The following is a 58655-nucleotide window of genomic DNA, read 5'->3' as shown; positions in this document are numbered from 1 at the left end:
TTATTGCAGGTCAAAAGAAGGTATGACAGAACATGGGAAATATTTTGTAACCCATGTTTTTGCATCCATAGTGCAAAAATGGAGTATTTACAGTGTTCCACTTACAGAATGTAAATTCACCACTAGAGGGCAACAGACACTCATATACAAACAATGAAAAATTTCTGGACAAATAAGCCTCTGGAGAGTGTATCATTATTAAACAAAGGGGATCACATTTACACTCAGCGGTGTGGACTAATTAAGATGTCTAGTCAACCTTTTTTGTAACACTTTTTTTAAATTTTCTTTTCCACCTTATCGTGTTTGTTCGTCGGTGGATGTGTGCTGTTTGAGACAATGACAGGTTGATAGTATGACAGTCAATTACAGGGTGGCAGAGAACCGTGATCAAGAGCAAGGCACCTCTCTGTCTCAGCACCCGGTGATCAGTCCTTCTTTAATGACTATAAAATCCAGCGTGCCATCTGCTGGCGTAAAAAATGATATGCATACGGGGTCAGTCAGACAGGTTCTCCAAATAATAAGACACGCAAAAAGGTCTATGACAAGCATTGGTGTGTTTAAGACGTTTGGGTGCAATACTATGATCACAGGCAGCCTAAAGTGATCGATTGTTGAATTAAGCATCTGATTGGAAACAGGAAATGTTTATGTCTGTCAAACAAGCTGCTATAATTCGGATGTGCACAAGTGATCGCTGAAGGCCCATAAATCTGGTTATTACTGGATTTTTTTTGGCACTCGAATGCGTCTTAGCAAATCGCTGCGTTCAGGGCGAACAGGTGACTATTTTATGTAAATCAATAAGGTATCGATAAGACGAAAGTCTGGAAAAGCGAGCAGGGCCGGTTAGCAGACTGAAGGGCCGATGAATGGAGGTCACCGCAGACACTGAGTGAGTGTCGGCGGTGAGACACAAGAGAGACAGAGAGAGAGACAGAGAGAGAGGGGAGGACGGACAGCGGCGAGCCGCCTTCAAAAATGGCGTCTCCGGAGGAAAATGAGTAAAAAAAAATATTAAAACGCGGCCTGCTTTCTTTTTACACTTCCTCCTTCGGCTTTTTTTTTTGTGAGGGTTGTTTTTTTTGTTTTCTTTTCTTTTCTTTTCCGTACTCCTGTTGATATTTCTCCAACGTGAGCAACCACGTCGTCGCTTTTACTTGAATGACCCCGAAAAAAAAAACAACCAAAAAAAACCAAAACAACCAAAAACAACCGAGAGTATTTTTTTTTTAAATTTTTTTTTTTTTTTAGGGGGAAATAAAAGCAGCTGTTTTATTTTGATGCGTCGTTACTGACAGCTAGCATCCGCTGCTAGCCTTACAGCTCTGCTCCGGACAGGAGGGGGAGGAGGAGGAGGAGGAGGAGGAGGAGGGGGACGATTTGCATGCAAAGGAGGAAAAGAAGAAGAAGAAAAAAAAAAAAGGATTTTTGTTGTTGTTGTTGTTGAAACTGGGGATTTCTCCGCTCGTCCGTGGGGGAGTGATCGCTAAACACAACGTGGCCTGTCGATCGCAATCTCTTTTTTTTTTCTAGCGCTAGCAGCGAGCTGTAGCCTGAAGAAAGGGGAGGAGAGACGGGGCGAAAAAAAGGGACGCATTCAAGTCAAATGTTTATCAGCAATTCGCCCATCACCGGCCAAATCCGCGGCATCTCTTCATCATGACCGGGACCGATTTCAGGCGAAATCTGCGTTCGTGGAAATGATAGACGTGAAAGGAAAAGGAGAAAGCCTGGCTTTTTTTGGAGGTGGCTGGATTATAAACCCGTAGACCCCCCTCTTTTTGCATCCAGCTTTCTCCTCCTCCCCTCCATTTCTCTTTCAATATGCTGTTTTCCACTCCTGAGGACTTGCTTATGAAACCGGGGAAAATAGCCTGAAAACGAGAACGGGAAAGACTGGATTTCTTCTTTCTTTTTTTTTTTTTAATTATTATTATTATTATTATTATTATTATTCCCGTGATCTGCCCTGCGACGTCGCTTTCATCCTCATCGCACACACTGTTACCGACACATTAAATGGATAGAAATTACCCGGGAACAGGATTTGGGGATTTGGGCGCAGGAGCAGGATGGAGTTACGAGAGATCGGCAAAAGCAAGGTATGCATTGGATTCAGAGACAATGTGCATGCATCACTGGTGCTTTTTTGCAGGGCACGATGTGACCCCATGTAAACAAATTGTCGCCGTCGGCTTCATATCTAGCGCCATGCCTTTGCCATTATGTGTAGTGCATTGTCATCCGAACAGTTGCATAGTAATAATCTTATAAACGGGGATGGATGAGTGAGTGTCGTGGGGGTGGGCGGGGTGGAGAAAGGAAAAGGTTGGGGATATGAATTGAATGTGGTTGACAGACGTGGGGTTTTTTTTTTTTTTTTTTTTTTTTTTGGTAGATAGACCTGGCCGGGTGGGGGAGGGTGGTGGTGGTGGTGGAGCTGGTGGGGGGGTGTCTGGAGTATCTCCATAGGAATTATTGTTCCCTGTGTGTGCCTGGACAACAGACCCTGAGAGATGAATTCACGAGATTGATAGGGAACTGCGAGGAGTGCAGACGCAGCAAACCCCACCACCACCACCACCCCCATCACAAGCAAGCCCCCCTGACAGATATCAACAAGATGAAGTGATGCATATTCAACCGAGAGGATACATTTAAACTGAAACAAGTCGCTACATTGTAAAGAAAACAGGAAATCTTTTAAGTACACAACAAAAAAAAGACAAGAGATTTTGGCTGCATCTTGTCCAAAGCGTGATCCAGATAATGTGGTGGTGGCTTGTGTGCTCATTTACATAATGAAATTTGTGCCAAATTCCTCTTGCAACAACAACAAAAAAAATAATGAAATGATCATAATAACAGTAAAGCCAGGTTGAATGAAGGTGGTGATGAGTATCGCCTGGACTGTGTAAGATAAAACACTGCCTTTTTTTTTTTTTTTTTTTTTTTTTTAATTTTTTTTTTTTTTTTTTAGCCTCAGTTTAGCCTGCGAGCTAGCGTTATGCTGCAGGGAAGTCAGCCGAGGCCTGTGCACGCTAACGGCACAACCTCTCTTGTAGTTGTGCATATTGTGATATTTGAACTCCGATTCAGCTGCCTTGTTCACACTCAAAAGCCACCGTGCCCATTTTTTTTTTTGGGGGGGGGGGGGGGGGGTGAAATAACATTGGGGCTAACGAAACGTGGCTAGTTGCTGGTGTTCGCACGCAGCTTTAGCATGCATTTGCGTCGCCTTGCACCACCCAGCTGTTAGCTCCATCAACATAATGAGCGGTAACAGGAATATTCATGGTTTTGTATTTGGTAAAAAAAAACAACTGAGGAAACTGTATTCCCCCCCCCCCCCACCCCCACTTGGCCCAGTTCTGCTCTTTGGTTTCCAATGCTTTATTTATACGCAGGACTGGCCTTGCAGTTTGGGCCTAGTCCCTGCATTTCTACCGTAGCTTACTGTGCAGTTGCTGCCAGGCGGTGCTTACCAGCAAGCAGAAGAAAAGCGAGCACGTTATCTGGCCAGCCAGGCAGCCAACGCATTTCAGCTGTCTTTTGTAGAGCAAAAAAAAAATAAAAAAAAAATCCTGCAGCTGGAAACTCTTAAAGAGTTGGAAAAGGAGTTAGTTTGAGGTGTACGTTTTCAAATGATGTGCTGTTAGGTCTCGTGGTTCAATTGTAATCACTGCAAATTAAGCATCCCTTTTATTTGTGCATGCTACTTGTACTGTTGGTTTGAAAAGATTTTTTTTTTTTTCCTTTAGAAAAATGTACTTTGGTACAATGACCAAGTTTGTAATTCTTAAAGAATTAATTGGACTCATCAGTGATTTTTTTTTATTTTTTTTATTTTTTTTTTTTTCACTTGTAGGCTACTGCTTAAATATGGAGACCAAACTAATATACAGCCTGATGTTGACATGGGATGTGTGGATTTTTTTTTCTTTTTTTTTTAATTAAAAAACAATTTACTTGCATGTCAAATATTGTGTCTTTTAAAAGTGACTCAAGCTCTTTTGAGTCTTTTCTCAAGGGTCACATTTTGGTAACAGATTAGGTTTATGCAAATGTATCCTTGAAATTAATGACACTTCACTATCCCCCACTCCCCCTTATTTTTTCCTCTAGTCTTGTATACGGGAGTTCCCGATCATCACACCCTGAGTCTGAGCTCCTTCACCGACAAGCCTACGCCACCCCACACCCCCTGCAGGGCTATGCCACCAATCACCACCCAGGGAGCTCTGGCCAAGGCGGGGCTTGGGGAGCAGCTGGACGGAGTTTGGGTAAGATAAATGTCATACCTTCCATGTCACCAACATAAGGGGCCCCGGCAATGAATTATTGTGTCTGTCCATGCTGGCCATGGTAGATGATAGTCATTGAAAAATGTGCGCATTATAGCTCAATTGAGTCAAAGCCCTGCATCGGAAAACCAGAGTTCCTTCTCCTACAGTTTTGCCAGTGTCTCATGGATTGTTTTTAGCAACAGTGATTCATGTACCGATAGGTACACAAGGAACTTCTGACATTCTGTTGCAGCAGGCTCACGAAGTAATCTTAGAGAGGTTGAAGAATAAGTCTAGATCCCACAGTTCTTTCTGTTATGTATTTTTTTTCTTAATATGTACACGTGTGCAACTAGTTGTCGATATTTGCATTCCTAATCAATTTATCAATTTTCATTGTTCTGTATTTTCCTTCCTAAAGGTCTGTCGGGGCTTTTCGACACTGGCCTGCACCATGCCAGCCCCTCTGCCCCTGACGCCTCGGTCATGAATCTGATCTCAGCCTTGGAGTCCCGGGGTCCCCAGCCTCCACCCTCCGCCTCCTCCCTTCTCTCCCAGTTCCGCACGCCTTCCTGGCAGACAGGTGGGGCTGTGTTCGATCTTCCCTGATGTGTTGACATTCAAACAGGCCCAACAGTCAATATGACATTTAAAAAAAAAAACTCCCAATGTTTGGCTGCATTGTTATTCTGACGGTGTTAGCATGTGTGCATTTTCATAAAGAATTTAAGCATTTGATTGTACATGTTGATAGTCTCCCTTTTGAATACTTTTAAACGTTCTTTCTTGTTTTCATAATTCATTTTTAGTAGATTTTTAGATTTAAATGAGAGCTTGATGGTTACTGAGTAATTTTGCAATGTCTTCCTTTTCCTAACAGCGATGCACACGCCTGCTCCTCCTGAACTATTCATCTCTGGAGCCCTTCCTGGCTCTGGCTCCTTCCCCTCCTCCTCGGCTCTATCAGCCTACCAACATCCAGCATCCTTCTCCAGCCGCTCTTTCCCTGCTGGCTCCCTTTCCCTCCAGGACACACCCACGTTTAGTCCCACATCCAATGGCCTGCTCTCCCCACATGACCCCCTAATACACATCAAAGCCCCTTCCCAGTCAAGCCTGGGTTTTGATAGACTCCTGTCCTCACAGGGTGCTGCTGCGGCTGCCTACAGGGGCAGCCAGGATCCAACGGGTGCCACATCAGCCCAGGCGTCCTCTGCCAGGCACCTGCAGTCACACCAGTTCAACCTGCTGTCATCACAGCTACAGGATCAGTCCTCCCAGCTGTATAATCCATCGGTGTTTTCCTCAGCCCAGCCCCAGCCTCAGTCCCAGTCCCAGTCTAACTCAGCTCAGGAGAGGGCCGTGCCCCGGCAGGACAGTGTTATCAAGCACTACCAGCGGCCCACGCCAGCTCAGTCGCAGCTCTCGTCCTCTGCAGCCCACTCTCTGCAGCACTACCTCAGCTGTGGAGGGGCGGGGGTACCAGCAGATTGCCACCCACCACAGGCATGCTGGCCTCTCTTGCAGCCCACTGGGTGACCAGAGCCCCTCATCTGACCACAAGCCCCCCTCTCGCACTGAGCAGTATCGTCCAATCATCCAGCCCCCCTATTCCTCTTCCTCCTCCTCCTCGTCTTCTTCCTCAGCCGGGAAAGGTACCAAAAGCAGCTCCAGCAGTGGCTATTCTTCTGGCAGTTCGGCGTCATCCTCAAGAACTCCTCACACACCCCCTTCTGCTTCCTCTACCTCCTCTTCCTCCTCTTCATCTTCTGCCACCTCTGGAGCTCATCCTTCCAACTCAATACCTACGTCCAGCTCCAGTGCAGCTCCTTCCAGGCAGCAGCCACCCCCTCAGCCGGCTCCGCCTCCCCCGGCTCCTCAGCAGCAGCAGCAGCCCCCTGCCACTTCCTCTTCAGCTCCCCAGTCTCTCCCCAAATCCTGCCTATCGGGCTATGGCTCTCCTGTGCCCCCAGGGAAGACATCCAGCTCTGCTCTTACTGGTCAGACCCCACCCCAGCAACAGACACAGTCATATTCCCCCAATCAGCCCCCTCCATCCCACCTGGCTCAGTCCTACGGAGGCTTCAGTTCACCACAAGCCCAAGACCTGAGCTCAGGTACCGGTGGCAAAGGCTATGGGAGTTTAGGAGGGCGAAGCCAGTCATACTCCACTGATATATATGGAACTGATTCTGCTTATGGATCACTCCCCTCCTCTCTAGGTGGAGCTGGAAGCCCATCACTAGGCTACGGAGCCCCAGGTCACTCACCGGCCCTTTTAAGATCAAGCGGTTCATCGGGTAGTGGAGCATCCGGAGGAGGAAGCAGCAGCGGCACTGGGAGTGGGAACTCTGGGTCAGGAGGAGGAGCAGGAAACAGTATGACCAATGAGAGAGGCGGAGGAGGTAGTGGTGGAGGGTCTTATCATATTCCAGACTCCAGCCCTTCCCCATCAGGCAACTCAGGCATCATCCGTCCGGGGTTGCACTCCCCAGTGCCCACCTGCCCCACTCAGTCTCCAGGCGGTGCAGGCTCGAACAAATATATTTCCTCAGTTCTCTCTCCCACTTTTCTAGCCTCCCCACAGGCCTTCCCCGACACCAGAGGCCCCAGCTCCCAACCTCAGTCCTACCACTCCACCTCCTCTAAAACAAAGGCGGACACTTCCATGCTAGGCGTGGGCTCTCAGAGATCCCAAGAGGAAGTAGATGACGACGATGAGTTCTTGATTCAGCACCTGCTGCAAGCCCAAGCAAGTCCTTCTCCTCAGGCTGCTCATCATCATCCTCAACAGCAACCCCAACAGACATCTCAACAAACACAACCTCAGCCCCAGTCAGTACCCCCAACCAGTGATTCAGGCAAAGGGATGAGCTACGACATGGGTAAGACTTCTGAGGAGAGGTACCACCCCCAGAGTGTCATACGCACCCACAGTGCCACATCCACTGCTGGAGTGGGAAATGCAGGTTCTGGAGGGTCCATCTCAGGGCTTGAGAACCAGTTGGAGATGTCGCTAAAGAAACAACAGCAACAACATCAACAACAACATCATCATCAACAACAACAGCAGCAGCAGCAAAGGAACGAGCGATCTGTTGGAAGCAGCAGGAGCAGTGGAGGGAGAGGCAGCGCTGAACAAGTGCACTCCCACCTCCATCACCACGACAGCCTCGGCTCAGTTGTCCACTATGGCCGGGGTGACCCGTATTCCCAGCATTCCCTCGCTCCCCAACACTCCTCACATAGTCAGCATGTATCCTCACACTCGCAGATACCACCCCACTCCCAGATGGAGCTCCAGAAGAAGCCGCAGGAGCGTGCAGAAATTCCTTATCCCCGGAAAACCCCAGAGGTCCAGCAACAGCATTCCCAGTCTCAAGCGGCCACGTCCCTCATGGACTCGCCCACCGATCAGTCCCGTCAGCCGCCACACCTGCTCCAGTCAGTGCTGTCCCACACCACCCGCAACAAACTGGAGCCTCATCGGCAACACCAACAGCATCACAAAATGGACTCCCACCAACCGCATCAGCAACACCCAAAAATGGACTCTCATCAGCATCAACAGCACCATAAAATGGACTCTCATCCCCAACAGCAGCAGCACTCTATTAGCCAACAACAAGCTGTGATGGAAAGCGCTGGTGGGAGACTCGGCTCAGGTAAACATCAGGCTCAGTCGCAGTCCCAAACCACCCAGCTCCAGCTTCAGCTGCAGTCCCAAGCTTTGGAGGTGGCAGCAGCTCACTACAACCATGGGCCACATCAGCACGAGCAGAGCCAAGTTAAACAAAGCTCGGTGGTCTCCTCCTTGGACATGCTGGAGCGCTCCCTTTCTCAGACGTCCAGCACAGACGTTGCCGTCGCAGAAGACAGACATGGTGGACCAGGCAGCGCAGGAAGGAGCGGAGGGAGCAGTGAGCGCCACAGGCAGGAGCAGCAACAGCAGCAGCAGCAGCAGAGGCAGCATCCACCGCACCATCAGCCGCAGCAAACCCACCACTCGCAGCAACACTCGGCCTCTGAGCTCCACTCTTTCCTTACAGAGCCCGATATTGGCTTGTCCACCCCGTCTCACATGCACCATCTTTCGCAGCACCACGCGCAGCAGCAACAACAGCAGCACCCGACTTCCCAACACCAACAAACCCACTCTCACCACCCTCACCCTCACCACATACCCCCACCTCCTACTTCAGCCCACTCGCAGTCTCAGTCTGACCCGCAGCAGCCGCTCACAAGCCAGCTCACCCCTCAGCAGAGCCAGCTGGACCAACAGCGCTCAGACCAGCACCAATTTGACACCGTCAGTCCAGTGGAGAAAGCAGACCAGAACCAACAAAGTAATCGCTTTGTACCCTTAACTTCTATCTGTTTCCCAGACTCCCTCCTTCAGGACGAGGACCGCTCCTTTTTTCCAGGAATGGAAGACATGTTTTGTGCCGAGGACTACAAGTCCAGCTGTGCTGGTGGTGCAGGACCGGGGCAGGAGGAGATGAATGAAAGCCACACCGGGCAAGAGGGAATGGACTCTATGAAAAATGCACAGAGTGCAGGTGGAGCTGGGGGAGGTAGTGGAGCTAGCTATGACATAATGGGTCACCATGGTGGAGATCAGGGTTATGAACCATACTGCCATGGCCTGGAAGAACCCAGCAACAACACCATGACTCTGGATCTAGACTCCCTTAAAACGCATGAGCTTCCTTCCACTGTCAACACCGAGCAGCTTGGACTGATTCAGTCCCAGGCCCCAGCGATGGGTATGGGCTCCAATACTGCTGGTCCAAACAACTCTGGAGCCAAACTGTCCTCTGGGCCTGGAGGAACTAGCACAGGAGCTGGTTCTGGAGGCCTCCAGTCTCCGATTTTCTGCTCATCACGTCCTAAGAAGCTCCTCAAGTCCAGCTCTTTCCACTTGTTAAAGGAGCGCAGGGATCCCAACACACTGCCTAAGAAAAGTTACGCTCAAGAATACGAGTTTGAAGATGATGAGGATAAAGCGGATCAGCCAGCTGACATCCGGTTGAACAGTCGGAGGCTCCCGGACCTATTGCCAGATTTGGTGTCCAGCTGCAGAAAGGGAGGAGGAGGAAGTGGATCTCTCAGCCCTTTAATGGGTGACATTGATTTCTACCACTCCTCTGGCTACTCATCTATGGGTTCACACTCCCTTATGCCTCCAGATGTACCCAAGAAGAGAGGCCGGAAGCCCACCAGGCCCAAAAGAGAGGGTCCCCCGAGGCCAAGAGGCAGACCTCGCATCCGCCCCATGCCTGAGCCCTACACCCCACGAGGCATGCTGGGGGAGATGGGTGGAACAACAGTAGGCGGGGGATTCACCGTGGAGGGACGAGGAAGGGGTCGGGGCCGCGGAAGCCGAGGCAGAGGAGGAAGGAGGGAGGATATGTACATGGAAATGAGCGGCAAGGAGCAGGATCAGATGCACCACCATCACCTCCAGCAGCAGCAGCAGCAGCAACAGCAGCAGCAGCAGCAGCAGCTCCATCACCAACCCCAGCAGCAGCAACACGAGCCTATTCCACCTCTCAAGGTCAGTTGCATTCTGTCAAAAAAAGGCTTGGGAAGTTTTGAACACAGGTTAGATGCTAATAAATGTAAAAACAAACGGCTAAACGCGTCCTGTGGTAGCCTTTGCAAAACCACAGATAAAAGAAACGTGTCATGTTTTGCTCAGCCTCTTTATCAGCTTTGTTAAAATGCGAACATTTTAAAATGAATGAATCTTGGCTTTCTACACTTTCCGATATATCACTACATCCAGGCAAAAACCTTTTTAATATTTCTGTTGTCTTTTGTTTCGTTTCAGATCAAGTTACCAATCGGTACCCTGTCCTCCTCCGATGCCTTGCTGAGGACAGACTCGTTGTCTGGCACGGACCCTGCTTTGTCAGACGGCTCAGTTGGCTCAGCTCCCTCCCTTGGTTTAAGTCCTGGACCCCCCTGCAGCACTGAAAGCACCAGAAGTCAGGACAAGAAACAGAAAAGCCAGATGATGAGTGAAGGAGTGGATGAAGAGGGGCTGGAGGAAAGGGTAACGGCTACAGGATTATATCCTTGCTACGCTGAGCAGAGAATGCTTAAAATTGCATGAGGCTGAAATTTAAATGGATATAATTCAAGCTCATGGCTTGATAGTTGTGGAGGTATTTGAACTTATTTAATTCTTTCTTTTGTGTTTCTCCTAGGGGGATGAGAAGGACTCTGAGTCCAAAGCTGGTTTCGTCGCTTCATTCTTGGACTTCCTCAAGACAGGGAAGAGACCTCCAGGCTTGGACATCTCACCGGGAATGGAACCAGACAATGGCGAAACTTCACCTTGTAAATCGGGGGGTCTGCGCCCACTGTCTCCCGCACCTCCTCCTCCGCCGCCGCCACCTCCATTCGGGGATGGCGAAGGGAATGGGGGTCTGGCTCTGGGCAACTGCCCCAGCCCCAAGCGCTTAGAAGACGAGCTAAAGAGGAACTTGGAGACATTGCCTTCTTTCTCCTCCGACGAGGAGGACTCTGTTGGAAAGAACCAGGACCTGCAGAAGAGCATCTCCTCGGCCATTTCTGCTCTGTATGACACTCCTCAGCTAAACTCAAACATCCAGACCCCGCTACCTCCTTCACCTCCTCAGCCTCAGACTCAGCCCGCTCAGGGACCTCTGACCCCCACACTGCAGCCCCCCACGCTTAGCCCACAGCCTCCCATGCATACCCCCCACCCTCAGCCCCAGTCCAACGAACCGGACATCCTTCAGCCAGAGGACGGACACATGGCCGAGGACAAGGAGGAGGAAGAGGAAGAGGAGGAGGAGGAGGAAGAGGAGGAGGAGAATGAGGAGGAAAGAAGCACAGGAGGGGATGAAGAGAGCGATGTAACGGAAGAGAGAGAACCACAGCTGGAAACCCTGGGTGCCCCGAAGCTTGATGGTAAGACGGGGAGTTGGCTTGTTGGCTTAAGAAAATTAATATCCTATTATGCATTTATAAAAAGATCATTTTTGTTTAAATTTGCTTTTCGTGTCCCTCTTTTCATCTAGCTCCTCTCCCCGAAATTCCTGCAGAACCCGCAACTCCTGAACCTCCATCTGCCCCTCCGTCACCTGCCTCGTCCTCCTCTCCTTCTCATTCCCCCCTCCCTCCGCTCTCCCTCCCCTCCCCCTTACCGCCGCAAGAACAAGAACAACAACAGGAGGACTCTCAGCCTCCGAGCCCTGTCGCTCCCACCTCCTCCTCCTCCCCATCACCTCCTCCCCCCCCTGCCACTGTCACTCAGCCTGCCACTCCTCCTCCTCCGGCGTCCCCTCCTCCTCCTCCTCTTCCCCCGCCTTCAATACAGAAGGAGTCTCCCATGCCGTCCCCGGAGTCCCCCGCGTCTCCCGAGGAGCCGCCAGCTCCCAAGATCACCTCGCTGCACCTCGCCCAGAAGCAGGAGGATGCCGCCATTGTTGGGGAGAGTGAGGAGGACGAGAGCGAGAGCGGAGGGGAGGGCATCTTCAGAGAGAGGGACGAGTTTGTGGTGCGCGTGGAAGACATTCGAACTCTCAAGGTATTTATGTGTACGGTGTATTGACAGTTGAGAGGAATTGCATCAGTACGTTAATGCTTACGCTGCTACGTAGGTGCGACTGCAGGCTAAAGATGAGTCTCGTCTAAGATTTTGTTAAAGCCGATAGAAAAAAAAAAGCAAAAAAAAAGCAACAGGTGCTATGTTTTGTAATGAGTTTAATCAGTTGCTGTAAGTCATGCGGGTTATACTGAACTGTGTGTTACGTGTTTGGGCGCAGCTGGCCCTGCAGACGGGCCGTGAGCCTCCACCCATCTGGAGGGTGCAGAAAGCCCTGCTGCAGAAGTTCAGCCCAGAGATCAAAGATGGCCAGAGGCAGTTCTGCGCCACAAGCAATGTGAGTTCACCTCAAGCCCTCAGTGACCTGACTACACCTACAAACTGTCATGTTTGGATGCTTTTCACAGCTCCAGCTTTAACATAAAATACTCTGGCATATGCTGTACTGTATACGTAATAGACCATATTGGCGCATTATTGTCAAACTGTTGACACTCAAAATGTTGCTGTTGTATAATTAAATCTTTGTCCTCCTTTTTTGCCTCAGTATCTGGGCTACTTCGGAGATGCTAAGAGGAGATACCAGCGAATATATGTCAAGTTTCTGGAGAATGTCAACAAGAAGGATTATGTGCGAGTGTGCTCTCGGAGACCATGGCGCAGGGCCACACCTGCTCTCAGGTAACAACATTTTTCATCCTAAAAAAACCTTATAATCCATAATGAATTGAAACTTACTACAAGAGATCCCAGCTGAGCACTGCACTAATAGGCTGTTATTACAAGACCCAAACTCACTGTGTGAATAGATAGGGTCTGGACATGCTTCGCTGGGGTGGACGTAGACCTCGGGTCTCTTTTGAAACTATTAGAGAAGTCTTTTAACCAAGCGGTATTGAGCACCATCGACGTATGTTGCGCGACAAAACTCTCCAATCGCTACCCTCCTCCAGTGTGAGCAGAGTGGAATACCATGTTGGTAAACGGCCATTTCAGGTTTTTAAGGAAAATTTAAGGATACGCGGCTATAAGGGACATTGTTCTTGCTCCAGCTTCAATTCTTTGTTATTTGCTAGCATTGCTTCAACTTTTTGTGTCGCTGCATCAAGATCCACCACTGTCGCCATTGTTAGAACTGCATTGAGAAACAAACACTTCATCAACGTCACCGCACTAACCCATCCCTGCTGGTCGGCGATGGGTTCGCCCGGTTTGCTCATAAGTGAAGATTAGATGAAGTCAAATGTTACCGCTGCGGTGGATGAGATTGATTTCAATACAGGAACTTAATTTCTGTATGTCCACAGACGGCAGTCCGTCCCCAGAATGGCCTCCCCTCCTACCACCCAGGTGCCACCGAGAGTCGTGGAGAAAGAGGAGAGAGTGGCTCCACCAGTCCAGCGTGAACAGAGGGAGAAAACAAGAACGGCAACCACCACAACAACAACGAGAGAACAACGTGAGAAAAAGGAGGCTCCAGCTGCTGTGCTCAAAACCAAGGAGAAGGAGAAGGAAAGGGAGCCGGAGAGGGAGAGAGAGAAGCGAGTGCAACCGCAGCAGGAGAAAACGGAGAAACGTGGTGGGGCAGCAGAACGAGGTCGAGCGAAGGAAGACAAGAAAGCACTGGAGAGGAAGGAGAAGGAAAAGGCTGAGCGACCACCCAAGTCCAAGCCCGCCAAAGTGAAGGCGGAGCCACCGCCCAAGAAGAGGAAGAAGTGGCTGAAGGAAGTGCCCTCATCTTCGGACTCTGAATCATCGGATGAGGCGCCGAGTGAAAATGAAAGTGAGTTTTCTTCACGTTTCCATTTTTATTGAAGCGAGATTGTCGGCGGTCCATTGATTAGTTTTAAACTCTGGTTCTCGCCCACTCAGTGCCGGTGAAAGGCGGCGTGAACAACCGTGCCATGAGGGAGATGTTCAGGAGCTACGTGGAGATGCTGGTTAGCACTGCCCTGGACCCCGACATGATCCAAGCCCTGGAGGACACAGACGGTGAGAACGGCACACAGCACACACTAACCTTCCCCCGAAAAAAATGTAATTACCGGTTAAGCTTTTAAAAATGACGCGTAGGAGACAGGAATAGATGGAAAAAAAGCTCAGAAGCGGCCTGTTGTAGTGCGAGAAAGTCTCCGTAACCTAACCAGACCAGCCTGTCTGGGAGCAGGTTTTCTGCAGCTTTCATTTAAACAGTTGCATTGAAGCATTTTGATGGTATTTTCAATAGCGGGAAGTTGGGGCAGGTTGAATAAACAACACCGCCACTGACAAGCATCAGCTGCCAAGTTTTAGGTCAAAGCGTCCAGCTGGACAAACTGCCCTCACAACAGGAGAGGACTTGTTGAGCAGCCCTCATGCATATTAAGATGAATCTTTTAATAGTTTTTGAAATCCAGACAAACAAGGTGTGACGGGTTGGAGGGAAGCCCTGGGAATGCTGATAGAACAGCAGCCAGAGAGAGCCGCTTTGAATTTGCCCTTGGTATTAAAATGATTGGCAGCTATATGAATGATGACTAATGAAAACCTCCTTTACCTTGATTGGCCGTCAGATGAGCTCTACCTCCCCCCGATGAGGAAGATTGACAGCATCCTGAGCGAACAGAAGAGGAGGCTGATGAGGAGAGTCAGCATGAGCTCTCAGCACCAGGTAATCTGCCTCCAATGTGCCGCTTCTCTCTCTCTGCTCCTTTGGACTGAAATAAAATCTTTGATTGTTTTTTTTCACACTGTTTTTTTTTTTTTTTCTTCATTTTCATGGATTGTTTTTTTCTTTTTTATATTTGTGGTGTAGGAAACAAATCTACTGTGAAATGGCACAGTTGTGTTTAATAAGAACAATACTACACTTGTTCATAATCTGTATCATTAATGTAAGGATTCCAATGCAGAAACAATCAGTAGATAAATTAGTTAATTAGTAAATAGAAAAAATGAATTGATAATTGATTAACTATTTAAAGCATTTATTAGGAAAGAATGCCAAACATTTCTGTCTGGTAATTTGATCTTTTTTGTTGTTGTACCAAATGAGAAATAATCAGCGTATTTATCCACTCAAACTGAAGTAAACAAATTTTGCACTTCTATTTTTTTAATTTTTTTTTTTAATATTTGTTGTTGTGCAATTGTAATGTGGCTGTTTCTAACTCTTTCCCTCCTTTCCTGCCTCTCCCTTGACAGGAGGTCCTGCACGCGTATCCCCAGATCATTGTTGACCCCCTGGACACAGGAGTGGTGAGGCTGCGGCTCAGCGGTGACGCTTACAACCGCAAGACCCTCAACAGAGTCAAGAAGACCCTGCCTAAACCACAGGTAGGCAGCGGTGACGAGTCACTGACGACCCTTCCCTGTTTAGTTATCACCATTTTAAAGAAAATACCAAGGAGTTTACTTTTAGCGTTATACCATCTTGGAAATGTATTTAATGGGTCCTGAAATAATCATCATACAATCTACATACAGTGCCAGTTGGAAGAAACTTTCAAGCTATGACCAGGTGATGCTGACATATGTGGATCACGTAAAATAGCCCCAAAATAGTACAAGTCAAACGGTAGAAAGTGTCAACACTGTACTGTGGCATGAGGAGAAAATAAAGGCACTGAAACCACTGCATTGACAAAATTAACCATCACTATAAAGGATGGGTGACAGAGACACCTGCTGCAAGTTTCCAAACCTGCTCCACTTTCGTTTTTTTTTGTTGTTGTTTTTTTTTTAAACCTGTAACTGAAACCTGTAACTTTTTTCTTTCTAAATCTTAAATTTTTTCTTTTTAATCCAATCATAATCTGATTTCTTTCTTCCAGGACCTTAAACTGTCATCCGAGTCATACCGGATCTACAGTCTCTACCACTCCCTGCATCACTATAAATACCACACCTTCTTACAGTGCAAGAAAGAGGTAAGCAGGCCCGTTCCCTGTATACATCCATTTAAATGTGAAATCATCTTGGAGCTCGAGCTGCCATATGCTTTTTTTTTTTTGGCGTAGCGCCCACCTCAGTTCGGTCACAGTTGTCTGTGTTTTCACTGTTCCAGACCAACACCATAGAGCAGGCAGCTGAGGACCCAGGCCAAGAGGAAGTGGTGCAGCAGTGCATGGCCAACCAGAGCTGGCTGGACACCCTCTTCAGCTCCTTCATCGAGCTGCTCACGCTCGGCACCAAAGCCTGAGTCGACCGTATAAAGAGACAGACAGTGAATTAAAAGTAAGAGGATTTAAAAAATAGAAAAAAAGAAAATACAAAAATGGAACGAGATGGATCCTACTGTACAGCCCCCCCGACCCTCTTCAAATCTCTAAGGCCCTAGATGAACACAAGAGGGTCCGTTGATGTGACCTCGTGGCCTCTGTTTTTTTTTCTTGTTGTTGATCAATGACTAAAGAAACGTCTTACTTTGTGAGAAGGGGACCCCACCGGATTCGGGGTCACCGGAGGGTCAGGAGGGAACTGACCATTGTTGAAAAGGGAGAGAGAGAGGTGGAAGGACGAAGAGGAGGAGCCGCAACGCCAAGTCAACGGAGGAGCCACTGACATCTTGTTAACTGTGTGTCAATAGTTCAAAGAGAAACTATTACTGCTTAGTTTTTACATAAATTATTTTTTGAAAAGACTAACATCAGCTGTTGGCTTTTGAGAAGAGTGGGAGAGGGTGAGAATGCTTTTTAAAACTGCGTGTAGAGTGTGCTGTGAGCAGCGTGATCATGGACTCGTCCACGGATGGAAACATGAAATGTGTTAAATAAATGCTCTCTTGTTTCTCTCTTAATTCTGTGCTATGTGAAGGGCAGCACCAGTCAGCTCTGTGATAATATATAAACACATTTTTATTATTTATATGAGGAGGTTTTTAACTTAAACTCTCACAAGCGCTGGTTTGCTGCCCTAACATTTTAAAAACCTTTTTATTTTCCACAGGTTCAGTATACAATCATAACCCACATATCCAAGTCGTCTTCCCCTCTATACAAAAGAACAGACATTGAGACAGAAATATTGTATCAAATACAGTGGGTGTAAAATAAAAATTTTAAAAAAGGAAGAAAAGGAAAAAAAAAAGGAGAATGGCAAAATCTATTTGAAACTTAACATTGTTGTGCTTCAGTTCAATCATCAGTCATGCAGGTGCAAAGAAAAAGAAGTAAACTATCCATTTCCCATGTGGGAACAAGGAGTATAAATAAGTAATATTTAAAGAGGAAATAGTCATTTCATTTTTATCATTTTGATGTTTGTGCATACTATGACTTATTTTGAAAACAATCTAATTTTCCATAAAAAAGGAAAAAAAAGATGTGTAAATATTGTACAGTTCTTGATGAAATTCTTTGTCCTTCTGTACATTAACTCTCCTGTATTTGAGAAACAAATAAAATCTGCAAAGAACAAATGCTTTCATTTCTGTAATGTGTGTGTGTGTGTGTGTATAGTCATATACATCCACCTTTGTGAGGACATGACTTCCCCATTTTCTGGGGAATTAAGTTAAATCCTAGCGTTTACACCCCCAAAAAGCCTCAGAGGGCATCTTGCTCGGGACCCCCAGAGTCTAGGATCTCCACTGCCAGCATAATCTCCCCCCAATTATTGATTTTTTTCTTTTTAATCAGGTAAAAGCTCCAGAGGTGCTCTCAAGAATGAACTGAATTTATTCTTTGTATAATGACATAGCAGGCACACGATATTATTATGCTTGTCTTAAAACGTGTCGGGGGGGGGGGGGGGGGGGGGGGGGGGCTGTCTTTAATTAATGGTTTGGGGTAGGGGTTTCAATGTGTATTATGTTCATGCGGCTCCTCAGAAGTATAGAAGTATAAACGTTTCACCCCACCCAGCGGCAAGAAACGGTGACGTCACATCTGGAAAACGAAACCGAGGACTCGTAGTTTCCCGATAAAAAGCCAGACTCGTATTTAACCAAGCTGCAGCTGGGACTCAAACAGTTTGTGGCCGCAAACATTCATTTCGCACAGCGGACGTTTCACAGCACGTCAAATTTCTAACTTCTGACCATTGAAACGTCAGTGTTTAAACCCAACTATAGACTGGAACCTCGTCACCACAGGTAGGAGAGTTTTTTTTTTTTTATTAAAGCTGTCAGTGTTGTTACGTGGTTATTCATAAAATAAATGAAAGACATTAAAGAGAAATCGTTATGTATGTATGTACCTAAAACCTGCATTCAATTTAAATATTGACGTGCTTGTACTTTAATTTATGTTATAGCCGAACACTAAATTACTGAACACTATTTCAGGATTTAACACTGCAAAGGAGGTTTGTTTCGTAATATTAGATTACGTCTTTGGTTTGGTGCTGACTAGTAATCTGTCATCATAATTACCTGCTTCTCCTTTCTTGCTGTTCAGAAATGGTACTATAGCTACAGCTGCACCATAGTGCAGCAGAAATCACATTATTGACACTCACATTCACAAACTTGTTTTTTTTTAGATTCTCTACATTTGAATGAATATCTTCATCAAACATCTCAAAGTTTAAGTTACCCTTTCATTGCATTTACTCAATTTGAACTATTCTAACATTGACAGATCAATATTTTTGTATAGTTGTAAAATTACTAAATGGCGTCATCTACAGGCAAACATGGACTTTAAAATTCATTCAAACAATTAACATGAATGCAAAATATAGTTCAAACGAAGTATAAATACATATAAATAACTATAGGGATTGAATATAAAATCTGGCTCAGCTATTTTTTATTTAAATACACCACCTTAATAGAAGTACTTAGTGAGATATGTCCCTATGTATGTGTGGGACAGAAAATCATGCAATTAGAAATGATCATGGGTGGTAAATAGAGCCTTGAAGGCCCAGGTCACGTGACATTTTTTCCTTGCTTCTGTAGAAATGTCTAATCCGAAACCCCTGCTCATCCCGTGGCTGCGGGAAAGGATTGACAGCGGCAGGTATCCCGGTGTCCTCTGGACAAACCCAGAGCAGACAGAGTTCTCCATCCCATGGAAACACGCTCTGAGACAAGACTCCTCCGACACCGACGTTCTCATCTTTAAGGTAACTGTCACGGACATGAATTAAAAACATCAGTGTCAGTGAATTAAAAAGCAGTCACACACATGAATTTGACATTATGTCCTGTCCTGCTTTCACTCTCTTTCTTCACCGTAGGCCTGGGCAGCGGTAAGTGGGAACGGCCGGCCTCAGGGGGAGCCCTCAGTCTGGAAGAGGAACTTCCGCAGCGCCCTCCGAGCTAAAGGCTTCAAACTGGTGGGCGACAACAAGAACGACCCTGCTAACCCTCATAAAGTGTTTCACTGGCCGGACGAGGCATCACCAAAAGGTGAGCATCCACCAGGGCTCACAGTCACCCTTTAGTCCTGTGATTAGCTCTAATATAAATGGCATACCAACAAAGAAGTGAATCAGATAATCAGAAAAAAAATTTAATTACAAAATTAATGTAAGAGCTTATTGTTCCGCTTGTGTATCCTAATTATTGTGCCAAGAAGGAAAAATGTTATAATGCTTTATGCTCTTATTCTAAAACTAATTTCTTTACCTGTGTTGTATCCTGCATACATTGATGCCTCTGTTTCTGTTATTGACAATTGTCAGCACGGAGTACCGTAGGTGGATTTGTAAATGAGGATGATAAGATTAAAGAGATGTTTCGGATGAGACAGTAAAGCAGAGGTCTCTGCTTCTTTCACTCTCAAAGGTAACTCTTCTGCTGGATCCCAGGAACAAGACGAGTCAGATTTGTTTGATGATTGTGGCTTCCCCACACAAGAAGTACGTGACTTGTGGGTTTAGCTAGTGGGAACACAGGACGTTGGTAGATGTGTAATGATATAAATGAACATAAACTCATTCAGATGTGTATCTGTGAAACCTCAGAGCCAGGTTGTCCCATGCCTTAACGACATCCTCCACCTTACAGAAGAAACTGTGTTCATAGGTAAGGAATCTCCTCTTATACTTGTTATTTTCTGCCGGCATGAGTTATTGTCATAGAAAGGATATATCATTTAATGAAACTGTTATTTGCTAATGTTATAAATACAAATAAATGTCTGAATGTTTCTATTTGCCACCAGACCACTCAGCCAGCCAGGATATTCTCCAGGAGTGCCTGAAGGAACTGAACATCGGCCCTGAAGAAGGTAGACTTATTAGTCCTGCTCATCAAAAAACAAAAACAAAGGTGCTTTCCAAGAAACACACTTTTTCAGTTTCTCCAACTTTTCCACAGAGGGCACCGCCGGCTTTGAGCCTCCTCCTGAGCAACAGCAGCTACAGAATCAGGTCGTGATTGGTGAGTGCCCGTTGCCTGGGCAACAGCAGCATCCAGTCACGTTTGAGGGTGCAGCTGGTGAAACTGGGTTGCCTGAGCAACCGGCACATCCAATGGAGGGAGCTGTGGGAGGGGACTGTGATGGGCAGTTGGTGGCACAGTTCCTTCATACAATGAACAAGACCAGCGATGGAGATAATTTCAGTAAGTTGGAGGGGATGTACACTGAAATGACATCCCTCAGAAAATATTCAAATTGAAGATATTTCACATGTTCCAGAGTGAGGATACCTTTTCTCTCCTGTTTCTGAATCCTCAGAGACTCAATTCAGGATATCTGTGTACTACAGAGGGGTGAAGGTGTCTGAGCAGATGATTGAGAATGAAGCAGGAGTCCGCTTAGTATACAGGTAAACATCGAAATCATCAAAGGAAACATGTGACGGACGTTCAACATTCCCTGTTTAACTTCAAATCAAAAACTTTTTCACTTTCTCGCCACGACTCATGAGCTGAGAAGGTTGATACCACCCTTATATTTGTATGGTAAATATGTAGCTGAAAGCAGAACCTGTTGAGCTTAATTTAGCATGAAAACATGACAACTAGCTTGGCTCTCTTTGAAAGTAATAAAATCCACCTCCCAGCCCCTGTAAGGTTCATCAATTAACACATTTGATCTTGTTTGTTTAAAAGAAACAAAGCTAGATGTTTCATCTTGCACAGCTATGAGAGTGGTATCATCTCAAACTAATCTCGGCAACACTGACATATTTTCAAAAATGCACCATTGATGTCCTCAGGGATGTGAACGTTGTATAACCACTTTAAATGAAATGAAACATGTCGTCTCCACATCAGGCCTGAACTCATCGGGTCAGTTTTGGATCACCAGTCAGGCCTCTCCCTCATCTCTCTGCCAAGTCCCGGCGCCATGCTCGATCAAACCCAAGCCAGTCTGACCCAACGGATTCTGGACAAGCTGGGCGACGGCCTGGACGTGGGCGTGTCCGGCCATGTAGTCTACGGGCAGCGGCGGGGTGAAATCAAAGCCTTCTGGAGCGTCTCCAAGTTTGACCAGAGCAAACAGCCCCAAGAGATATCGAAACAGCCTCAGCCGCTCTACCTGTTCAGGGAGTTTGTGCGAGGTAGGTGAAATGAATAATTATCCAGCTTTTTGTTTGCGTGCACATGATGTGCAGTATCTCGTATGATGGCTCGGTACAGCGACTGATAGTCCTTTCCCTCCAGGAATACTGGACTTCATTGATGGGAAAGACTGCCCTCCCTGCTCCCTGTTGTTCTGCCTCGGGGAGAAGTGGCCTGACCCAGACGGCAGGCCTTGGGAGAAGAAACTCATCACAGTAGAGGTGAGAGAACTTTTAAATGATTAAAACACACAAACAGTGCTGTGCTCTCACAGACAGAGTTTCTGCAGCACAAACGTCTTTCAAATTTCATGAGTGATCAAACCTCTAAAATTGCGCACTCAAGGGAGCTGTACTCGGCAGCATTTTTCAGGAGGCAATTTTGTCTCAGTATTGATTAATAGAAGCGATTGAACAAAGCCTGAATGCCGATGCTGACAGCTGATCCTTCAGGTGTAAAGAGGTTTTCTCTGCCTCCACACAGGTGTGCAAGCAGAGAAATGAAAAGCTCATACAAATAAAGTTTCTTTGAAGAAACCAACTCTCAACCTTTCCTCGGATTTCACGGCTACTCTCCTGCTCAAATTTGCCAATTTGCCCTTGTCATTCTAGTCATTGCATCTGACTTCTACTCCCTATTTTTTTATTTTCTGTCTCAGGTGGTCCTGACTTCAATGGAGTTACTGAAGAATATGGCTGTTGTGGGCGGGGCATCTTCCCTTCAGTCTGTGGAGCTGCAGATGTCCCTCGAAGAGATGATGGAGCTTTGCTGACACACTTTACTGTGCCTGAAGAAAGTCATTGTTTACCCTACTTTTTTTTAGAACATTTCAGATCATCTTTTTTTTACAATTTTTTATAAACATTTTATGATTTAATTTGACAGCCAATAGAATAGATCATGTAACAATAACAACTGTATTAATAGCGTCACTGGTGTTGTATTGGCTGGTACTTCACCTAGGACCATACAGTAAGTGATATTATTGGTGCTAGTGTTGTTGAAAATTAAGATCACATTTCATCCTGCTTATGGTCTTATTTGTTACATTAATGATGTTTATGTCTCAGAATTAATGTGTTAATGTATTACATGCATCAGCTAAAGTGAAACAGTCACACTAATATATTATAATAAAACCTAAAAGCACAAACAGAATGAAAATGACAGTTCTGTCATAGCCAACGTCATAAACATAATGTTCAAGCTGATTCAACAGTGCAGATGTGATCAGAACATCTGGAATCCCTCTCAATGTTTTGACATTTAGCATCATTTTTTTATCACTATACACCTGAGCTCATAATATGTTTTGCAAACATCACAGCCTGTACAGATTGAAGTACATATTGTGCTATGCAGATGTGTGAGCTAATGAGTGCATGTATCAGATGTGGCCTGTTTGGAGTTTACTCAAAGAACGCTCTACAGAAGACAGAATGAAATTATACATCTCAAAACACATAACATCAGAATAGATTTTAGGACTTTATTAAAACATTTATGGATATAATTATTACAATGAAAACAATGCCTTTTCAGGATCTATTTAGAATTTCTTTCTTAATTTAAACCAGCGTGACCTTTTTTCTTTTTGATATTATTCCAAAGAAGAATAAATAAATATCCTCTCTTGGGTTTATTCACGTGTCAGAATGCCTGGCTGGGTCCAAATGAAAACTACATCACATTTCTTTCCGTGTCATCCACACACTTAAAGAACACATATTTATACACTGACAAACTTCACAAAAGAAAAATCACGAAACTGAACAAATGGACTTGACATGATTCAGTTCTTTTCATCTTCACCTGCTTCTCCGTCATTCTCCGATTCAGACTTGGCTTCCTCGTTGAGGGAATTTCCCCTTTGTCCTGACAACGGGACGAGCTTCCCTTCTGCATCCACTCCCATCGGTTGGATAATATTATCTCTGAAAACACACCGTGTAAAAGACATGGTCTATATAATCATGTAGTAACATTGTTGTCATCCTAGGAATTTAATAAAAATAGGTTTATACAGACAATCTTTATGTCAGTGGTGATTTGTAAAAAAATACAAATCTATATTTCTGACAATAACTTGTCATGAAGCTTCCTCTGCAAATGTCAAGAGGAAATATTAACTTTAAACAAACAGAGTGTTGATGCACATGATTATTTTATCTTATAGGCTACATATGTATGAATAACATATTCCTTACAGGTGTCATAATACTTTGATAAACTTAGATTTAAGATGTTTTTCTCATGCTATATTTTGAACAGCAGTTAATTGTCTTTGCTCTTAAAAATGAAAATCAGGTTTTAAGACTCTCATATCTTTAATACCATCAGACAGATTCTTAAGGTGTGTGTCTGTTTTTTGCCGACCTGGACAGCTTGTTGAAGAGCATGATCAGCCTCCTGGCCTCCTCCTCCTTCTCCTCCTCTGTCATGCCTTCCATGGGGTCCGGCTGATCTGCCTCCACCCGCCCCGTCACCGGGTTGATGCGGTCTTTGACCTGCCGGTACTCCTCTGTGTCTGAGTCAGAGTCGCTGGAGTAATGGGCGTCAGAGGTGGAGGTCCTGGCTGCCTGCCCACCCAGCAGACCTCTGGTGACCAGCAGGCCCGCTGCATTCCCGTAACCTGTGTACTTCACAAAACGGCTCACTAGGAGGAGAAGAAGAGGAGGTGATGGGGAGCGGCGGGTGGAGAGAAAGTGAATGAATACGCTGAAATTAATGCCGACAAAAAAACACTGCGATATTTTTAAACAGGTGTGGAAGAAAGGCGTACAAAAAAACATGATCAACACCAACAATGATTTGAAATGTACTAATATACAGCATATGTGGACATTTTGAAAATAGGGTTTATCGTTTAAAAAAAAAAATCTTACATATATTCAGTGAACCCATATAAAATATTAAGAAAATATATAGAACAAATATTAAAATATCAGGTGAATGTAAAGGGACATTAAAATTCATCCCATAATTCCAACACACAACATTTTATCTTTATAAATAGACTGTAATTTACTTTATTCCCACAGTGATAGTGTTTAGTCTCACCGTTTTCCTTGCAGAGGACAAAGATGAGGTCAGCGGCACAGTGTTTGACGTCTGTGTCCAGATGAGTCATGAGACGAATCAGACGACTCTTGACTGTGGAGCCTTCCTCCGGCCTGTGAGATACGTCTCTCAGAGGAGGCAGGATCTAATGAGGGGGGTAAATTGTCATTTCAGTGGTCTTTAATCTAATGAAAAAAATTCTGCAACTACACACTGATGAGCAAAAACAATGTAACCACTCACAGGTGAACCGAATAATGTTAATTGAGTTCAAGGTCAAGGTCCATGTTGTACTAATTATTAAATGGTAAATGTTCTGCACGTATATTGTGCGTTTTTTACCCTTGTGGTGCTTTACAATTTGCCTCCCATTCACCCATTCACACACGAATGGTGACAGAGCCGCCCTGCAAGTTGCTCGCCTGCAATCAGGAGACACTTGGGGTTCAGTCTTTCCTCCGACACTGAAACCTTAGTGGTTCAGGAGGACAGGAGGACCCTGTTGTAAAGACCTGAGCAGCTTTGACACAGGTCAGATGACTGGGGAGGTGCATCTCTGAAAGTTAATGTTTGTAGGTCGCCTCTGGTCAGAAATGCTGAGGTGCTCTGCTGCAGGGTGAGCTGGAACGAGTTTGATTTGCAGCAGCAGCTTCAACTCACAGTCATCTCTCTGCCAGATAGTACTGGGAGCCTTCCCTCTTAGAAAGTCCATGTCTCAATAGATCAGAGCGGTTTTGGTGGCACACAAAGGACCAACAGCATATTAGAGATTAAGGATGGTCATAATATTCTTGCTCATTAGTGTAATTCACATATTGTAAAAAGGAAAATGTGACATGTTTTGTGTCATATTACATGTTTCCTGATGTAGTGGCGTGTTTCTCTGTGGACCCTGCAGCTCTCTGTCAGCAGATTGAAGATCGGTGTCAGCTTCTCTTTGATCTTATCACCCTGGAAAACAGACAAACGAGGAAACCCCTCTCCGGTTATTTCAGTATTGTTATTGCAGATGGTCTCTCTTTTACAACCAAAAATGTAAACTTTTTTCAGAAGTAAAGTCTTGGATTTGGATTTTCATATTGCTTTGTCCCTCACCGACTCCAGGCGTCTCTCCATGAACATCAGTAGGGTGTGGACACAGTCCATGTTGACCCCCTGACACTGCTCAGAGCCTGGCAATAGAGGCCCCATCAGCAGCACGTCGAGACACTGGAGAGGCAGCGCTGACAACAGGTTGACTGTGTGACTGTGAACAGGGAAACAAAGTATGTGGTTTTCTTTGGCAGGATGAGTCATTATATACTGGTAAACACAAAAATACAATAAATGGTAAACATATGATCAGATACTAAATTAAAACGATGTGTCAATATGAAAGTGAAATTTAGGAGGAAAACTGAACTTCTACATATTTACATTTTACAACCTGGAATACCATTTTCAGTTAACAAACCCAGGGTAGGGCTGAAGGTGTTCCCACCACACACTAAATTAAAAATGGTACTTGTAATCTCAGAACCAGTTGTTCTTTACAAATTAGTAAATGGATTATAAAGTTCTTGTACTTTTATGACAGTATTATCTATTATCTTTTCAGAAAACAAATTTGTCAGACAGGCTGTAATAGTGAAGATTAAATGTTATAGTTCTTTACCTCATTTATGATTGTATTAAACATGGTGTAATCGCAAGATTTTATAGTATGAATATATATAGTGTCGAGTTACAGAATTAGAAAATAAGCCTGATTAAAAAAAAAAATAAAAAAAAAAGTGCAAACATCTCTCTACATGTTATTCCTGATGATTATCTTCACTATTATCTTTCAGTCTAACTTCCCTTCACGCTCACCCCTGCAGATCATTAGCGTCATCCGACAGCACACACTTCCTCATCAGGCAGACACGCAGGAGCGCCACCAGGTGTCGGTAAAGAGCTGCATCGTCCTGAAGGGGGACAAAACTTACAGTTCAGCTCCTTTCTTTCTTCATCTGGACTCATCATGTATAAGATACAGTTGAGATGGAAAAGGCCATACAGGGTAGGTTTTGATTTAATTTGGTCTTTAGTAAATTTCATGTATTTCCTCAAATAATAGCTGGCAGATGTGTCTGATCACAGCCTTATTATAAATATCTACTGTTTATACTGACTAGCTCTAAAAAGTAAACATCATTTCCAATTTCCTGAAATTTGAACTGTTCCTACTGTATGTGACTCTTTTGTCCTGCTCTTTTATTACACCTGAAGGCTGACAGGTTTATCACCCCCTCATGCTCACTGACCTCACTTGGCTCCTGCCTGTGGGTGCTGTAGGTGATATTGAAGAGGATTTTAAGGACCTCTATGATGCGCTGAGAGGCTTCCAGGGAGATGGGCGCTGCCGCTGGGTCCAGCACACACTCGTACTGTTCCTTCCATTGCACCTCCAGGCCGCTCTCCAAGGCTGCTGTGAGGATGGACACCCCTCCCTCCTGTGAGAGGAAAGAGAAAAAGTTTGAGGGCACGACGAAAAGATGTAAAGTGACGTGTTTCTTGGTGGGATGTGAGGTTATGTCACCTGCTGGAGTTGAGTGCTGAGCTCTGGCCGTAGCGCAGTGATGAGGAACATGAGGCGTAGTTCATAAAACTGAACACTGGAGGGAGACAAGCAGCTGACACTGGAGGACAGACGCTCTGTGAGACCACACATAAGCCTGACAGAGAAGACAAGCAAGAGGTTAGCTGTCTGGAAGTATGTTGATTCACACAAAAACAAAAAGTGAAGGTTAGGAAAAATTTGAATGACACCGTCCCTCACAGTTCTGTCTCATTCTGCCCTGTCAGGTTTCACTGCAGTTTGCACTTTGAATTGTATTTGTAAAAATGACCTTCACCAGAGCGAGAATGAACTTGTTGCTTGCAGGCAGAGGAGGACGTATGTGTATACAGTTGTCAGGATCATCAAATTATTTCTCGGGCATGCCTCTGCTTTTTTCACAATGGCTTTCTCCCTTTTTGATTGTTGAAACTCTGAGCCTCAAAAAAGCCTCATGTTTGTGATTATTTGTGAGATCGTGTGTGTGTGTGTGTGTGTGTGTGTGTGTGTGTGTGTGTGTGTGTGCGCGCGTGTGTGCGTGTGTGTGTCGGTCTGTGTGTCAGTGTGTGTCCTGTGAGGAATCACACCTGAGAGCACTGAACCTCTCCTGCGCCCAGGTGCTGTTGTACACCACATTACACAACACCTTCATGGCCTCTTTTCTCTGTGCTTCCTCTCCAGACTGTCCTTCGTCCTCCTCTTCCTCCACCTCCATCTTGCTCTCTCTGCGGTCCTTCCTCCCCCGCTCCAGCACCTTGTGATGGGTGCCGCCCCTGTGCATTTCATTGATGCTGGTCCTGTGGCTCCCGAACCAGCTGATGCTGTCAAGATCGGCGCTGTTGGCGACGCTGATGTCACTCTTGGCATCGTCATCGAGGGCAAAGCCCTCCTCGTTCTGGTCGTTGGCCCCAGCTTCGCCTTCGTCCTCGTCGGTGTGAACCTGTAGCACTTTGGCTTCGGCAAGAGAAGCGATGATGTTATCGTAGAAGTCACAGTCAGGGTCGTTGGCTTCGTCACTGACATCACTTGTGGTCAGCCCGGCTAGTTTGGCCAGAGTCAGGAGAGCACTGTCGGTCACAAATGGGCCCAGGACCTTTTTGTCCCTGGACAGGATCCTCAGGGTGCGCAGAGATACTCTCAACAGACGACATTTGACCCCTGTCCTTATGAACCTCATGAGGACAACAGCTAAATTCTGAGGGCAGGGACAGAGGCACATTTACAGAAATTTAGTTTGGCAGCACTTTTCAAATGAGCTAACGACAAGCAGAGAGTGACAGGTACCTGTCTGAGGATGAGACCTCGATCCTCTTGGTCGTACTCGTCACTGTCGGAGTCAGAATCAGGGTAGTCCCTCACTTTATTCTTCTTGAACTGGTACAGCAGTTAAAAGGAAAAATCAAATCAAAACTTCTGACACTTTTCTACAATTTATGGATTAGTTCAGAGCATTTAATGTGCAATTGAAACTGTACCTCTTCTAGTTTTTTTTGCTGTTGGAGGTGGACAATCCATTTCAAGTGAGCAATGTAACAGCAGAGAGAGGAAATAGTTTTATTAGGAGTCCTCCGAAGAGTTAAAGCAAAGAGTTTCCTCTAAACAGAAATGCGCTGAACAATTTCAGGATGAAATGGGAGAACTCCAAACCCAAGAGGGCCTTATTGCTGTGGCTGATATGTTGTTTCTGGATTAATTTAGTCATGTCTGCAGGTGATCAGTCTGTAATTGTTAGTTTGAACATAATATACTTACCATTAAACAATACAGTAAAAAGGAACTAGACTGGATAGGATTAGGATGGGAAAGTAAACAAATACATTCAAATTACATTACATTTAAATGAAAAATGTATTTAATTAGAAATTTAAAAAAAAATACATAACATTAACATTACATTAAATGTATTTAAATTGACTTGGAGCTACTTTTAGTTATAAAAATGCTTTGTGAATTACTTTTAGACCAAAATCTCTCAAGGCCTCTAAAGTTAGGACTGACACACCTCCTTGTTTCGAAGAGTTTCTCCAAACTCTGACAGTTAGCGGTGCGCTGATTATTCAATCACTCTGCCTGCGCTCAATCTGCCTGAGCAGGCAAGGATAGAGGATCAGGAACAACTGATACAGCAGAATTACTAATCGCAGACAGATTGTGGGGTGGGGTTGGGGAGGGGTGGATGAGATGGAGTTGTGGCGTGAAGGGAGGGCTAAGGTGAGGTTTTAAGAAACACTGAGAGGACAGTGGCGGTGAACGTACAGGTGCAGAAGAACAAACCAACTTACTTTCCTTTTTTCGCTCTCCTCTGCATCAAAGAAGAAGCACTGTGCGTACTGCAGGGAGACACCCAAAAAAAACAACACAAAAGGTCTGCACACGCCAGGATCAGCAGTGTGTGGTGTACGCGTGAGCTTCTTGTGTGCTCTGTGTTACCTCTTTGTTGAACTCCTGCAGCTGCATCTGAACACCGTTCCCATCCCCCTGCTTGATGCACTGGATAATCCCCTCCACGTCCACGTCCATGCTTCCTGCACACACACACATACACACAGACAGAGATCATTTAGCCCATAACTAAATTAAAGTTGCACAACAATAATGATGATGGTGGTGAGTGACAGGGGTTGTGCATTATCAAATACAGTAATAATAAATACAGTTGTACATAATGCATAATACATGTCTGCTGTAGACCCAGAAAGTGGGAATAGAAGCCAATAAATGTGACATTAAATGACAGAAATTACAGATTTTCTGTCAGGTACTCATTCTACTTTTTATCTTCATCACTACCACTTAAAATTGATCAATAAAAGACGCTTCCTAAGCAATGACAGTGAATCTGTACGTAATAATTGTCCATATTGAGATGAAATTTCTGCTCAAATAAATAAGCCAGTGGACAGGTTACAGATTATGTTTGTCTAAACTTACCTTGTGCAGTTCAGTTTATCAGACAGGTGATTCTGTAGAGATAAGAAATCCCCTTAAATCTGACAATCCAAAGTGATAGCACCGCTCCAACTTCGCTTCAGTTTGCTTCCCAGTGTTTCTCACTCCTCTGTGCTGTGTTCTGCTGTTGCATTTGCTCAATTCAATTGCTTTCCAGTCACCCTCACACACTCAGCCTACCTCACTCTCTCTGTCTCTCTCTCTTTAATCCAAAGAGAGATGCAGGAGCCATGGAGTGTTTATGATTATAATCCACTAATGGACTCTAAGCTTATATCTCTCAGTGTTGACCCTCTAACCTTTTACAGGTTTTCCCGACTTGTGCCGCACAGCTCTTTCTCTTTCTCTCTCTGTTTGTCCAGCTTTAACACTCTTTTACTTAAATCTGGTGATAGCTCAGGAGAAACAAAAATAACCATCAAGATTCTGCTTCTTTTTTTTTTTTTTTATCATCTTTAGCTGTTGCGTAACCCCACTGGAGATACTGATGGCCCGGCTGAACTCGAAAAGCACTGCTGAGCAATGCATCTACAGAGTGACCTCAGATAACACAGATATTTTCCAGCTTATAGTTTACTGCTTAAAACATTTGTATTGGTATTCACCAAAATTATCAATCAAGTCCAAATGAGATTGAACTAATTAACTGTAATGTAAATATAATCGTGCTGTTTGTGTAAACTCCCACAAGATGGCACTCTTTCCATAGTTGGGTCCAGTCTGCTCAGATTTATCTCATGCACAATACTATATGTGCACAACTGTGCCTTATACTTAATGTATATTTAAACATTTTACCCTTGCCATGAACTACAGATGGTGCTGATCTACACCAACCGATCTACAACAGAAATCAGTCTGCACTGATGGTTGGCAACAAACATACTGCTCTTTCATTTTTTTTATTCCAGTAAATAAGCTGTTTTCGTTTTCAACTTGACTAACTTTCATCTGCTGCACTCAGTGTTCTGCGAAGCTCAAAAAGACGTTCATACACTTGTGTAAAGTGTAAGTTAAGTGCCCTGACAGATGAAATCTGTGAGACGATGATATGTGAGTGGATGACAGGCTTTCCTGGCAGGATGCTCACTCTTGTGCCCAGTGGGTAGAGGAAACAGGCCCGGGACGCTGAAGTGAACGGCTGGTTGCTGCAGGCTCACAACAACAGGATGCACACCACGTCAGCGATAGTGGGAGAAAAGTCAGAGGAGTCCTCACAGAGCGCTCTCCTGGAAGTAAACGCATATTCCTTCAAGATGAATCAGATGGAGGATATCAATAAGTCAGAGCTGCGGGAGACGGAGGACCCTCAGTGACCTCTAAAACTAGTGGAAGAAAACAAGCACCACTGACACAATCCAGGACTTTCAACTATTGTCCTGACACAGACTTACATCATGACACGCAGTGCGTCATATTACCTGGGACACAATACACTGCATGTAGTCTAAACACAATTGACCTCTACATGTAGAAGCTTGAGTAGGTCAATCAACTCGTAAGAATTTCTTTAGGACAGAGTGAATGGATCTTAATGTTTTTGTTTGTATGATTTTTCCCATGTAATGAGCCCCTTGTATAGTATGTCTATTATATGGTAAATATCTGTAAACTAAGGATTCCATTAAACTATAACCTGTTACTTATGATGATATTAACATATTGTTATTTTTGATTTAAGGCAAATTTATTTTTGTTTACGCATTAGAATGTATTTTAAAAGGACATTGTAGTAATCAAATATTGTTTTATAGTCCCCCTTCACTCACAGTGTGTTTTACTTATTGATAATTCACTTGTATGTTTCAGCATCGCTGGGCAGTGTGATGTTCGTGCAGTTTAATACTAGAAGGCTGTTTTCATTTTCATCTGCTAAACAGGGAAAGTTTCTCTGAACCCACCTTGTGTTTTCATTAGGCTTTGTTACACCATAACTAGTTAGGAAGTCAGTCATGGGCTTATATACAATTTAAACATGCATGATGTTTAACACACATCTTTCTTCTCTCTGGACACACCTCTGCTTACAAATACATCACAGTGTGTCATAAATCATGTTTATTTAGAGCTTTTTTAAGAAAAAAAAAATCATATATGATAATAAAATATAATCTAATAGATAATAATATATCTACATATCAAGATCTTCATTTAAATGATAAAGGTGGCAATTACATATATCTTTTATATGGATTCATAACTACTTCTAATTGGCCTGCAAGGATCAAAAACATCCAGATATAGATAAAAAAAAATTAAAAAAAATTGAATATGATTTCCCTTGAATCAGTCCTCATTCATTAATGTAAATTGCTCTAAAGATATTTTTTTTTTTTTTACATAGAGTGCATTTAAAATGTTTCCTCACTCATGTTTACATCATAAGCGATTGGTTTGCTCAAAACTAAGCAGGTATGGAGGAGCAGGTCTACCAGGAGGCTGTGCTTCCTTTTGGCACGCAGTCTCTGTTACCATCATGTGTCATCCAATCAACACTTGCTGTAATCCATGCCAAATTACATATGAAATCATAATCATTTGACTGCTAATGCTCCTGTGTGCACGCACGACACTGATGACTCAGTGCATTCCTCTGACAATGCAAACTGTCCAGATGGTAGTCACAGGAAGGGTCCATAATAAACAGGAGATGAAGTTGTGAATTAAAGAGAAGGAACGGGGCTGAGAAACAGAGTATGCACACCAGACAACATGAAATGTGACACTAGATCCCCGGGGACAAACTGTGTCATTTAAAGATTGTGAATTACTGGATGATTTCCTGCGTAGATGTAACTAGGTGGCCATGAGTCAAACTTGGAAAGTTTCTAATTTCTTAATTCCATGATTATTTTTAAATGGACTAACTAAAGTTATAAACAATCCTAAATAATTTGATTATAGAAGACTAATATCTCTAAAACTTGATTTATAATCTTGAGCAAAGCTGTGAGATCAAGGAGTTGTTTGTCAGACACCGTTTGTGGGGCAGTGGATGTGAGCGAAGGAAATTTCAGGAATAAACACGGTGACGACATGCATTACTCAAGGGGAAAAGGCACAGGAAAAATGGAGCGATAAAGAAAAGCCTGGAGGAGAATTGGGGTTATTTTGGGCTCGGCGGGCTTCCTGCAGGTGATGGAAATGAAAGAATGATTTCTGGAACAATTGCTCAGCAGCAAGTGAAGTGAGGGAGGACAGGGATGGAGGAGGATGTGGCGGGGTGGGGGCAGCCTGCTGGAGCACACAGTTAACATAAGAATCAATGTAAACATCACAAAAGGTCACTTTAAATACAATGTTGTGTTTGGCTGCTGTTGTTTGAAGATTGTTTACGTTTGCTCTCGTAAATAGGGAATAAAACTGCCACCATTAACTGAGGAATTACAAGTGTGTGAGTTGGTCTACCAGGATAATGACAGCATTACGGACACACCCCTTCACCCTGCCATCACACTATAAAGGACCAGAGGTAGAGAGGGATGACAGACTTCAACATCCAACAATCAACAAGAGACCGCGAATGGTTTACTTAACAAGCCACAGAAGAGTTTTGTATTTCCTTGGGGGTAAGCGTCATCCAAGATGCATGTTTGTGTCTTTATTAACTCTTCTTGTCACAAAATGTTGTGCCTTTAATAAGTGTTTTTAATAAGTCAGATCAGAGCAGTATTCTTTCCTCAGCATCCCTAATTTTTTTTTACAATTTTTTTCATCTTTAAACCACAGGCCAGTGCGGTATGGAGATAGCTGTTCTGCTGTTGCTCATTGTGCCTTTGACTACTGCCTCTCCACTGAGACTAACTCAAAGGTCAGTGAAAAACATCAGCAAAGACACAGCTCACAACAGAAAAGAAACACTGACAGTAAACGGAATGACGTGTCACAGCTGGATCGTCAACACATTTCTGCCTTAAGTTGATTATTTTTTATAAAAAAAAAAAAAAAAAAAAAAGAAAAAAAAAGAAAAGGAAAACTGTACTTCGTATTAGTTTATCTGTATGTTTTTTTTTTTCTTTCATTATTGTAAATCATTGTACCATATTGTGCAGGTCAGACGTTGCCCTCCCAGGGGCACCGGTCCAGGCTGTAGGGGTGGAAAGGTCAGAGGACACGCAGGAGCAACATGTTCCATTTGTCAAGATCATCCCATTTCACTCAGATGACAAACATCTTGACATTGATGCTCTGAAACCAAGGTATAAAGAAATTCAACACAGAGTGTGAATGGCTGTGAATAGGAAATTGGAAACGCTGATATGGTTTAACACCACCCTGCTCACATTATTCAAGATATTGTACTGTCTGTATTATAATATCTATGCAGTACTAATGCAGAAAAACATTGAAAGTGAAATTCTGCTTCCATTTTCTGTGGAAATTAAAGACTATATTTCACTTCTGCTTATTTTTGCTGTCAGCAAAACCTAAATTGTATGTTTGCATCTTATTTAAAAACCACAAATCCTTTTATAAATGTACTATATGTAATGCTCTGAGTGCCCAAGTTTGACTTTTCTTTTCCTCCTTCTCACCAGTGTTAGCATGGCAGTGAAGTTACGTCCACGACGTGCACCTCAGCGTGGATGTCAGCTTGGGACATGCCAGCTTCACAACCTCGCCAACACTTTATACCACATCAGTAAAACAAATGGAAAAGAGGAGTCAAAAAACGTCAACGACCCGCAGGGATTCGGCAGATAGGACCAAAAGGAGTGATGGCACCTAAGGACTACGGACGAGTCCCCATCTATTTACAACCAAATATCTCTATACATGTTCGCACTGACTGGTACTTATTACAGATTTATCCTCATTAAGCGCATCGAATATGGATGTTGGAGTATTGAGAACGTTAGTAGCCATATGACTTTTATAAAATATACATTCTTTGATATTTAAATGTGTTGTACAATAAATATTTAATATAAACACGTGTGTAGAGTTACGGGTGGATTATTCTGTTTAAGAGGCCTTAAGGAAAAATGATGAATGGAATCTTTGCAGGTGGATTTCTGCTTCGATGGGCCACTTGCTTGGATCATTAGCCTTTTGAAAGGTGGAGAGGGCCCTAACACAATAACCTCACTCTAGGAAATGTTTTTAAAATAAAAATAAAAAATTACATAAATCGTGGCTCTGTACCTGAATGAGCAATTGAAATTTGATCCTGAAATGTTTTTGCATGCAGGCTTTTATTGGCCTTGATATTGTGAGGCTGATTGAGGTGTTTATATCCCAGCTGCTCTGTTGGAAATCAGAGCCTGACTGCGTGATATTTTTAGGTTACCATTACATCTACAAATTGCTGGGAGCACAAGCTTGTGCGTGTGTGTGTGTTCAGTTGTCTGTCTGTGAAGCCACTGCAAGGTCATGACAATTTTTTTTCCCGAGGACTACTTTTATGTAATTTGCAATAGCTTTTCCATTACCTTGCAATAACTTTCGTGTTACCTCGCAATAGTTTTGCATAACCTGTACGTTTTGCATAAACTTTAGATACGTTTCGGGTTACATTGCAATACTTTTACGTCACATTACTTTTGTGTAACTTTTAAATACTTTCGTGTTAAACTCAATACTTGTGCAATAAGTCCTGTGTTGCCTCGGAATACTTTTGTGTAACCCCACAATAAGGTTTGTATTTCCTCTGACCCATGGAGAGTATTATGATGCTGTATCATGTATTGTGTAGTTGACATCGCATAGTGTAAGTTGCCTGAGTGTTGTGAGGTAATGCAAAAGTATTTTAAAGTCGTGCAAACTTATTGCGAGCTATTTTAGTCCTAAAAATAAATAAATCCCAATGTGATCTTTCAGGACCTTTGTAATAATGTCATTAATGTCCCAGAGCATTTTCTTTCCAGCTTCACCACATTAGCTGTCATGAAACCGGAGAGAGAATAATTAATTGACATAGCACAAGGGCTACAATCAGCATTTGGCTCAGCTCACACCTTGCATGAAATGCCTGTGCTTTTGACTGGCCCCTCCTTTTTTTTTTTTTTTTCAAAGTTTGGAGAATTTGCAAATTGTCTGCCTTGCTGTGAAACCACACCCTCACCTGTGTCGCGCGTCTGCAACTACTTTCTTCCCACTGACTGACTGCTGAGAGAAAGAGGAAATGGTTTTGCTATAGCGGTCTATTCTGTGGAAAAATGGCCAGAAAGAAATCCCCTGTAACGAAACAAACATCTCACTGACACCGACTGAAAGGGGGAAATGAGAGACGCAGGAGGAGAAGGAGGCAGCGGCAGCGACCCGATCAGTAAATCGGAGAAGGATCAGGTGGGTGGACTCTCCCGTTTAAATCCTCCGGCCGTGAAATCTTCGGTGGCGTTTTGGCAAATTTCAAAAAGATGAATGAGAGAGGAACTGAGAAGGGGAAGTTTTTGTGAGACGATGCAGTTTTCCCCCGGAGGTCCTGAGTCACGATGTCGAGCGGTCTACAGGCATTCCTCCGCTGCTGACGACACGCGTCACGGGACGGTGGACTGGCTCATGAAACTCAGTTTACCGTCTGTTTCTGGGAACCACACGTACTGTAGCGTTGTATCTGCACATAGACGGGACAACTGTGCTGTAGTTATCACCAGCCTAGTTTCCGCGCTCGTTTATTGACCCCGTTTGCAAACTCGTCCAACCGGAGGGAGTTAAGTTAGTTTACAACTGTGGCCGGTTGGTGTTGCGCAACAGTTTTCCCAATTGTTCAGAACAAGAGAGCACGGCCACTATAAGAAGCTAACTTGCGTGCTGCTGAGTTTTTCCACCAGTAAGACGCTAAATTTATCGCTCTATAAAGTCCAGTGGTAACATTAATGATGGTCGTTTTCGTCCAGTTAGCCGTGCCAGCTGCAGAACTCCGGTGTTTCACTGAATCCTGTAACCCGTCCCACACGGTGTCAGTGCAGGACTGTGCCTTCACTGCGCTTGCGCGAAAAGCATCAAACTTTGTAATTGCTTTCGAGCAGACAAAGCTTGTGAAAACACAAGTATTCAGGTTAAACAATCTGCTGGGTGACAGTTTTTTTTTTTTGTTCTGCGCCTGCCGCTGGCACACACACACAAAAAAACACGTTATCACCTGGTATTTCTCACAGTCAAAGTCAATATTTTTCATCTGAACAAGTGAAACAAAACAATTTCTACACCCTGCAGCCACAAGTGCAGATATAAACTTCTTAAAACTGAAAAAATGAAATGCATAAATTCATCTTTTGATAATGTTTACAGAGTTGGATCCCTAAAATCATCAAGAAAAGAGTGTGCACCACCTTTGTAGAGGACTCTTTCAGGTACTGTGAACACTGCTTTGTAATGTTTCTCATTTCTGTGATGCATTAAAAGATGATCAGGCTCTCATTGTATTATCCTCCCACCTCCTCTCAGTAATGGCGCACTGTGTCAGTGTGGCGGTACGAGAGACACCCATGCCTCTGTGGCTCTCGGGGACTATTTCAGCACAGCGATTGTGAACCACTGGGACAGCGCCCAGCACTCGTCTGAATACCCGACTGATGCCTTTGGAGAGCTGCAGTTCGCAGGAGCCAGCAAGAGGCATAGCTATGTGTGTGCCTTTCTGTTGGCAAGATAAATGTTCTCTGAATGGGTCATTAAATGCTTTATGTGTGTTACATTAGAGTTTAGGATAAAATCTGTAGTTTTATAAGATCAAATGCCTCAATTTGGCTTGGTGTATCTGAATCTTTATTCAGATACACCAAGAGCTTTCAGTACTTTTGATTTGTCTAACCTTCAACCTACTGCTGTTCCTGAGTAAACAAAGGCAGTGCACTGGCAGTGAGATAACGTATGTAAACTGAGAAGCTCCTTTGCTTTAGTGTAACTAACTTCTGCTATGATTTAGAGGTCAAGACAACAGAATCAGCATTTTACTTTTTGACACGTTTGTTCCTTTTAATCAACGAAATGTCCATTGTGTCTCCTGTGGGGATCCCAGTTCCTGCGTCTGTCATGGGACACCCCGCCGTCTATGGTCTACACCTTGATGACAGCCCACTGGGGTCTTCCTGCACCCAACCTGGTGGTTTCTGTTGTGGGCGGAGAAGGCAGGACAAAGGTGAAGACCTGGGTGCGGGAGGTTCTCAGGCAGGGGCTGGTGAAAGCCTCGCAAAGCACAGGTAAACACATCATGAAAGCAACCTGGAAGTGTGTAGTAACAATAACCAGTTGAAACACTGCTGCAGTGGTGGGTCAGAGGTTGCGTGTCAGTTAACTATACTAACTATAGTATAGTTTGTGTGTATATATATATATATAACTATACTTAATAGCAGTTTACGCAGCTTGTGATTTTTGTTTCTTTTTGTTGAAACGGTTCCTCTTTATTCAGCATATGTCATCATAGTTTTCCAGAAAGTTCCTTTTGACATACAAAAAAGGAATAAAGAGGAACCGTTTCAACAAAAAGAAACAAAAATCACAAGCTGCATATATATATATATATATATATATATATAAAATGTCCAAGGAATTGAAAGTAATGTATCAACGCCTTCTTGGACAACGCAGACTTGAATCATGGTCGTTTTTAGCAGTAAACATCCAGCTGCTGCAACATGTAGTCCAGTTACGTGATACGACTCCCAGCGGTCTGGTCCTAAATTGGTACTACAATGGCCATTTCCTCCTGACTACTGTGCCAAGTGCAGGTGGCACAAAGTGATATGGGTCTGCTGTCACTCGCTATTCCCTCAAAAGACACTTCAAAGTGCACAAAGTTGTATCATGGTTTGGATTAAACACAAACATGTTTGTTGGATAAAGTGAAGGACAGGCTGGAGGAGTAAGATAGTGGAAATGTTGCTTTCATGTTGCAGAAGTGCTGAAAGACAGAAAATATGTAATAGTTGCCTGAATTTCTACGGTACTAATAGTTTTCAAGCACACCTCTTTTCTGCTTTTTAGCAGATTTATTCCTTGGGGATCAATACTGTTTCCTTCTGGTTTTGATGTCTTTACTGTGTAATCGGGTCAGTTTGGTTGTCTTTAATGATATTTGTGTTTTACAATTACAGTTTTGGGTTTGTTTTGTACCATAAATGAAACAATGTGGGACACATTTAACATGTATATAGACACGACTTCAGCTTTTCAAAGACAGAAAGGGAAACTTGCTTCAGCAGAAATTAATAACCGCTAGATGATTAAAGCATATGTATGAAGTATTTACATAACAATGATTTAGAGATGCAAATATGGATGTATGTAAGCATTTGGTGACATATATGGCATTTTCTAATAAGTACATATGCTTTTGTGGCATGAAATTGCAGTCAAGCCAAGAAAATTCCAGCTATTAACGGGGCACAAAATGTATCTTTATATCGACCCACAGGAGCGTGGATCCTGACGGCTGGCTTGCGTGAAGGTGTCGGCAGGTGTGTTGGCGAGGCGGTGAGAGACCATGCCACTGCAGCCTCTTCGGTCTCCCTCAACAAGGTGGTGGCGCTAGGCATCGCTTCATGGGGCCTCGTGCACAACCGAGAGCAGCTGGTCAACCCTCAGGTTGTACAGGCACACACTTGTCCATTTGCTAAAAAGCATCTTGTTCACTTGTATTGTGCAACGTTCGTTGTAAAGTTAGCTTTAAATTTGAATATATTTGTCAGTTTATTTTTTGTTACCTGCAAATTATTCAAATAGGGTCTCAATTTAAAGGGGTGGGAATCATTTCTCAGTTACTGCCCCTGTTAATAATTTACATTAGTAAGGTAAATGTCTAGTACGGTATATATGGACGTGCTCAAAGTAAGGTGTATGTATAAGTTGTTCATTTGGACAATGTGGGGTCCAGATTGCAGTGGGATGATGTCTTATTGAAACTTTGGGTAATTCACCACATACAGTTCCCCAAAACGCTGCAGGTATTGATCTGAAGTAAAGAAAACCTGGAATAATCCTCCCTGGATTCTTCCTTTTTGCAGGGCAGCTTTCCTGCCAAGTACTATGTCCAGAACACGACGCGAGACTCCTGCTGCCTGGACAACAACTACCAGGCCTTCCTGCTGGTGGACGATGGGAGTGTGGGCCGCAGAGGTGGAGGGACGGGGTTCAGAGCCAAACTGGAGGACTACATCTCCCACCAGCGCACAGGCATATGGGGTGAGAAATGGCATAATAAAACGCAGTTTTTAACATTCAGATTTGTAATACAAGAATGTTTGTTTGCCATGGCAGACGTAGAGAGTAGAAGGAAGTAGGCTTAAATATATACGCTGTTGTTACTTTTAATTGCTCGTCAAACTGGATTTAAAACTGGTTTTAATGCATGAAGACCAATAGCACATTATTAACACATTGTCATCTGTTCAACCATCAGATAAAAACTGATAATGCCTGAATTAACATAGTTTTTTTCTGCTGCTTCTATTATCTCTGGTTCCTCTATACTGTTATTCCCAGAATTCTTTCTTTCTTTGTAAACTGAATGTACAGAAAACAGACACATTTCTAAGAAGTCCAAAGCTCTTCATAACCGTAAATATAAACATGTTCTGTCAGATCCAACCTTGAGTTCAAGGCCCTCTGGTGGTGATCCTTTTATTATGCATGTGATGATGAGATAATCCTTTGGCATCCACTGGATGAAAGCCATTGCATGCCGCTGCAAGAATATGAGACACAACGCTTCCAACATGTGAAATCAGGCAGAAGTTTGTCAAAAACAAGTTCCCAGCTGTCACAAAGATGGGTAATCTTTCTGTGTCTCTGGCGTCTCCTGGCTGTTATGCTACAAAGAAAAAATATGCAGTTTGTCTGCAAATATGCTCATAATCATTATTGTCCACATTAAGGTGAGGTATGAACAAACTATTTCCCAAGGTGGGCATTTCTAAATATTATTGTACTTTTACAGGTAGCGGCAGCATTGACATCCCTGTCCTTTGTATGCTGATATCAGGGGAGGCAAGCCTGCTGGAGGTACAGTCACTGCTTTCTTTTATGTTGATTGATTACTACAAAAACATGAGGGTTTATACCAGTTTATTTTTTTTATTCTGCCATTATATTCGGATTATGAAAATGTCTTTCTCTTTTCCTCGGTCTGTCAGAGAGTGGATCTCTCTCTGAAATCCTCCATGCCCTGGCTGGTGCTGGCTGGCTCTGGAGGCATGGCTGACTTCCTGAGTGATGTCGTGGAGAACTTGTCTTCAGCTCCAATTGTCCAGTCTTCAGGCGAGGGGGACGGCGAGGCGGGCCCCAGCGTGGATCTGAAAGACAAAGTGGCAGAACGGGTTAAGAAATACTTTCCTGCTGAATCGGAGACAGACAAACTAGTGGAACGGGTGAGCGCTGTGGACAGATACACTTTTCGTTGTGTGGTTTTTGTTGACATGCAGCACCAGAAGAGTGATATACTTATATACTTATTCAACAGATACTGTTTAGATTGGCAAGAAATTTAACACTGATATTGATTAGGATTTGTGGGTCACCCCTTAACCTGTTGTTGAATGCCACAAGATAAGAACAGAAGCTGGGATATTAATATGCATGCAAACACACTACTTAATGTAATGAACATTTATTGAACTTCTAGTGGACTTTTAGACTTTAGTCTGTTTCTCAAACTACTTCCTGTCTCAGTTTGTCCCAGAATCCTGAAACTATTTCACCTCAGAGGTGTGCGGCAGGTTATTGACTCACCTGTGTTCTAATGGTTATCCCAAAACGTAGTTGGTGCTTAAAATGTAATTGTGTTGATTTTCTTCAATACACTTTATTACCAAATTCTCCTTCATCACTGCCTGCTTTTAATCTCTTTCTCAGTATCAACACGTTTTGTACTCGTATATCCAACATTTCAAGTTGTTATTGTTTTTTTTTTTTATCTCCTTGTTCTGCGTCTGCAGGCTCTGAGCATCTACCAGAACAAAGACCTGATTACGATCTACCATGGAGAGCAGGAGGGTCCAAATGACTTTGACACAGTCCTGCTCAAAGCATTGGTGGGAGGTAAATACAACTGATCCATATTTTGAATATTAGAACTCATTTACGTGGCAATACAACTGCGTTTTCCTCATTTGGATGTCTGGTGTGTGTGTTTCAGCAAGTAAGCACCGAGCCTCAGTTGATGCCAGCCCTTACAATGAAGAGCTGAAGCTGGCGGTCACATGGAACAGGGTTGACATTGCCAAGAGTGAACTCTTCAATGGAGACATCCAGTGGAGGGTGAGGTGGGGGGGGGGGGGGGGGGGGATACATCACAACAGATGTTACACTGAGAGAAATACCAGCACTCTAATGTAGATGCATTATGTGTTGTGTATTGTAACACTTTCTTACAAATAAAACCCTGCTGTAAACGAATACCTCCATCCAATCAAATAGTATGAAGACTTGGAGGACTCCATGACGGATGCCCTGATCAACGACAAGCCCCAGTTTGTGAGGCTCTTTACTGAGAATGGCTTGAACATCCTGGACTACCTGACTTACGACAGGTTGGAGAGCCTCTATCGCTCTGTGGCTGATGGGACGCTGCTTTACCAGCTGCTTCAGCGCCGTCTAGTAGAGCGGCTGGGAACTACAGCATCTGCGGCAACACAGTCTAACTTGCAGGACTCACCTTCTAAAGTGCCAGGACACAACATCCCGAGCGGACCAGGGATGATGATCAGCCTGTTTGAGGTGGGATTTTCTGATGAAAGAGAGTCCATCCTCTAGTTTTGCTTTCTCAGAAAGGAAAGTCACACTCTTGTGCTTGTTTCCTCAGGTGTCACGGGTCCTGGAACTGTTAGTGGGTGACGTCTGCCAGACTTTCTACTATGATGTTTTGGGCTTAGAGCAGAGCTCCTCCAAAAGAAGAGTTCTGAGGGTACTCTTAACTTTTATGAACAAAAAGATGTACAGTATATCAAAGCTTTCAGACAGAAGTCTCTTTTTTTGACAGTTGAACTGATGGCTTCTCTCTCCATTTTTTTTTTTTTTTTTTTTTCCATTCCTACCAGCGTGCCATCAAGCTCCTGCGTGGAGACTGCTTGTATCGGCAGAGACGCTGCCTCTTCCCCTGGGCTTCGCTCTTCATTTGGGCCGTCCTGCAGAACCGCAGTGAGATGGCCACCTTCTTCTGGGAGATGGTAAGACATCTGAGACGGAAAGCTGTTGCTGTCCAGTTTATTTGAAATAACGTTAAGATGATCCCCTCTACTGTAGGTGCAACTTAAGACTCGGGCCTTTCCAAATCTGAAGGTTTATGTGATGATTAATGGGAGAGGAAAGAATAAAAGAAAAACATCCTATACACATTTATATTTGTTTCTTTGTAATCTTTTACTTCCAATTTGAGTTATTTATATGAAACCATTAGAGATATTCTCAAATTATTATATTTTAAGGGGAAGTCACTCTTTAACAGAACAACCAATAGACATCTGTGACAATAGGCCACAAATCAGACAATTAGACAAAATCAAACGGGAAACTAAAAGACTGCCATGAAGGGGGGAGGATCTCAACTGTTCTGCATTTTTTTAAAACTTGTCACATGTTGAAGTGGAAGTTATTGATTTATTTATTAAAAATATATTGTTGTTAATTATTTTAATTCAATAAGTATAGTATAGTTGTGTAAAAGTGCAGAAGCATAAATTGGGAACACTCGTGTAAAGTTCGAGTAGCTCAAAATAAAAGTTATTTCAGTTCAGTACTTGAGTAAATGTACTCAAATGTACTGCCTGTGTCTGCATTAGCACATATCATTATTTAAATCAACAGACTGATGTAATGAAGAAATGTTCATAACTGTGATCCTGAGCTTCGTGAGTTACAGAATTTACTTTGTTATTTTGTACTTCCTCACTTGCCCCGTTGTCTTTCCCAGGCAGGCGAGTCGGTGCTGAGCGCTCTGAGCGGCTGTAAAATCCTGCGAGAACTGTCCAAACTGGAGATGGAGACTGAATCCAAACTCTCCATGAAAGAGCTGGCCCAGAGGTTTGAGAATGTGGCACATGGTGAGACCATAAATCCATTTTTTCACTGTCACTCAGTAAAAGATTAACCCAAAGAAATGAGTCTGAAAAAACAACAGCACCAGTTTCTTAATAGTATCATTTTAGATGCTCCCTTCAGCAAAGGATATAGCACAACAGTAATTCAAAATATGATTTTTTTTTTTGTTGTTGGTATGTTTAAAAGCAAAATTGTACTTTAAACAAAACAATCACACATATTTCCTACACCAGCAATTGTTTGCTTAGATTTAGTAAGAATTAGGTGATTAGCATGTGTTGCAAAACTGTCGCTCATCAGAGCCTCCAGAAAAGGTTTTGGTGAAAGTTATCTTATGAATGACTATTTTATGATGATAGAAATTCTCTCTTAATCTCCTAATACTGGTATGTGATTACACTTATTTTTGTTAATGGTAACCACCACACAAAACTCTCTTTCGCCTGTGTTGCTTTCACTTCGCCTCAGATGTCTTCAGCTCTTGCTATCGGAGCAATGAGAGTCGCTCCTTCACCCTGCTGATCAGGAAATCTCCAGTTTGGGGTGGAACCACCTGCCTACAGATGGGCATGGGCGCTGACACACGACTTTTCTTCAGCCACGACGGAGTGCAGGTGTGTCACTGTTTTCGTACCCGTGTGCCTCACTAATTAAAGAAAAACAGTCTTTAACTTTATAATGCCAGTTTAATCTGGTCAACTAGAGGATTGTCTGTTTTAAATGTTAAAATGAGGAGAAAATGTGGAGATTACGCAGACAGACACTGAATATTTACCATTCTCATATTTCTATCACCATTATTGCAAATACAGTAGCAGCACTTGGCCATAACAAAGTAATAAGGATGTAATACTGCACAACCAACACAGCCCATGTTCATGTTGAGCAAATTTAAGTGAAGTTTTTAAAAATGGTCTAATTTCCTCTACTCTTCCAGTCTCTTTTGTCCCAGATCTGGTGGGGAGACATGAAGAGGAACACAGAGGTGTGGAAGCTGCTGCTTACTTTCTTCTGTCCTGTCCTCTGCTACACCAACCTCATCTCCTTCAGGTGAAATCCACATTATTATTCATTCGTATATTATGCATTAAGATAGACTTCAGTACAATTTCACTATATTATATTACAGTTTTTAATGCATACTCACCTCTTAGGACACAAGAGGACCAGCAGCAGGAGGAAGAGGGGAAGCCTAATGAGGATGGGCTGGGTCAGGACAATGACAGCCTCTATGGGCACACCATCTTCTCTTTTTCTGACATCAAACACATGTAAGAAGCGAATGAGATGCACTAGTTTCATAGTTTATAATGGGACACATTGCTTTTTGTTAATTTGAGTGTGCCGATTCACTAAAACTGTGATGTTTTATCAGTGAAGCTGATACACAAGGATCTTACACTCCCAGGACAGCTACCATCAGAGGTGAGTCTTGTTCAAAAATAATAGAAAAAAATAGTTGTTACCCACATATCAGAGGAGAGGAAACGCTGACGGCAGAAATAATGCTCTTGTGATCATTTACTAATCCATATCCAATAACTTTTAATTACAGGCGTACCCCAACCTCACAGACCACCTGAACGTCCGTTCATTGTGTCGCGCTGGCGTCAGTTCTGGTTCGCGCCTGTCACCTCGTTTTTGGGCAACGTCCTCATGTACTTCCTCTTCCTCCTGCTTTTCGCCTACGTGCTGCTGGTGGACTTCAAGCCCCCCCCACCCTCTGGTCCGGCCATCACCGAGTATGTGCTGTACTTCTGGGTGTTCACCATTGTGTGTGAGGAGATCCGAGAGGTGAGTGTAGAGACACACACCTTACTAATATCAGATTTTAAACTTAATGCGTCTTATTTAGCCACTGAAAATGTAGATGCATAATTCAATAGAAAAGTAATATACAGTCATTGATCATGTTCAGCATATGAATACAACAAACAATGACGACTAAACATAAAGTCACTTTATGTCAAATGTTATGCTGAAAGCATTTTCATCCATTCTTAAAAATGATCTCGCTTGTGCTTTTCATTATTTCTGCTTTTCTAATGTTCTGTTTTTAGCTGTGTTTTTTTTTCTTCTTCTAAGGATCTATTAAATTGATTGAGTTATTTCTTCTGCAAGACATTCTTTTTGGGGACGATGACTTGGCGTCAAAGGGTCAGAGTGTACATTCAGGACGTGTGGAATATATGTGACCTCACTGCCATCATACTGTTCATCATAGGACTCATCTGCAGGTACGGATAACAAATGTCAACAAGGAAAATTTACAGTCCTCTGATACTCCTCCTTGATTATGCAAAAAAAAAACTTCCACAATATTATGCTTTATTGAGGCTTTCAGATTATAAAATTAGACACTTGTTCTCAATGGCTTTAGCTTGGGATTTCTTAAAACACAGCAATGTGCCTACTCTGTCACGAGTTCACAGGTGAACACATGCACATGAGTTGTATGTTCATTCTTGTTTTGATTTATTATCAGAGACTGCAGAGATTCAACATTTCTTCAGTATTTTGCAAGAAAAACACAAAACTCTGACAAAACCAACATAACAACTCTTCATCTCTTCCATGAATCACCTCATCAGTGTCTGTCTTAAGTTCCATAAATTCAAAGCATTTGCACACAGTAACAACCAAATTTCACTTGAAATTAATTTTTGTTGTGGTTGCTTTACAGGTCGGCCACGAGGTGATACTGTTACCGCATTAATTTACATCACTCTGCATGTGTTTTAGGATGTTCCAGTGGTCATATGGATTTGGCCGGGACATCCTGTGTGTGGACTACATGGTCTTCACTCTTCGCCTCATTCACATTTTTGCCATTCACAAGCAGCTGGGACCAAAAATCATCATTGTTGGCAAGATGGTGAGAAAGTTGCCATAAACTGACATCACACTCGTGAGCAGTAATGGTACTTGGTGTAACGTTTACATTGTATTGTTGACACGACAACTTTCAATTCACAATTTTTTCTCTTCAGATGAAGGACGTCTTCTTCTTCCTCTTCTTCCTGGGGGTGTGGCTCATGGCATACGGAGTAGCCAATCAGGCTTTGATTTACTCCTACGACCCTCGCCTCGATCGCATCTTTCGCAGAGTTTTCTACCGGCCATACCTGCACATCTTTGGACAGATCCCTGTGGAGGAGATGGATGGTATAAGTGCTTGTGTAATCATGGTGCATAAAGAGGAGGAAACTGTTGTGGAGGGTTTGAAACCAGTTTAACGAGGCTGGATATTTTTGTAGCCTGTATTACACATTTGTTTCCTGCAGCTTTGTAAAGTTATCCTATAATTATATGAAAAAGCATGACACCTTCCACATATTTTAATGTCTTTTTTTGTTTCAGTGGGGAAACAGTGGGATATGCCCTGCACAGACAACGTGACATTGATTGAGGACGGTGCAGAGCCGTGCAGAACTCTGTACAGCAACTGGCTGGTGGTGATTCTGCTGGTCGTTTATCTCCTGGTCACAAACATCCTGCTCATCAACCTGCTCATCGCCATGTTCAGGTAAACAAACCATGACATGAGTGTCCATCAGGCTGTCTCTGGGACTACGCTGACATACTCTTCATCCTGATCTTGTGTTCCCGCAGCTACACCTTCTCAGAAGTGCAGGCAAACAGCGACATCTACTGGAAGTTCCAGCGCTACAACCTGATCGTTCAGTACCACTCCCGTCCCTCCCTGGCTCCTCCTTTCATCATCCTCTCTCACCTCAACCTCTTCATCAAGAGGATCATCCGCAAGGTGCCCTCTATGAAGATCCGCCACTTTGGTCAGTATTTCAGTCTTAACTGAGTCTGATTAATGTTATAAAGTCATTCTGTTGCACATCAAATCTTGAGTGACAAAACCACAACTGACTGCAAATTTTAAGTGTTTTAAATGTCTTCTAGTTTTCAATACTTTACCAATGTGATGTTTTTGTTTGTGGCTGCCTTTTTCCTACTCGATGCAGTTTCTGTAATGGCAGCTTCTAACCGTCAGTATAGAAATGAACTCCTTGTTTACTGCCCCGTAGGCCTCAATTCACCTGTGGTGGTTCCTGCAGTTCAAGGAGCACCGTGGCTGACTTAAAAGTTAATAATGATAAAAAATCTTCACCTTTCCTGTTAGTATTGCAGTTAAGAGGGAAAGCAGCTAACAGGTTAATGACGTGGGAGACCATCCGGAAGGAGGACTTTCTGACTGCTCAGAACAAGATCCAGAAAAGCAGCGACTCGGAGAGACTCAAACGGATGTCTGTCAAGTGAGCACACCTTCCTACTTCACTGTAATAGTGAAATTAATGTTTTGGCTTCAGCATACTCAAGTAAATGTCTATCACTCTATTTTTAAGAGTGGATGGTGTTCTTAAACATCTGACTGACAGCCAAGACTTTGACCACAGGCTAAGAGCTCTGGAGAATGAGGTAAAATTAAAGCACTTGTTGTTGTTGTTTTTGTAATTAAAAAAAAAAAAAAAAAACCTGATGTTTTAGTGTTGCTGGTAGGTTGATTTTCTGATGTTTTCCCCCAGTTTCTAAATCTTTATAATAAGCTAAGCTAACTGGTTGCTTGTGATAGCTTCATATTTAACTCGGATATTATATATGATAATAAATGTGTCACCTTACTCTCTCTGAATAAGTATATTTTATGGTCACTAGACCACAAAATCTGGTAATATGATTGTCAAGACACAGTGAGCATAAAATGTGAGTGTATAGCTTTTCTAAAAAGCTGATCCTTCTCTCAAGCTTCTTACTTTATATTCTGTTAGTTTCTGTTTTCTGACATACAGCTTTTGTTTTTTTCCTCTCAGATGGAGTACTGCTCAAATGCTCTCAGCTGGATTGTGGACACTTTAGCACAAGGCAGCACATTCAAACCTCCTCGTCCCCCACCTACTTTAAGAGGTATTTCCCACCATTCATGAAAATAGAACCTACACAATGGATGCACAAAACAAAAACAATCTGTCTCTCGTTAGACTGGTTTAAATGGTTCACTGTGAGGCGTTTGCCTTCAACCATTTTCACTATACATACAGTAAATATCCCTCTCATTTATCTTCTCCCACCTCTTCTTCTGGACAGATGCCTTCCCCTCTTCTTCCAGTTCCACTTGATTTTGCTTTCGGGGATGTCTTCTCTTCACTCAGGATCAGAACAAAAAAAACCAAAATGGAGTACGTTACATTCCATATAACCCACCAACCAGCCACACTGGTTGGGTGATCACTGGACTCGGTTACCAAAAACTAAACGATGAACTGAAAGAAAAGTTCAGACCGCTGCATTTATTTATGATTTATATTTGATGTAAATGATAGGCCAATGCAGTGATGTCTTCATTGCTGTAGTTTTTAGCTGACCTCTTGAACTTTATGTAATTTTTATTTTAAGTTTTAATCTGATATTTGGGTACTGTGATATTGTTTACACGGGTTACATTAAGTGCATATATTTGTTCAATTACACTCTGGCTAAACGGTTTCTTACATACATTAAATGTATATGTATCATACACTTGTGGTGCTACACTATTGTTCTTTTCAATACATTTTTATATTGCAGTATAATGAATGACTTCAACTGATAATGTTAAAGTCTTAACATGATATTTGACTTTTTTTTTTATTTTTTTTTATTTTTTTAACTGGGTTAAAAAAAAAAAAAGAAGAAGATTGACACTCACAAGTCAACAGACTGCTATCTTAGCTTAATTTAGCCAAAGACTGCAAGCACAGGGTTAACAGCTTGCTGGGCTCCAGATATAACGGGACAGTGACAGATGAGTTAGCTGCAGATGCTAATAGGTAGGTAGGTATGGTAGGTATTTACTTTATTAATCCCCGAGGGGAAATTTTTTTCACTACAGCAGCATACAGAAGCAATAAGATAATAATAGAATAATAGAATAAAATAATAGAATAGAATAGAATAATAGAAAAGCAATAAAATAGCAGTAAATAGCAGTAGAAAATACAAATATAAAATATAAAATGCACAGTATATACAGTACATTATATATATTATATACAAACAAACCAAGAAACACAGTCAACATATATATATGTGTATATATATATATATATGCAGTACAGTATATATCTATATATATTATATACAACAAACCAAGAAACATAGTCATAGTAATAGGCACTTTTGGACTGAGCCAGCCTTCCCGTTTCCAGCCTTTATGCTCAACTAAGCAAACCAGCTATGTGCTGCTGCTGCTACGCACTTATTTTCTTCGCTAACTCTTGGCAAGAGAGCAAATATTTCCCCCAAATATTGAACTATTCCTTTAGTGATGTCACACTTCTCTGGTTTCTGACACTTCTTTTCAAACTACCTTAAATACTGCAGGCAAGAAAGAAATAATACATGGAGCAATGATGTGAACTCATGCCACTCAATGGAAGAAAAAAAAAAAAAAAAAAGGAGCCCTAAGGGTAAAGCAGTGACTTAAGAGGAAGAAATGGTTGTGAATGGGGCCAGTTGGAAAAAAAACAACCTTAATAATTGGCATTAAATTAGGTATTTTGGGAGCTAGATAGTTAAATATACTGTGGTGAGAAGTGTTATGGGAAAGGTGCATGGTGCCAAGTTTCAGTACGCCACGGCCCCTATTGAAGGTCACATAGTGGAGCATGCTATTGAAGGAGCCTTAACTGTAAATAGTTTCTTGGGCCACCTGTCAATTGCAGCAGCGGCTCACTTAGAGGCCGTTGTCATGACTTTCTGCCTTGCCGTGAGCAAATCCAACAGAGCTGCTGAATCAGAATTTCCTCCCCGTGTCTCTCGCTGGCTCCAGGTCCTGCGACTCAAAACTTTCTGTACCCAAAATGTAAACCCTAACATGCCAGCACATGTGCACACAACGCCTTCCTCTCCATTTCACTCCATTTACATCTACTTCATACATTACCCTGACATGTTCTCCTCTGCCTCAGGACTGGCATTAGTTTAACTGTTGAGACTGTGTCTGAGGGGTGTTGGTTTAACACTCGGATAATTTTATAAGCTACCTCTAGGGGGCGTTATTTTACATTTGCCTCCTAAGTTTCAAGTTTAATTCAGTTATTCAGTTAGTGTACTCAAATACAGCTCTAATAACTTTTTTTGGCCTGAGAACAAGCAGTAAGTTAAAGTTGTTTAAGTGTGTGAATACAATCTGCTTTTTGTTGTCACGTATACAGCGTCTTTAATGCGGAACCATTAATTTGATTTTTATTTCGATTTATTGCATTACATTTTTACTGAAAAGTTTCTGGGAGCATTTCATGTTTCACAATGACATAAAATTAGAGCAAAACACCTGATACAAGACAAATAATAAACCTACGAATTCAGTAGGCTATTAATATGTATGGTCATGTATGTACATGTATATATCTATATTACATTTCAGGTTTTGGCTCATTTAAAAAAAAAAAAAAAAAAAAAAAAAAAAACTTTGACAGTAATGACAGCCAAGCTCATATAGACGTAAAACTTTATCTTTAATTTAAATTATTGAATATCTGTAAATTAAACCTCCCCCTCATTTCCATATGTTCTTTGGTCCTCGCTTTCCCCCTCCCTCTTGCAGTCCAGACCGCCACCAGTCCACCACACGCACACACCCATATCTCTAATACACTGTGTTAAGGGCATCAGGAGCATTCTTCCCAGACATGTGCCTCTGTCACTCATGCACATGCAGCCACACCACTACACCACACACACAGCTGCGTTCCCACTGTGTCCTCTGTGTTCCCAACACAAGGCTGGCACACTGCTCTCTCAGTCTTGTGAACACAGCAAAGACCTGAACAATATCCCTCAACCGGCTGCAGCTTTATCACCTTCTTCTGTGGATTTGAGGACTTTTCAGTGTTGAAATCTCATCGACTGTTTTGGTTTTTGGTGGAAGAGTAGACTGAAGAGAGGAGAGACTTTTTTTTCCAAAGCTAAGAAAAGCTGTGACAGTTTTCCACAATGGCACCCGTGAAAGGCTGGGTAGTTGGGCTCCTGCTGGTGCTGCTGTGCCCGTCCCAGCTCCCTCTCTCTGGTGTAGTGAGCGCCCAGGACGTGGCTGAAGCAGAGGAAGACTTCCTTGCCAGAGATGTTGAGGACGTTGTGGCTGAAGAGGGTGAAACTGCTGAGGATGATGATGGTGCTGAGGAAGAGGTAGCAGAGGAGACAGCTGATCAAGAATCAGATGATGAAGCAGAAGAGGAGGAGGAGGCTGAAGAAGAAGCAGAGGAGGAGGCTGTTGATGAGGAAGAAGAAGCAGAGGAGGAGACTGCTGATGAGGAAGAAGAAGCAGAGGAGGAGGCTGCTGATGAGGAGGAAGAAGAGGCTACTGAGGAGGAAGAGGAGGCTGCTGATGAGGAGGAGGAGGAGGAAGCTGATGAGGAGGAGGAGGAGGAAGCTGAAGAGGCTGCTGATGAGGAAGATGAGGAGGAGGAAGCTGCAGAGGAAGAGGAGGCTGCTGATGAAGAAGAGGAGGAGGAGGAGGAAGGTGCTGAGGAAGAACAGGAGGAGGAAAAGGAGGATGATGCTGAAGAAGAGGGGGATGCTGAGGCCACAGCAGAAAATGAGGATGAGGAGGAGGCAAGTGAAGATGATGAAGCAACTGAGGAAGAGGAGACTGAGGATGCAGAGGAGGAGGAAGCAGAGGATGATGCTGCTGAGGAAGAAGATGGTATACATGCTCTTTTATTACATTATATTTATGGGTTATAAAGACAATAAACTGCAGTAATTTAGTATACATCATAACTTTTCGTGAGTCCTCTGATTGACTTACTCCACAATAGGCTGCTGACATTGTTGGGCTCCCTGCAGCTACTTTAGGAACACTGTCATACATAACAGTCCTAAAATAGACCGGCTTATCTGCGAGGTAGCTGGCACCCAGCAGTATCTAAACCACTCATGCCATTTGTTGAGCCAATGTGGCTTTCGAGAAACTAAAACGGGTCTAGTTGAAGTGTGACTTCAGAAAAACATTCAGACAAAGGAAGACTCAAAGTTTTGTTACAAAAGGAAATAGGATAAATGTAAACAATCTGCTAAATATAGAGGCAAAGTCCAAATATCGAATTTATTGACAAACACAATAACCATTTTAATATCCAGGCATTAAATATGAAAAAAAAAAATCGTATTATTTGGCACACCAAAGGTAGGCTAAACAGTTTGTTAATCACTTTTAATTTATCTTTTGTTTGAATTTATTACCTCTGCATTTGTCCTTGTCTGTAAAGGATATCTGTTCTCAAGCAAAACAAGTCTCTGATCCTCAATTATGACCTCAATTAGTGTCTGGGCATAAGGAATAACTTAACAAATAGACCCAAAACCTTTGCAACAAGGGAAACAACAAAAAGAAGAGCGCTGAAATTCTTTACAAATAACAATGTTGTTGCTTTTTTGATTTTACAGAGAAAGTTTAAACGGCAACAAAACAACTAAAACTGCAGAACTGGAAGCAAATATGCATCAGGGTCTCAATGGAAATGAGACAAACAAGAATAACTAGAAAATAAAAGCTCAAATGCCCTGCGGAAACAAAGAACACAATATTAACCTTCTCTGTTCACAAAATGGGAGAAAAGGAGGGTGAAAAATAACTGGTGGAGAATCCCTACAAGTGATTGAAGTTATCAAGAGTTGAACAAAAGCACTTTCATTTGCCAGTCAGTAAAATTCATGGGTGAGCAAAACAGAGCTTTATCGACAAAGAGCCTCAACAATGGCATGGAGCTAAACAACAACAACAACACAACACACACACCCTACTGGCCAAATGGCAAGCAATTGACAAACGGCTCCAATGACAATAAAATGAGGTGTAGTTGTGGGTTATTCAAGCACTCCCACAGGTGCGGCAGACCTGAAACGGCACTCTTCCAACAAGAGGCCAGCAGATGTAACGGCTTTTCCTCTTATAACTGAGTCATACATGATGCTATAAGAGGTGTATCATTCAGGTGTGGTAGACCTGAAACGGCACTCTTCCAACAAGAGGCCAGCAGATGTAACGGCTTTTCCTCTTATAACTGAGTCATACATGATGCTATAAGAGGTGTATCATTCAGGTGTGGTAGACCTGAAACGGCACTCTTCCAACAAGAGGCCAGCAGATGTAACGGCTTTTCCTCTTACAACTGAGTCATACATGATGCTGTAAGAGGTGTATCATTGTGAAGGGGAAGTTCACTTCAAAGTAAAGATAACTAAACCAATACTAGATTTTTGAGAGTTTAAAAAAGATCTGACATTAGGATTATTGTTTTTCTTCCAAAACAAACACGTGATGTAAACAGTGTTGATACAGATCCTGTAATGATTCATCAAAATGATTTTGATTCTGTTGACTTCAGATGAGCCTGAAGCTAACGACACCGCAGAAACTCAGGGAGACATGAATGAAGAGGAGGCGGCCGGTGGCTCGCTCCAGTTCCACTCTGGCTCTTTGTGCAGTGTTTGCTCCATCTGTGAGGTAAAATCACGAGGTGAAAGTAGTCTGGGCTTCTTTCGAAGTAACTCTCCCATAATGGAATGACTACTACTGTGTTTCACTGAACTTTTAAGTCCTTGAAAAATTTTCAGCTGATTGTTCATTAGAAAGTTTTGCTTTGTTTCAATCCTCCCTGATAATTGATAAAGATAAATTGATCATCACTGCATTGTTTGTCCCTCCCCTTTAGCATTGCTCTAATAACTGTGACAAGTGTCCCTGTGAGGAGGGAGATGAGTCGGATCACTGCGAGCACTGCCAGGTAAAACACTGTAAATAATACACAATGTTTCATTTTGACAAGAGCCTCTTGTTATTTAACTCTGTTTTTGTGTTTACTAGGACTGCTCATCCTGCTACATTTGCCCCCTACTGTGTGATACAATCTGCACACCAGGTAAAATTACAGCTGTGAATGTACTGTTGTTTGTTTACAGGTTTAGTCATTATGGATCTGACTTAACTTTTGTATTTTTATTGTTTTATTTCAGGTGGCCTTGTCGATGAGCTGACTGGCTCCCTCTTTCAGTAAGACTCTTCCCTTCCCACAACACATAGACATTTTTAACAATACACTGCACATAGAGTGGTGCTGGGGCTGTTGGGTTTACTGGTGCCCTGGCTTTTGTTTTGCAGGACTGTGTCCTCTCTGCTCTGAGCACCTTGGAGACTGTGTCCTTTTAAACCACCATTTGGTTACATGGGATACTGCCGTCAGGATGCACGAGCTGTCCGGCTGCTCATACCTCACTGGCAAAAGGAGGACTTGACATCCAACAAGAGCTTGTCATGAATTGTACAGCTGACAGAAAAAAACATATTTATATTTTATCTAATGTTTTTATCAAAATATTAACTCTAGTCTTGTAAAGACAGCTGAAGAAGTCAGTCGGTCACATTTTCTGCATATTTTTGTGGGAGTATTATTAGTTAAACAGCCTTAGTTGAGCATAAATGTTTCTAGCCACGTCTTAGTGGCCAGAATTTGTAAAAATGCAATAGAAACATAAAACTGAAGTTTATAGCCACAAGTATCATGCAAATGTACAATTTCTCAGGATGTATCCTTTGATTTTTCATCCTTTGACACAATTCCACACACGTATTAATACAAAAACATTGCATAGTGTCACAGATTCACCTCTTACAATAAATTCCACCCTTTCTGTAAAGATATGTTTAATGTAGGTGATATGTATATTACAAGCACATCAATTAATTTTATTTAAAGAGAAGAATAACCATGCATCCGGGTCCCAATACACTTTTTGGGTGGGTCAGATGGTGTAGTCGGTCAGCCACCAATCACAAGGTTGGTGGTTCAATCCACATTTCCTCCTGCCACATAAGTGTCCTTAGGCAAGACATTGAACCCAAACTTGCTTCTCATGGCAGGCGGGCACCTTGCATGAATATGTGTCAATGGAAGGGCAGATTGTAAAGTGCTTATAGGCTGGCTAAGTCCTATATAAGTACAGACCATTTACTTTACAATTACAAAGAATATAGAGCAGAACCAACTGCAAGCTAATAGGAAAGTAAACAATCACATTAAAAAATATCTTATCACAAAATGTTCTCCCGATTAGCAGATTTTCAATGTGCCATTCTGATTTATGTTAACTTAACTGTTTTACATTGTTTACTGATTTCTAAAGTATTTGTAGAATTAGTTTTAGTTAGGTTTCGGCCTATTTTCAAAACAATGTTTTAATTTCAGAATTATTGAAATGGACTAAGAGGTTGTTGGTTTAACTTTAGTAAACAACAGTGAGGATCAAAATGCCAGTTGCCATGAGAATGTATCGCTCATTTAAAGGGGTATTTTTGAAATTTCATAGAATTGGGGAGTTGTGAGAAACAGATTTCAATTTTAATAAAAGTTACAAATCAAACCAGAGGCAGACATATTATGACTTTTATTTCTTAGCGTGTGCAGATGCTCAAAAACAATGTATCCTCCATTTCCCATGATACAACTTGATAGCTTCTTTTTGTTGCCTGATAAATAATAACCATTCACATTGAGGGTCTCCAGCGTGTAACGCAGATTTTCAGTTGTAAATTTGTTGTCTCACTTTTCAATCTATTTATTTAAGTGTTCTTTTTTCTTCTTTTTTTTCCAAGCAGCTCTGGGCTTTCTATGTCTACAGTTTAAAAAAATTATTACCTACTGAGATTTTTCACAAGGCAAAGTACAGCTACAGAAATTGAGTCCCGTGACATCCTCCTGCTCTTCTGGCAAAGGAAAATTATCAGTGCGAGACCTTTCCAAGCAGTCCAACATCCTGGTTGGGCTTCCTGTTGGTTTTCATTTGAAGTCATGAGACAGGCGAAAACAAAATATCATGAGTGTGTCATTGAATCAACCTAGACACAGCCAGAGCTTTGTGCCTGGGAAGAACTGATCTTCTGTTATCTTTTAGTGAGGGATAAACACAAAGAGGACTTGAATTAATGAGGTGTAGCGATGTGTATGCGTGTAAATATTTTTTTATTTCTTCCCTGGAACTTTTGGTGTGTGGGTGTGTCTGTGAACATATTTTTAGTTCCTGGGTTGGGTTTGAACCTGAATGCACACCAATCTGTAGGAGCACGTGTTACAGTGGGGACAAATCTGAGGTTCTCGGGGGTATAGCATCTCTATGAAGGTTAAGACCTGGTTTTAGGGTTAGGAGGTTAGGGTTAACTTAGGCATTTAGTTGTGATAGTTAGGGTAATGGGTAAGGGGGTTAGGGAACACATTATGTCAGTGGAATGCCCCATGGTAAAACAAGTTTATAATGTGTGGGTATGTGTGAGAGGACATGAAGTGAAGGACAGACACAGCATATATATATATATATATATATATGCTCAAAAAAAATAAAGGGAACACTTAAACACTTATACTTAAAGGCACTTAAGGGTAATGACAGGAACTTTGTCTGGTCACAGGGCAGAACGTGTCTGTACCTGAAAGTGTTTAATGTAACTGTTCCCATGTTTATACTCATCACTCTGTGGAAGGACCCTGCACACCATGTGTCTGTCCTTCACTTCATGTCCTCTCACAAACGCACACATATAAACTTATGTGAAAAAGTGTTTGCCCCCTTCCTGATTTCTCATTTTTTTGCATGTTTGTCACATTTAAATGTTTCAGATCATCAAACAAATTTAAATATTAGTCAAAGTTAACAAGTAAACACAAAATGCAGTTTTTAAATGAAGGTTTTTATTATTAAGGGAGAAAAAAAATCCAAACCCACATGGCCCTGTGTGAAAAAGTGTTTGCCCCATAAACCTAATAACTGGTTGGGCCACCCTCAGCAGCAACAACTGCAATCAAGCGTTTGCAATAACTTGCAATGAGTCTTTTACAGCGCTGTGGAGGAATGTTGGCTGACTCATCTTTGCAGAGTTGTTGTAATTCAGCCACATTGGAGGGTTTTCCAGCACCAACCGCCTTTTTAAGGTCATGCCACAGCATCTCAGTAGGATTCAGGTCAGGACTTTGACTAGGCCACTCCAAAGTCTTCATTTTGTTTTTCTTCAGCCATTCAGAGGTGGACTTGCTGGTGTGTTTTGGATCATTGTCCTGCTGCAGAACCCAAGTTGGCTTCAGCTTGAGGTCACGAACAGATGGCCGGACATTCTCCTTCAGGATTTTTTGGTAGACAGTAGAATTCATGGTCCCATTTATCACAGCAAGTCTTCCAGGTCCTGAAGCAGCAAACCAGCCCCAGACCATCACACTACTACCACCATATTTTACTGTTGGTACGATGTTCTTTTTCTGAAATGCGGTGTTACTTTTACGCCGGATGTAATGGGACACACACCTTCCAAAAAGTTCAACTTTTGTCTCGCCAGTCCACAGAGTATTTTCCCAAAAGTCTTGGGGATCATCAAGATGTTTTGTGGCAAAAATGAGACGAGCCTTAATGTTCTTTTTGCTCAGCGGTGGTTTTCGTCTTGGAACTCTGCCATGCAGCCATTTTAGCTGAGTCTCTTTCTTATGGTGGAGTCATGAACACTGACCTTAACTGAGGCAAGTGAGACCTGCAGTTCTTTGGATGTTGTTGTGGGGTCTTTTGTGACCTCTCGGATGAGTCGTTGCTGCGCTCTTGGGGTAATTTTGGTCGGCCAGCCACTCCTGGGAAGGTTCACCGCTGTTCCATGTTTTCTCCATTTGTGGATAATGGCTCTCACTGTGGTTCTCTGGAGTCCCAAAGCTTTAGAAATGGCTTTATAACCTTTTCCAGACTGATAGATCTCAATTA

At 42.9% G+C, this 58655-nt stretch overlaps 5 protein-coding genes across 5 annotated transcripts; 4 read left to right on the top strand and 1 right to left on the bottom strand.

Moving 5' to 3' along the window:
• Positions 1-762: 762 nt before the first annotated feature.
• Positions 763-17267, top strand: prr12a (proline rich 12a). The gene is given in 16 exon segments (XM_069155703.1): positions 763-2108; positions 4132-4289; positions 4714-4875; positions 5173-5767; positions 5769-9849; positions 10126-10350; positions 10505-11234; positions 11345-11853; positions 12092-12208; positions 12419-12552; positions 13179-13654; positions 13744-13863; positions 14424-14521; positions 15055-15186; positions 15684-15779; positions 15917-17267. Coding segments are annotated over 16 exon segments (7851 nt in total). The 5' UTR covers positions 763-2025; the 3' UTR covers positions 16052-17267.
• Positions 17268-17778: 511 nt separating this feature from the next.
• Positions 17779-22952, top strand: irf3 (interferon regulatory factor 3). The gene is made up of 11 exons (XM_069155684.1): positions 17779-17944; positions 18755-18921; positions 19036-19207; positions 19586-19659; positions 19765-19825; positions 19965-20030; positions 20120-20365; positions 20481-20571; positions 21023-21309; positions 21413-21531; positions 21969-22952. The coding sequence occupies exons 2-11, from the start codon at positions 18757-18759 to the stop codon at positions 22080-22082; spliced, it is 1395 nt and encodes a 464-aa protein (XP_069011785.1). The 5' UTR covers positions 17779-17944; positions 18755-18756; the 3' UTR covers positions 22083-22952.
• Positions 22953-22993: 41 nt separating this feature from the next.
• On the bottom strand, positions 22994-29468 carry LOC138202029 (synembryn-A). The gene is made up of 13 exons (XM_069155683.1): positions 29379-29468; positions 29231-29278; positions 28424-28441; positions 28233-28322; positions 27536-28143; positions 26931-27066; positions 26656-26844; positions 26222-26316; positions 25466-25616; positions 25226-25321; positions 24371-24515; positions 23687-23966; positions 22994-23244 (listed from the first exon to the last, which is right to left on the bottom strand). Exons 1-13 carry the CDS (start codon positions 29466-29468, stop codon positions 23103-23105), a joined length of 2088 nt encoding a protein of 695 aa, XP_069011784.1. The 3' UTR covers positions 22994-23102.
• Positions 29469-35519: 6051 nt separating this feature from the next.
• On the top strand, positions 35520-49456 carry LOC138202028 (transient receptor potential cation channel subfamily M member 4-like). Its single transcript, XM_069155682.1, has 29 exons — positions 35520-35534; positions 35913-36185; positions 37131-37192; positions 37287-37464; positions 37858-38038; positions 39256-39425; positions 39845-40022; positions 40777-40841; positions 40973-41206; positions 41774-41876; positions 41974-42095; positions 42255-42554; positions 42640-42741; positions 42875-43003; positions 43747-43876; positions 44343-44488; positions 44812-44924; positions 45029-45145; positions 45250-45299; positions 45430-45668; positions 45996-46111; positions 46617-46749; positions 46865-47039; positions 47235-47400; positions 47487-47668; positions 48010-48142; positions 48233-48305; positions 48698-48791; positions 48972-49456. Exons 2-29 carry the CDS (start codon positions 36120-36122, stop codon positions 49001-49003), a joined length of 3789 nt encoding a protein of 1262 aa, XP_069011783.1. The 5' UTR covers positions 35520-35534; positions 35913-36119; the 3' UTR covers positions 49004-49456.
• Positions 49457-50031: 575 nt separating this feature from the next.
• Positions 50032-56290, top strand: LOC138202027 (sarcoplasmic reticulum histidine-rich calcium-binding protein). Its single transcript, XM_069155681.1, has 6 exons — positions 50032-52569; positions 54254-54372; positions 54581-54652; positions 54733-54787; positions 54882-54918; positions 55027-56290. Exons 1-6 carry the CDS (start codon positions 51861-51863, stop codon positions 55046-55048), a joined length of 1014 nt encoding a protein of 337 aa, XP_069011782.1. The 5' UTR covers positions 50032-51860; the 3' UTR covers positions 55049-56290.
• The last annotated feature ends 2365 nt before the right edge of the window (positions 56291-58655 follow it).

Source organism: Embiotoca jacksoni, unplaced genomic scaffold, assembly GCF_022577435.1.
Source record: "Embiotoca jacksoni isolate LCO1_2020_lvr unplaced genomic scaffold, fEmbJac1.0.p SCAF_20, whole genome shotgun sequence".
NCBI lineage: Eukaryota > Metazoa > Chordata > Actinopteri > Embiotocidae > Embiotoca > Embiotoca jacksoni.
The sequence above is the reverse complement of the archived record's forward strand: the minus strand, read 5'-3'. Positions and strand labels throughout refer to the sequence as shown.

Coding starts and splice junctions, on each gene's coding strand:
- irf3 (XM_069155684.1), top strand. CDS start 18,757: ATGTCTAATCCGAAACCCCTGCTCATCCCGTGGCTGCGGGAAAGGATT. Junction 18,922..19,035: donor CCGACGTTCTCATCTTTAAG/GTAACTGTCACG, acceptor TCTTCACCGTAG/GCCTGGGCAGCGGTAAGTGG. Junction 21,532..21,968: donor AGAAACTCATCACAGTAGAG/GTGAGAGAACTT, acceptor TTTCTGTCTCAG/GTGGTCCTGACTTCAATGGA.
- LOC138202029 (XM_069155683.1), bottom strand. CDS start 29,468: ATGGACGTGGACGTGGAGGGGATTATCCAGTGCATCAAGCAGGGGGAT. Junction 29,279..29,378: donor TGCAGGAGTTCAACAAAGAG/GTAACACAGAGC, acceptor GTCTCCCTGCAG/TACGCACAGTGCTTCTTCTT. Junction 25,617..26,221: donor GACGCTAATGATCTGCAGGG/GTGAGCGTGAAG, acceptor CCCTGTTCACAG/TCACACAGTCAACCTGTTGT.
- LOC138202028 (XM_069155682.1), top strand. CDS start 36,120: ATGAGAGACGCAGGAGGAGAAGGAGGCAGCGGCAGCGACCCGATCAGT. Junction 40,842..40,972: donor GGGAGGCAAGCCTGCTGGAG/GTACAGTCACTG, acceptor TCGGTCTGTCAG/AGAGTGGATCTCTCTCTGAA. Junction 43,877..44,342: donor GTTTGAGAATGTGGCACATG/GTGAGACCATAA, acceptor ACTTCGCCTCAG/ATGTCTTCAGCTCTTGCTAT.
- LOC138202027 (XM_069155681.1), top strand. CDS start 51,861: ATGGCACCCGTGAAAGGCTGGGTAGTTGGGCTCCTGCTGGTGCTGCTG. Junction 54,373..54,580: donor GTGTTTGCTCCATCTGTGAG/GTAAAATCACGA, acceptor CCTCCCCTTTAG/CATTGCTCTAATAACTGTGA. Junction 54,653..54,732: donor ATCACTGCGAGCACTGCCAG/GTAAAACACTGT, acceptor TGTGTTTACTAG/GACTGCTCATCCTGCTACAT.